Consider the following 72,089-nt stretch of genomic DNA (forward strand, 5'->3'; position numbering starts at 1 on the left):
AACTTTTTCAAAAAGGAAAGTGAAAGTGAGAGAGACAAGCATTGTTGAAGTGGGAGAGCTCCTTGAACTTCGTTCATGCTCACGGCAACTTTGTGAATCTTGATTATAGGAACTTTTCAATAAAAATAATTATCCCCTTGCACAATTCCATTGTATTATAAAAATAATGTGCCAAGGTTTGCCTTTAGGATGTTTACATTTGCTTGATGGTCTGTACGGTGCATGACAGAAACTTTGGCTGTAGTGCATGGTTTTACATTTTTAGCTAGAACGTAAAACTATTCTGATTATTTTTGCACTATATTCCTATAAAAATTGTTTATTTTTCCTAATTTTTGTAGAATTTTCAAGTATCAGAAGTATGGTGAATGTTCAGATTATTACAGACTGTTCTGTTTTAGACAGATTTTGTTCTTGATGCATAGTTTGCTCGTTTTGATGAAACTATCAATTCATATCTGTGGATTAAGCCATGAAGAAGTTATATTAAAGTAGACACAATGCAAAAACAAAATATGAATTGGTTTGCAATAGTACTTAGAGTAGTGATTTGCTTTATTATACTAACAGACCTTACCGAGTTTTCTGTTGAAGTTTTGTGTGGATGAAGTGTTCGATGACCGAGAAAGTCTCGATGTGAGAAGAAGGAAGAGAGGAAAGATCTCAAGCTTGGGGATGCCCGAGGCACCCCAAGTAAATATTCAAGGAGACTCAAGCGTCTAAGCTTGGGGATGCCCCAGAAGGCATCCCCTCTTTCTTCAACAAGTACCGGTATGTTTTCGGATTCTTTCGTTCATGTGATATGTGCAATCTTGGAGCGTCTTTTGCATTTAGTTTTCACTTTTCTTTTATGCACCATGTTGGTATGAGATAGTCCTTGGTTGATTTATAGAATTCTCTATGCACTTCACTTATATCTTTTGAGTATGGCTTTATACAATGCTTCATGTGCTTCACTTATATCATTTGAAGTTTGGATTGCCTGTTTCTCTTTACATAGAAAACCGCCATTTGTAGAATGCTCTTTCACTTCACTTATATTTGTTAGAGCGTGGGCATATCTTTTATAGAAAGAATTAAACTCGCTTGCTTCACTTATATCTATTTAGAGAGATGACAGGAACTGGTCATTCACATGGTTAGTCATAAAATCCTACATAAAACTTGTAGATCACTGAATATGATATGTTTGATTCCTTGCAATAGTTTTGCGATATAAAGATGGTGATATTATAGTGATGCCAGCGGGTACTTGTGGATTAGTAGAAATACTTGTGTTGAGGTTTGTGATTCCCCTAGCATGCACGTATGGTGAACTGTTATGTGATGAAGTCGGAGCATGAGGTATTTATTGATTGTCTTCCATATGTGTGGCGGCCGGGGACGAACGATGGTATTTTCCGACCAATCTATCCCCCTAGGGGCATGCGTAGTAGTACTTTGCTTCGAGGGCTGATACGTCTCCAACGTATCTATAATTTTTGATTGGTCCATGGTATATTATCTACTGTTTTAGACATTATTGGGCTTTATTATCCACTTCTACATTATTTTTGCGACTAACCTATTAACCGGAGGCCCAGCCCAGAATTGCTGTTTTTTTGCCTGTTTTAGGGTTTCGAAGAAAAGGAATATCAAACGGAGTCCAAACGAAATGAAACCTTCGGAAACGTGATTTTCTCATCAGATAAGATCCAGGAGACTTGGACCCTCCATCAAGAAAGCCATGAGGCGGTCACGAGGGTGGAGGGTGCCCCCCTAGGGCGCGCCCCTGCCTCGTGGGCCCCTCGAAGCTCCATCGACGTACTTCTTCCTCCTATATATATCCACGTACCCCCAAACGATCGACGACAGAGCCAAGAAACCTAATTCCACCGCCGCAACTTTCTGTATCCACGAGATCCCATTTTGGGGCCTGTTCCGGAGCTCCGCTGGAGGGGGCATCGATCACGGAGGGCTTCTACATCATCATCCAAGCCCCTGCAATGAAGTGTGAGTAGTTTACTTCAGACCTATGAGTCCATAGTTAGTAGCTAGATGGCTTCTTCTCTCTTTTTGGATCTCAATACAATGTTCTCCCCCTCTCTCGTGGAGATCTATTCGATATGTATGATTGGTTATCTTTGCCAGTCTCTTCGAATTATCAGTTTGGTTTGGCCTACTAGATTGGTTGTTCTTGCCATGGGAGAAATGCTTAGCTTTGGGTTCGATCTTGCGGTGTCCTTTCCCAGTGACAGAAGAGGCAACAAGGCACGTATTGTATTGTTGCCGTCGAGGATAACAAGATGGTTTTTTTATCATATTTCATGAAACTATCCCTTTACATCATGTCATCTTGCTTAAGGCGTTACTCTGTTTTTAACTTAATACTCTAGATTCATGTTGGATAGCAGTCGATGAGTGGAGTAATAGTAGTAGATGCAGAATCGTTTCGGTCTACTTGTCTCGGACGTGATGCCTATATACATGATCATACCTAGATATTCTCATAACTATGCTCAATTCTGTCAATTGCTCAACAGTAATTTGTTCACCCACCGTAGAATACTTATGCTCTTGAGAGAAGCCACTAGTGAAACCTATGGCCCCGGGGTCTCTTTCTCATCATATCAATCTCCACCACTTTATTATTGCTTTGCTTTTACTTTTTACTTTGCATCTCTATACCAAAAATACCAAAAATATTATTTATCATCTCTATCAGATCTCACTTTCGTAAGTGACCGTGAAGGGATTGACAACCCCTAAGCGCGTTGGTTGCGTTGAGCTATTGTTTTTGTGTAGGTACGAGGGACTCGCGCGTAGCCTCCTACTGGATTGATACCTTGGTTCTCAAAAACTGAGGGAAATACTTACGCTACTTTGCTGCATCATCCATTCCTCTTCGGGGAAATCCAACGCAGTGCTCAAGAGGTAGCAAGAAGAATTTCTGGCGCCGTTGCCGGGGAGTCTGCGCAAAAGTCAACATACCAAGTACCCATCACAATCCCTATCTCCCGCATTACATTATTTGCCATTTGCCTCTCGTTTTCCTCTCCCCCACTTCACCCTTGCCGTTTTATTCGCCCTCTCTCTCTCTATCCTCCCTCTCTTTCTCTATTTGCCTCTTTTTCCCGTTTGCTTTTTGTTTGCTTGTGTGTTAGTTTGCTTGCTTGTCGTTATGGCTAGTACCTTATCTTCTCCGTTAACCCCTGAGTTCGAAATCTTTTACTTTAAAAAAAGGTTAGGATAAAACCTAAAAGATGCCTGGTTGAGGATAATGGAATCTCATCATAATTGTACCTCTGAAATAAATCTGAGAATTTTGCTTCGCAATTTTTATGTTGGATTAAATATGTCTCATAGACAACTCTTGGATTGCGTTGCCAAAGGCAATTTTATTGAAATCGATCCCCATATTGCACTTTAAATTATAGAAGGTATAGTGGGAACACTACCTCAACAAAAGGGGCCTCATCCTACTCAGGAAGAGACACAAGTTTTTGAAAAAAATTGTGAAGTTACTAAAATCTTGCAGAAATCTCATGAGCCTCTTAAGAACATTAGTGGAAATATTCACCGCATGAATATGTTGATTACCCTTTGCAATAAGCCGTTGGATTATTTAGATCTAAAAATTTCAGAATCTGAAGGGAAACGTAAAGAACCTCCCGGATTCGAGCTTGATTCTGCTAAAATGTTGAAAACCAAAGATGGCAATACCTAGATCTATTCTTGCTTGTTATTCCTAGCTAGGAGCGTTAAACGATAGCGCTTGTTGGGAGGCAACCCAATTTTATTTTTATTCCTTGCTTTTTGTTCCTGTTTAGTAATAAATAAATTATCTAGCCTCTGTTTTGGTTGTGTTTTTCGTGTTTAATTAGTGTTTGTGCCAAGTAGAACCGTAGGGAAGACTTGGGGAAAGTCTTGTTGAACTTGCTGTAAAAACAGAAACTTTAGCGCTCACGAGAACTACTGTCATTTTTATTTGGAAAGTGCTATTTAGTTAATTATTTTTGCAGATGATTAATAGATAAATTCCTCACGTCCAGAAATTTATTTTAGAATTTTTGGGGTTCCAGATATTGCGCTAGCTACAGATTACTACAGACTGTTCTGTTTTTGACAGATTCTGTTTTTCGTGTGTTGTTTGCTTATTTTGATGAATCTATGGCTAGTAAAATAGTTTATAATCCATAGAGAAGTTGTAATACAGTAGGTTTAACACCAATATAAATAAAGAATGAGTTCATTACAGTACCTTGAAGTGGTCTTTTGTTTTCTTTCGCTAACGGAGCTCATGAGATTTTCTACTTTAAGTTTTGTGTTGTGAAGTTTTCAGGTTTTGGGTAAAGATTTGATGGATTATGGAACAAGAAGTGGCAAGAGCCTAAGCTTGGGGATGCCCATGGCACCCCCAAGATAATCTAATGACACCTAAAATCCAAAGCTTGGGGATGCCCCGGAAGGCATCCCCTCTTTCGTCTACTTCTATCGGTAACTTTACTTGGAGCTATATTTTTTATTCACCACATGGTATGTGTTTTGCTTGGAGAGTCTTTTATGATTTGAGTCTTTGCTTGTTAGTCTACCACAATCATCGTTGCTGTACAGACCTTATGAGAGCCATACATGATTTGGAATTTGATAGAATACTCTATGCGCTTCACTTATATCTTTTGAGCTTTATAGTTTTGCTCTAGTGCTTCACTTATATCTTTTAGAGCACGGTGGTGTATTTGTTTTATAGAAACTATTGATCTCTCATGCTTCACTTAGATTATTTTGAGAGTCTTAATAGCTTGGTAATTTTCTCAAAATCCTAATATGCTTGGTATGCAATATTAATAATAAAACTTTCGTATGAGTGTGTTGAATACTAAGAAAAGTTTGATGCTTGATGATTGTTTTGAGATATGGAGGTAATAATATCAAAGTCATGCTAGTTGAGTAGTTGTGAAATTGAGAAATACTTGTGTTGAGGTTTGCAAGTCCCGTAGCATGCACGTATGGTAAACGTTATGCAACAAATTTGAAACATGAGGTGTTATTTGATTGTCTTCCTTATGAGTGGCGGTCGGGGACGAGCGATGGTCTTTTCCTACCAATCTATCCCCCTAGGAGCATGCGCGTAGTGCCGAAGTTTTTGATGACTTGTAGATTTTTTCTATAAGTATGTGAGTTCTTCATGACTAATGTGGAGTCCATGGATTATACGCATTCTCACCCTTCCATCCTTGCTAGCCTCTTCGGTACCGTGCATTGCCCTTTCTCACATTGAGAGTTGGCGCAAACTTCGCCGGTGCATCCAAACCCCGTGATATGATACGCTCTTTCACACATAAACCTCCTTATATCTTCCTCAAAACAGCCACCATACCTACCTATTATGGCATTTCCATAGCCATTCCGAGATATATTACCATGCAACTTTCCACCATTCCGTTTATCATGACACATTCATCATTGTCATATTGCTTAGCATGATCATGTAGTTGACATAGTATTTGTGGTAAATCCACCATTCATAATTCTTTCATACATGTCACTCTTGGTTCATTGCATATCCCGGTACACCGCCGGAGGCATTCATATAGAGTCATCTTTGTTCTAGTATCGAGTTGTAATCATTGAGTTGTAAATAAATAGAAGTGTGATGATTATCATTATTAGAGCATTGTCCCAAGTGAGGAATAAATAAAAAAGGAAAGGCCATAAAAAAAGAGAAGGCCCCAAAAAAACAAGAAAGGCCATAAAAAAGAGAAGGCCCAAAAAAATGAGAGAAAAAAGAGAGAAGGGACAATGTTACTATCCTTTTACCACACTTGTGCTTCAAAGTAGCACCATGATCTTCATAGTAGAGAGTCTCTCATATTATCACTTTCATATACTAGTGGGAATTTCTCATTATAGAACTTGGCTTGTATATTCCAACAATGGGCCTCCTCAAGTGCCCTAGGTCTTCGTGAGCAAGCAAGTTGGATGCACACCCACTAGTTTCTTTTGTTGAGCTTTCATACATTTATAGCTCTAGTGCATCCGTTGCATGGCAATCCCTACTCCTTGCATTAACATCAATCGATGGGCATCTCCATAGCCGATTGATTAGCCTCGTTGATGTGAGACTTTCTCCTTTTTGTCTTCTCCACATAACCCCCTCATTATATTCTATTCCACCCATAGTGCTATGTCCATGGCTCGCGCTCATATATTGCGTGAAAGTTTATAGGTTTGAGATTTCTAAAGTATGAAACAATTGCTTGGCTTGTCATCGGGGTTGTGCATGATGAGAGCATTCTTGTGTGACGAAAATGAAACATGACTAAACTATATGATTTTGTAGGGATGGACTTTCTTTGGCCATGTTATTTTGAGAAGACATGATTGCTTAGTTAGTATGCTTGAAGTATTATCATTTTTATGTCAATATGAAACTTTGTCTTGAATCTTTCAGATCTGAATATTCATACCATAATTAAGAATAACTACATTAAAATTATGCCAAGTAGCACTCCGCATCAAAAATTCTGTTTTATCATTTACCTACTCAAGGACGAGCAGGAATTAAGCTTGGGGATGCTTGATACGTCTCCAACGTATCTATAATTTTAGATTGCTCCATGTTATATTATCTATTGTTTTATACATTATTGGGCTTTATTATCCACGTTTATATTATTTTTTGGGACTAACCTATTAATCGGAGGCCCAGCCCAGAATTGCTGTTTTTTGCCTGTTTTAGGGTTTCGAAGAAAAGGAATATCAAACGGAGTCAAAACGGAATGAAACCTTCGGAAACGTGATTTTCTCATCAGATAAGATCCAGGAGACTTGGACCCTCCATCAAGAAAGCAACGAGGCGGTCACGAGGGTGGAGGGCGCCCCCCCTAGGGTGCGCCCCCTGCCTCGTGGGCCCCTCGAAGCTCCACCGACGTACTTCTTCCTCCTATATATATCCACGTACCACCAAACGATCGGGGACGGAGCCAAAAAACCTAATTCCACCACCGCAGAGATCCCATCTTGGGGCCTGTTCCGAAGCTCCACCGGAGGGGGCATCGATCACGGAGGGCTTCTACATCATCATCCAAGCCCCTCCGATGAAGTGTGAGTAGTTTACTTCAGACCTACGGGTCCATAGTTAGTAGCTAGATGGCTTCTTCTCTCTTTTTGGATCTCAATACAATGTTCTCCCCCTCTCTCATGGTGATCTATTCGATGTAATCTTCTTTTTGCGGTGTGTTTGTTGAGACCGATGAATTTTGGGTTTATGATCAAGTCTATCTATGAATAATATTTGAATCTTCTCTGAATTCTTTTATGTATGATTGGTTATCTTAGCAAGTCTCTTTGAATTATCAGTTTGGTTTGGCCTACTAGATTGGTTGTTCTCGCCATGGGAGAAGTGCTTAGCTTTGGGTTCGATCTTGCGGTGTCCTTTCCCAGTGACAGAAGGGGCAGAAAGGCACGTATTGTATTGTTGCCATCGAGGATAACAAGATGGGGCTTTTATCATATTGCATGAAACTATCCATCTACATCATGTCATCTTGCTTAAGGCGTTACTCTGTTTTTAACATAATACTCTAGATGCATGCTGGATAGCGGTCGATGAGTGGAATAATAGTAGTAGATGCAGAATCATTTCGGTCTACTTGTCTCGGACGTGATGCCTATATACATGATCATACCTAGATATTCTCATAACTGTGCTCAATTCTGTCAATTGCTCAACAGTAATTTGTTCACCCATCGTAGAATACTTATGCTCTTGAGAGAAGCCACTAGTGAAACCTATGGCCCCCGTGTCTCTTTATCATCATATCAATCTCCATCACTTTATTATTGCTTTGCTTTTACTTTTTACTTTGCATCTCTATACCAAAAATACCAAAAATATTATTTATCATCTCTATCAGATCTCACTTTCGTAAGTGACCGTGAAGGGATTGACAACCCCTAAGCGCGTTGGTTGCGTTGAGATATTGTTTTTGTGTAGGTACGAGGGACTCGCGTGTATCCTCCTACTGGATTTATACCTTGGTTCTCAAAAACTAAGGGAAATACTTATGCTACTTTGCTGGATCATCCCTTCCTCTTCGGGGAAATCCAACGCAGTGCTCAAGAGGTAGCAAGGGCTAATAAACTTTTGCAATAAGTATGTGAGTTCTTTATGACTAATGTTGAGTCCATGTATTATACGCACTCTCACCCTTCCACCATTGCTAGCCTCTCTAGTATCATGCAACTTTCGCCGGTACCATAAACCCACCATATACCTTCCTCAAAACAGCCACCATACCTACCTATCATGGCATTTCCATAGCCATTCCGAGATATATTGCCATGCAGCTTCCATCATCATCATATACATGACTTGAGCATTCATTGTCATATTGCTTTGCATGATCGTAAGATAGCTAGCATGATGTTTTCATGGCTTGTTTGTTTTTTGATGTCATTGCTACGCTAGATCATTACACATCCCGGTACACCGCCGGAGGCATTCATATAGAGTCATATCTTTGTTCTAGATATCAAGTTGTCATATTGAGTTGTAAGTAAATAAAAGTGTGATGATCATCATTAGTAGAGCATTGTCCCAGTGAGAAAAGGATGATGGAGACTATGATTCCCCCACAAGTCGGGATGAGACTCCGGACGAAAATAAAATAAAAAAAGAAAAAAAGAGAAAGGCCCAAAAAAGGAGAAGGCCCAAAAAATAAAAAATAAGAGAAAAAGAGAGAAGGGACAATGTTACTATCCTTTTACCACGCTTGTGCTTCAAACTAGCACCATGTTCTTCATATAGAGAGTCTCTTGAGTTATCACTTTCATATACTAGTGGGAATTTTCATTATAGAACTTGGCTTGTATATTCCGATGATGGGCTTCCTCAAATGCCCGAGGTCTTCATGAGCAAGCAAGTTGGATGCACACCCACTTAGTTTTAGTTTGAGCTTTCATACACTTATAGCTCTTACTGCTTCCGTTGCATGGCAATCCCTACTCACTCACATTGATATCTATTGATGGGCATCTCATAGCCCGTTGATACGCCTAGTTGATGTGAGAATATATTCTCCTTTTTGTCTTCTCCACAACCACCATTCTATTCCACCTATAGTGCTATATCCATGGCTCACGCTCATGTATTGCGTGAGGGTTGAAAATGCTGAAGCGCGTTAAAAAGTATGAACCAATTGCTCGGCTTGTCATCGGGGTTGTGCATGATGTGAATATTTTGTGTCGTGAAGATGGAGCATAGCCAGACTATATGATTTTGTAGGGATAACTTTCTTTGGCCTTGTTATTTTGAAAAGACATGATTGCTTTATTAGTGGGCTTGAAGTATTATAGTTTTTATGTCAAATGATAGACTATTGCTTTGAATCACTCGTGTCTTAATATTCATGATATGATTAGATATGTGATCAAGATTATGCTAGGTAGCATTCCACATCAAAAATTATCTTTTTTATCATTTGCCTACTCGAGGACGAGCAGGAATTAAGCTTGGGGATGCTGATACGTCTCCGTCGTATCTATAATTTTTGATTGTTCCATGCCAATGTTATGCAACTTTCATATATTTTTGGCAACTTTTTATACTATTTTGGGGACTAACATATTGATCCAGTGCCCAGTGCCAGTTCCTGTTTGTTGCATGTTTTTTGTTTCGCAGAAAATCCATATCAAACGGAGTCCAAACGGGATAAAAACTGATGGAGATTTTTTTGGAATATATGTGAATTTTGGGAAGTGAAATCAATGCGAGACGATGCTCGAGGGCCCACAAGGCAGGGGGCGTGCCCCAGGGGAGCAGGCGCCCCCCTGACCCTCGTGGCCACCCCATAATGCGGTTGATGCCCTTCTTTAGCCGCAAGAAAGCTAATATCTGGATAGAGATCATGTCAAAATTTCAGCCCAATCGAAGTTACAGATCTCCGGGAATATATAAAACGGTGAAGGGGTAGAATCTGAGAACGCAGAAACAGAGAGAGACAAAGAGACATATCCAATCTAGGGAGGAGGTCAAGGTCCAGATAGGAAACCCTTCTCCCATCTAGGGAGGAGGTCAAGGAAGAAGAAGACGAAGGGGCCCCCTCTCCCCTTCTCTTCCGGTGGCGCCGGAACGCTGCCATGGCCATCATCATCACCGCGATCTACTCCAACACCTCTGCCATCTTCACCAACATCTCCATCACCTCCCCCCCTCTATCTACAGTGGTCCACTCTCCCGCAACCCACTGTACCCTCCACTTGAACATGGTGCTTTATGCTTCATATTATTATCCAATTATGTGTTGCCATCCTATGATGTCTGAGTAGATTTTCGTTGTCCTATCGGTGGTTGATGAATTGCTATGATTGATTTAATTTGCTTTCGGTTATGTTGCTGTCCTTTGGTGCCCATCATATGAGCGCGCGCATGGATCACACCATAGGGTTAGTTGTATGTTGATAGGACTATGTATTGGAGGGCAAGAGTGACAGAAGCTTCAACCTAGCATAGAAATCGATGCATACGGGATTGAAGGGGGACCAATATATCTTAATGCTATGGTTGGGTTTTACCTTAATGAACGTTAGTAGTTGCGGACGCTTGCTAATAGTTCCAATCATAAGTGCATAGAATTCCAAGTCAGGGATGACATGCTAGCAGTGGCCTCTCCCACATAAATCTTGCTATTGGTCTAGTAAAGTAGTCAATTGCTTAGGGGCAATTTCACAACTCCTACCACCACTTTTCCACACTCGCTATATTTACTTTATTGCTTCTTTACTTACAACAGCCCCTACTTTTTATTTACTTGCTCTTTATTATCTTGCAAACCTATCCAACAACACCTACAAAGTACTTCTAGCTTCATACTTGTTCTAGGTAAAGCGAACGTCAAGCGTGCATAGAGTTGTATTAGTGGTCGATAGAACTTGAGGGAATATTTGTTCTACCTTTAGCTCCTCATTGGGTTCCACACTCTTACTTATCGAAAACTGTTGCGATCCCCTATACTTGTGGGTTATCAATGGGCCAAGTACGTCGAAGAAGAAAAGAAGACTCCAGAATTCAAGGGAACAGTGGAGAAGCAAAAAGAACACTGGCCCGCTTTCGTGAAATTCAAGGAATCAGAATTATCTAAGGAACGGTCGAGAAAAAACAAGGCCAATGCCGCAAAAAAGATGTAGTTCCATAGGCTGGGGCCAGGTGGCTACGCGGTGGCAATGCCTAAGAGGGATAAGTCTGAGCAAGAGATGCATGATGCAGGGGTCGATCCAGTTACTAGGAGCTGGCCCCCCAGGTGCAGAACTTGGTTCTATGTGCATGGGGGGGGGCGTTGAACCCGAAGACATGCCTGGTTTCGAAGAAGGCAAGTCTAAAAGGAGCCGAAGATAAGTTACTTCAAGCAATAGAAGATGCTCGAACGGGGGTGTTCACGCCCAACCGAGAGAACGACGAGCTTATACGCGCCCTGGGAAATCCTGAACACCCGGGAAGAACACGAGGCAAGGGCGTTGTTCGTGGTATGAGGGCTTTTCGGAATGGAACGCCGACTACAGAACCCGTACAAGAAGGAAGATGGAGGAGGAGAAGAAGAGAAGCTGGAGGAGGAGCAGAGGAAGCAGGAAGCAGAACGCCTTCAAGGCATAGAATCAGCGCACGCGGACTTGGCACTCAAATTCCAGCGCCAGCAGCAGCAGATCGACTCACTTAGCCAGGAAAGGGGGTCTCAGCAGCAGCCAGCAGATGATCCCGCATTGGATAACACCGTCCCATCCATGCCGAGAAGTAGCGTTGGTTCTGCCCCAGGCGACGCACTACTGGATAGATACCCTGTGGATGACATCATGGAGAGCACTAACTATGAGCTACACTTCAAAATGAAGAACATATCCATGAAGGTGGCAGACGCCATTGCTTAAACAAATTCCCCCGATGCAACCTTCCATTGCAACCCGATTCCAGCCGCCTTTGCTCGTGTCCAGGTTGATGAAGTGGTGGACCAATATTCGGGCCTAGAGCTTGACATTCCTGGAGGTGATGAGGAGCACACACTGGGAGAGGCCAAACATCGTATCATCCTATGGAGAAAGGATTGCATCATCTTTCCAAGGCCACCGACACCGCGTCAGCCGACTCTTCCTCGAAGTCCGCCACTGCATTAGCAGACTCCCGCTCCTCCAAGTCCGCCACCACGTCAGGCCACTCCTCCTCCTCCAAGTCTGGCAAAGCGTCAGGCCACTCCTCGTCCTCCAAGTCCGGCAAAGCGCCAGGCCACTCCTCCCACTTCAAGTTCGGCACAACGTCAGCAGACTCCTCCTCAAAGTCCGCCACCGCGTCAGCAGACTCCTACCCCTCCAAGTCCACCAACGCATCAGGCCACTCCTCCTCCTCCAAGTCTGGCACAGCATCAAGCCACTCCTCCTGGTTCAACTCAGCCACGTCAGCTGTCTCCGCCGCCTCAGCAATCGTAGAAGAGAGCCGCCGCATCTATGGTGCGTAGCGCTACGAGTCGAGGTAGTACAGGAGGTACATGCGGAGGCAAACAATATAAATATGGTCCAAGCCTCGGTCCTCTTCCTGAGAGGCCTTATGACATGAACGAGGAGCAAAACGCAGCCATAGCGAAGGCCCAAGTGGACGCCCATTTTGGACCGAAACCGGCACCGCCGCCAAGGGAGAAAGTGCCTGAGGAAAAGATTGACCACTTCATTCGTATGGCTAGACCACCAGCTCCCAAGCCTGTTGACTCAGACTATGAGCGCCAAATTAGGAAGGCACATCGAGCACGACTACAGAAGGAGTCGAGCTCGAGCTCGAGCCAAGCAGCTGGCAAAAAATGCGGGAAAACCGTTCCCCAGCTGGGAGAACAGGTGGCACAGTCGACCCCCCCGCTTGTTGTGCCAACAACACATGAGAGTACCGCCGCCCTATATAGATGTGGGCAAACCGTAAACGTTCCCTAGCTGGGTAATCTGGTAATAATCGAGGAGCATATAATGCAGGGTCAAAGCCTCAATATTACTGTTGGACAACTCCTCGAGATCGAGCCCATGTCTCCGCTTAGAGAGGAGGAAATAAAACGGAAATATGTCTGTGGCCAACCTTTGGTCGAGCCCAAGGAGGTCAAGAACCTCCCAACGAGAATGTATGAATTGCATGATTGGTACATGAAAATTACCAAGAGTTCCAATCGAGAGTCCCTCATGGTGAAGGTCAAGGAAGAGAATTACTTCCATAAGCTAGCTCTGTGCGTTGAGTATTCAGAACCATTTCAGTTATTCAATCAAGATGCACTCGACAAATCTCTCATCAGTTGCTATTGTCTGTAAGTGATTTCTTTCTGTAATTTTAGTCTCAAGCTAGATTTAGTCCTCATTGATCAATCATTACCTGTAATTATCCTCACTATATTCTTTTTTGTGGTATTATGCAGGATGAAGATGTATGAAATGAAAAAAGCTGGATGCTATGGCATTGGGTTCATTGAAAAGACATGGACATATGATCATTGTAAATAAGATGTAGAGAATAAAATGCTAGAGTTCTTGAAGTAGCAATGAAGATATACTACTTCCTTACAACTTCAGGCGAGTCACACTGTCTTGTAGAACAAATTCTGTTTTTGCTTACTAGCTAACTAGACGTTAATAATTAAGTGTATAGGGTTTAGGTTAGTTGATTAGTGTTATGCACATGTCCGCTTAATTAAGACATGCAAACGTGTGCGCATGTAGTTACCACTCGGTCTTGTTAGACATTAAAGTTGAACAAGGAAAAGTTGAAGTACTGGACTCACTACTTAAAAAAGAAAGTGACTTCACCATCGTGAAGGGGATACTCGACAGGTAATTTCAATCATTATTAACTATATCTCGGCCTATTTAGTTCGTCATTTCTCGATATCAACTATATTTAACAACCCCTTTATTAATTTTCTTTGCTGGCGGGCAGGGCTTGGGCAAAGTTCATCAAGGTGACTCCAGGAAAATGGTGAAAAAAGTTGTTGTGGTATCGGACCAAGGTCAGTAATTAAGTAGTACTAACTAGCTACCATCTCTTTAATTCTTGTTTCAATACCATTAATTAATTATCATGCTTGATTAATTATTATCTGATTGAATTCTATTCTCGTAAAGGCCCTGAAGCAGGCGCTGGAGATTGATGTGTGTGCATACTATGTTTTCGAGAACATTCGCATGATAGCGTCCGAAAGGAGCAAATCTCAAAGACAGGAATGGGTACGTTTGCTAGAATACTATTTACAATTTTTACATGATTATCGATATCTATTCACACAATTAATACACATGCATATTGATCTCCTTCTTAACAGTTCAAAGAGGTGCGGGACAAGCTCCTAGCAACGGAGCGCATACGAGCACTTTAAGAGGAAATAGCGGGATTTTTGCTCGACCAGATCATAGATCCCAAAGGAGAATACTATTACCCGCTACCGCCCCCATGAACCACTCCCAATTATCATCATGCTCCGAAGGCACCAAGGCAACATGTAGGAGAAATTGTATATATATATATATACATGTGTATGTGTATAATGGTGGTTGTGAGACATTCAATGGTATATATATATAATATATATATATATGATCGGTTCTACGAGAAATTCTATTTATATATATATATATATATATATATGCATAACGTGTACAATATGTAGTAAAGTAAAATACCAGCAAACAAAAAAGAATTAAATGGAAAACACAAAATAAAAGGAAAAATAAAAAATAAAACCAAAACCACCCAAATATTTTAGTACCGGTTGGCACCAACCGGTACTAAAGGGCTCCCTGCCCCCGGCGCTGGCTCGTGCCACGTGGTGGCCCTTTAGCGGCGGTTCGTGCAGAACCGGTACTAAAGGGGGGGGGCTTTAGTCCTCACTCTTTAGTGCCGGTTGCAGAACCGGCACTAAAGACCTTTACGAACTGGTGATACATCCCGGTTCTGCACTAGTGACCCTGGTAGATGCATTACACTAGGTTGTGGAAGATGGGATGGCTATATGGAAGATAAACACGAAGAAGCATTTTTTTTAATTTTGGGACTTGTGTATACTTACAGCTGATATAAGTGTCAATTGTATTCTACAAAAATAATATTGGGATTTGAATTTTTCTATGGTGAATGCTCAACATAACATCTTTACCAAGGATAACATGGTAAACCGAGGATGGACTGAGATGATCAATGTCATTTTTGTATGGCAAAATATATAGTGGATCATTTGTTGTTTGGTTGTTCCTTGACTAGATTTATATGGCAAGTGATTGTTTGTGCCTTTGGGTCTAACTATACCACATGATAGCACATTTGATATATTTGGGGCTTTGATTGCTTCATTTCTAGTGTGTCGACCAAAAGAAAGAAACAAAACGGTTCTCACTAGGGTGCTGCAGTTTATTTAAAAAATATATTAGAACCACTAATGTAACGTGTTTTGAATAAAAACATTTCAGGTGACCCAAGTAAGTCATTTTAGTCTTTGCAATCATATCTATATTTGTACAATCTTGTACAAAGAGCCAAACTAAAGAAAACTTGAAGTTGAAGCAAGAATGTTGACAATGGTAATCGGAGTGACATCCAAGAGACTTTGATATTAATAATAATTTCTTGTGCCTTTTAGTTCTAGTTGATCTTTGATTGATGTCATTGCTTACCTATAATGTGAGTTGTATGTTACAAACCTATGCAAGTCAACATTTATTTTGAGTACCAATTCAGTGATATACTTTTTGATATATATATCTTGTATTTCGTTGGTCAAATTCGCAAGTTAGAAATATACGTGGCCTCATAAACTGCAGGGAAGGGAGTGGTTTGTTGGCTTGTATTTTTCTTTGTTTTCTTGTTGTGAAACGGGGATCAGGGTTGTATGTTTGGCTCCTTTTTTCTCTGTTTTCTATGTTGTGTATAAAAGTGGGTAGTTTGTTTGGCCCATGTTTTCTTTTTGTTTTCTTGTTGTGTAAAATTGCAACAATTGCTTTAATGGAGGCGTTGAAGTTGTTGTTTAGCTATGCCAGTTTTAATAGAAATCAACGGGGAAGTAGTTTTTTTTTCAATTTCTTTAATAAAAAAGACGTGAAAAGAATTTTTTAAGAGTTTAGAAAAACATATGATTTTCATGCAGAATAGATATGTGTATGTTTGGCGCACCTTATGCTTCCAAAATTTCAGAACATTATACAGAATGCTTCAAAATCTCTTCAAACATTTTCAAATGCAATGTACAATATGCCACATGGACAAAAGTTGGAATAATGTAATAGCACAGAAAGCTCAAGTAAACAGGCAAAATATATTGTATTATACCATGATATACATGTATAATAATACAATAAGTAAACGAGAATATTTAGGCAATGCGCCACACATGGGGCGGCTCTCGTGTTACATATATATAGGAATACATGAGAGTTACATGCCTTGGAGGCCAAGGAAGATCACAACCATATCATACAAAATCAGGTAGGTTGGGATATTCCTATACATAAGCGATACACGGAGATATACTCTAACATCCCCCCTCAGTTTGTGCGTCAGCTGGCAAGAGACACAAACTGGAACGGAACTCCGAGAAGAGTTGCGAGGGTAAGCCTTTCGTCATAATGTCAGCATACTGTCGAGATGATGGTACATGAAGCACACGAACCTGACCAAGAGACACCTTCTCGCGAACAAAGTGAATGTCGATCTCGATGTGTTTGGTACGACGGTGTTGCACCGGGTTGGAAGCCATGTACATTGTGCTAACATTATCACAAAAAACGACCGTGGCAGTAGTCAAGGGATGATGAAGCTCGGTAAGAAGCTAACGGATCCAGCAGCAGTCGGCAACAGCATGAGCCACATCATGATACTCCGCCTCAGCACTCGATCGGGAAACCGTGGTCTAGCGCTTGGAGGACCAAGAGACCAAGGTGTCACCGAGATAGACACAGTAACCTGAGGTAGACCACCGAGTATCAGGGCAACCCACCCAGTCAGCGTCGGAGTAGGCCGTGAGAGTCAAGGTCGACGTCCGAGGAATGTGCAAGCGGGGTTCGAGTGTACCCTTGATGTAGCGAAGAATACGCTTGACCAAGTGGAGATGTGGCTCACGGGGAGCATGCATATAGAGGTGGGCCTGCTGCACAACATAGGCGATGTCTGAACGGGTGAGGATGAGATACTGCAATGCACCAGCATAACTCCGATAGGTAGTAGCATCATCAAGCAGAGCACCATCAGTGGCTGAGAGTTTGACCTTGACATCAACTGGAGTAGGCAATGGATGACAGTCGGCCATGCCTGCGTGCTGAAGAAGATCCAAGGCGTACTGTCACTGAGAGAGAACCATGCCATTAGTGTCCCAGGTAACCGAGATGTCGAGGAAAAATGAGAGGTCTCAAAGATCTGTCATGGCAAACTCTGAGTGTAGCTGCTGCGTCAAGTGGTGAAGGAGCACGGAGGTAGAGGCGGTGATCACAATATCATCCACGTACAGGAGGATGTACGCGAGCTCCTGTCCGTGGTGGTAGATGAACAAAGAGACGTCTGATTTGGATGCAACAAAGCCGAGGCGATGAGCATAGAGAGAAAACCGTTGGTACCATGCATGGGGCGCCAGTTTGAGGCCATAGAGCGACTTGTGAAGACGGCACACATAGTCGGGGCAGCGGACATCAACAAAACCAGGCGGTTGCTGGCAATAAACCCCCTCGTCAAGATTGTCGTTGAGGAAGGCATTCTTGACATCAAGCTAGTGGATCGGCCATGCACGGGAAACCACAATGGTGAGGACGATGCGGATGGTGGCCGGCTTGACAACCGGGGTGAATGTCTCATCGAAGTCGATGCCCGGCTGTTGAGAGTAGCCGCAAACCACCCACCGTGCCCAATAGCGAGCGAGCCGGCCGTCCGAATGAAACTTATGCTTGAAAATCCACTTCCCTGAAACAACATGAGCACGAGGTGGGTGTGGAACAAGTGACCACGTCCGGTTAGTGACAAGCGCCTAGAACTCATCGTGCATGGCACGACACCAGTGTGGGTCGGTTAGAGCACCCCGGTATGTTTTGGGAAGAGGGGAGATGGAGGAGTCGGACGCCATAAGATTCATACGATCGACGGGCTGAAAGAGACCGCGCTTGGCTTGAGTCAGTATCGTGTGGGTGTTGCGAGGGGAAGGTGGCCGGTGCATGACGACAGGAGGGGAAGATGTGCTCAAGCTAGGCGCGGGTGAAGACCCAGGGGAAGCAGGTGCGCACGGTGGGTCAGCGAGAGCGGGAGAGCTAGGTGGAGGGCTCGGCGGCCCAACGGGACTACGTGGCCCAGCGGGACTAGACGGCGGGCTCAGTGACCCAGCGGGACTAGGTGTGCTGTCGGGCGAGCGGGCAGAAGGGTGGGGGGAGACGGGGGGTTAGCATGCATAGCGGGTCGGACTGTGAGAGAAGGGGCGGGTGCAGTGTCGGTGGCTGCAAGGTGGAGGAGAAAATCCAACGACGCAAGGGGGCTAGACGGGCGATCCAGAGAGGAGGAGAAGGGAAAGATTGTCTCGTCGAAGACTGTTGGGGATCGTAGCAGAAATTTAAATTTTTCTACGCATCACCAAGATCAATCTATGGAGTAATCTAGCAATGAGGGGAAGGGGAGTGCATCTACATACCCTTGTAGATCGCTAAGCGGAAGCGTTACAAGAACGCGGATGAAGGAGTCGTACTCATAGCGATTCAGATCGCGGTTGATTCCGATCTAACCGCCGAACAACGGCGCCTCCGTGTTCAACACACGTGCAGCCTGGTGATGTCTCCTACGCCTTGATCTAGCAAGGGGAGAAGGAGAGGTTGGGGAAGACACCGTCCAGCAGCAGCACGATGGTGTGGTGGTGGTGGAGGAGCGCGGGACTCCAGCAGGGCTTCGCCAAGCACTATGAGAGACGAGGAGGGAGAGGGGTAGGGCTGCGCCAACAGGGAGATCGAATCGTGTGTTGGGCTGCCCCTTTGCCTCCACTATATATAGGGGGAGAGGGAGGGCTGCGCCCCCACCTAGGGTTCCCACCCCAAGGGGTGCGGCAGCCCTAGATCCCATCTAGGGTGGCGGCCACAAGGGGGAGAGGGGGAGGCGCACCTGGGGTGGTCCTTAGGGCCCATCTGCCCTAGGGTTTGCCCCCTTTCCCTCTAGGAGGCGCCTTGGGCCTTGGTGGGAGGCGCCCCAGCCCACCTAGGGGTTGGTCCCTTCCCACTATTGGCCCATGTAGGCCTCCGGGGCCCGTGGCCCCTCCAGGTGGACCCCCGGACCCCTCCGGTGGTCCCGGCACACTACCGGTGATGCCCGGAACACTTCCGGTGGCCAAAACCATACTTCCTATATATGAATCTTTACCTTCGGACCATTTCGGAACTCCTCGTGACGTCCGGGAACTCATCCGGGACTCCGAACAACATTCGTTAACCGCGTACATACTTTCCCTATAACCCTAGCGTCATCAAACCTTAAGTGTGTAGACCCGCGGGTTCGGGAGTCATGCAGACATGGCCAAGGCAACTCTCCGGTCAATAACCAACAGCGGGATATGGATACCCATGTTCATTCCCACATGCTCCACGATGATCTCATCGGATGAACCACGGTGTCAAGGATTCAATCAATCCCGTATACAATTCCCTTTGCCTATTGGTACAATACTTGCCCGAGATTCGATCGTCGGTATCCCGATACCTTGTTCAATCTCATTACCGGCAAGTCTCTTTACTCGTTGCGTAACACATCATCCCGTGATCAACTCCTTGGTCACATTGTGCACATTATGATGATGTCCTATCGAGTGGGCCCAGAGATACCTCTCCATTACACGGATTGACAAATCCCAGTCTCGATTCGTGCCAACCCAACAGACACTTTCGGAGATACCCGTAGTGTACCTTTATAGCCACCCAGTTACGTTGTGACGTTTGGCACACCCAAAGCACTCCTACGGTATCCGGGAGTTGCACAATCTCATGGTCTAAGGAAATGATACTTGACATTAGAGAAGCTTTAGCATACGAACTACACGATCTTTGTGCTAGGCTTAGGATTGGGTCTTGTCCATCACATCATTCTCCTAATGATGTGACCCCATTATCAACGACATCCAATGTCCATGGTTAGGAAACCGTAACCATCTATTGATCAACGAGCTAGTCAACTAGAGGCTTACTAGGGACATGGTGTTGTCTATGTATCCACACATGTATCTGAGTTTCCTATCAATACAATTCTAGCATGGATAATAAACGATTATCATGAACAATGAAATATGATATAATAATAACTAATTTATTATTGCCTCTAGGGCATATTTCCAACAGTCTCCCACTTGCACTAGAGTCAATAATCTAGTTCACATCGCCATGTGATTAACACTCACAGGTCACATCGCCATGTGACCAACATCCAAGAGTCTGCTAGACTCAATGATCTAGTTCACATCACTATGTGATAAACACTCAAAGAGTTCGTGGTTTGATCATGTTATGCTTGTGAGAGAGGTTGTAGTCAACGGGTCTTGCCATATTCAGATCCCTATGTATTTCGCAAAACTTTATATCGTAGATGCTGCTACCACGTTCCACTTGGAGCTATTCCATATTGTTGCTCCATTATACGTATCCGATATCTCTATTCAGAGCTATCCGGATAGGTGTTAAGCTTGCATCGACGTAACTCTTTATGTCGAACTCTTTATCACCTCCATAACCGAGAAACATTTCCTTATTCCTCTAAGGATAATTTTTGACCGCTATCCGGTGATCCACTCCTAGATCACCTTTGTACCCTCTTGCCAGACATGTGGCAAGGCACACATCAGGTGCGGTACTCAGCATGGCGTACTGTATAGAGCCTATGACAAAAGCATAGGGGACGACCTTCGTCCTTCCTATTTCTTCTTCCGTGGTCAAGCTTTGAGTCTTACTCAACTTCACACCTTACAACTCAGGTAAGAACCCTTCTTTGACTGATCTATTTTGAACTCCTTCAAAAACATGTCAAGGTGTGCGTTCTTTGAAAGTACCATCAGGCGTCTTGATCTATCTCTATAGATCTTGATGCCCAATATGTAAGCAGCTTTATCCAGGTCTTCCTTTGAAAATCACTCTTCAAACAACCGTTTATGCTTTACAGAAATTCTACATTATTTCGGATCAACAATATGTCATCCACGTATACTTATCAGAAATGTTGTAGTGCTCCCACTCACTTTCTTGTAAATACAAGTTTCCAGCAATCATTGTATAAACCTAAAAGCTTTGATCACTCCATCAAAGCATATATTCTGACTCCGAGATGCTTGCTCTAGTCCATAGAAGGATTGCCGGAGCCAGCATACCTTTTAGCATCCTTAGGATCGACAAAACCTTTTATTATATCACATACAACTTTTTCTTACGAAAACTGGTAAGAAAACTTGTTTTGACATCCATCTGTCAGATTTCATAATCAAAAAATACAGCTAATGCTTACATGACTCCGACGGACTTAAGCATCGCTACGGGTGAGAAATTCTCATCGTAGTCAACTCCTTGAACTTGTGAAAAGACTCTTTTTCCCACAAGTCGAGCTTCATAGACGGTAACATTACCGCTCACGTCCGTCTTCTTCTTAAAGATCCATTTATCTCAATGGCTTGCCGATCATCGCGCAAGTCCACCAAAGTCCATACTTTGTTCTGATACATGGATCCTATCTCGGATTTCATGGCTAACCATTTGTCAGAATATGGTCCCACCATTGCTTCTCCATAGCTCGCAGGTTCATTGTTGTCTAACAACATGATATCTAAGACAGGATTACCGTACCACTCAGGAGTAGTACATATCCTTGTCGACCTATGAGGTTCGATAGCAACTTGATCCGAAGCTTCATGATCACTATCATTAACTTCCTCTTCAACAGACGTAGGCGCCACAGAAAACATCTTTCTGTGTTGCATCACTCTCTGGTTGAAGTAAAGGTTCGACAACCTCATCAAATTCTATCTTCCTCCCACTCAATTCTTTCGAGAGAAACTCCTTCTCGAGAAAGGACCCGTTCTTAGCGACAAACAATTTTCCCTCGGATCTGAGATAGAAGGTATACCCAACTATCACCTTTGGGTATTCTATGAAGATGTGTTTGTCCGCTTTTGGGTTCGAGCTTCTCCGGCTGAAGCATTAAGCATCGCAGCCCCAAACATTAAGAAACGACAACTTTGGTTTCTTGCCAAACCAATGTTCATACGACGTCGTCTCAACGGACTTATATGGTGTCCTATCTAAAGTGAATGCAGCTGTCTCTAACGCATATCCTCAAAATGAAAACGGTAGATCGGTAAGAGACATCATAGATCGCACCATATCTCATAAGGTTCGATTACGACGTCCGGACACACCATTACGCTGTGGTGTTCCAGGTGGCTTCAACTGTGAAACAATTCACAATGTCTTAAGTGTTTGCCAAACTCATAACTCAGAAATTCTCATTGATCAGATCGTAGGAATTTGATCTTCTTGTTATGATGATTCGTAACTTCACTCTTAAATCGCTTGAACTTTTCAAACGTTTCAGACTTGTGCTTCATTAAGTAAATATACCTATATCTACTCAAATTGTCAGTGAATATGAGAAAATGCGATATCCACCGCACGCTTCAATTTCTCATTGGATCACACGCATCAGCATGTATGATTTCCAACAAGTCACTTGCCCGTTTCATTGTACCTGAAAACGGGGTCTTAGTCATCCTACCCATGAGGCATGGCTCGCATGTGTCAAATGATTCAAAATCAAGTGACTCCAAACATCCATCGACATGGAGTTTCTTCATGCATCTTACGCCAATATGACCTAAGCGGCAGTGCCACAAGAAAGTGGTACTATCATTATTAACTCTACATCTTTTGGCGTGAACATGTGTATTACCACGACCGAGATTCAATGAACCATTCACATAGGGTGCATGACCATGAAAGGTATTATTCATGTAAACAGAATAACCATTATTCTCTAACTTAAATGAATAACCGTATTGCAATGAACATGATCTAATCATATTCATGCTCAACGTAGACACCTGATAACATTTATCTAGGTTCAATACTAATCCCGAAGGCAGATGGAGCGTGCGATGGTGATCTCATCAACTTTGGAAACACTTCCAACACACATCGTCACCTCGCCCTTAGCCAGTCTCCGTTTAGTCCGTAGCTTTTGCTTCAAGTCACCAATAATAGCAACTGAACCGGTATCCAATACCCAGGTGCTACCAGGAGTACTAGTGAGGTACACATTAATAACACGTATATACTTTTGAAGTTGCCAGCCTTCTTATCTACCATGCATTTGGGGTAATTCCGCTACCAGTGACCGTTCCCCTTACAATAGAAGCACTTAGTCTCGGGTTTGGGTTCAACCTTGGGTTCCTTCACTGGAGCGGCAACTGGTTTGCCATCCATGAAGTTTCCCTTCTAGCCCTTGCCCTTCTTGAAACCAGTGGTCTTGTTAAACCATCAACACTTGATGCTCCTTCTTGATTTCTACCTTTTGCGGTCTTAAGCACCGCGAACAGCTCCGGGATCAACTCCATCCCTTGCATGTCATAGTTCATCATGAAGATCTAGTAGCTTAGTGATAGTGGCTAGAGAACTCTATCAATCACTATCTTATCTGGAAGTTTAACTCCCACTTGATTTAAGTGATTGTAGCACCCAGACATTCTGAGCACATGCTCACTAGCTGAGCTATTCTCCTCCATCTTGTTGGCAAAAGAACTTGTCAGAGGTCTCATACCTCTCAACACGGGCATGAGCCTGAAATCCCAATTTCAGCTCTTGGAACATCTCATATGTCTTATGGCGTTCAAAACGTCATTGGAATCCCGATTCTAAGCCGTAAAGTATGGTGCACTAAACTATCAAGTAGTCATCAGGATGTGTCTGTCAGGTGTTCACAACATCCACAGACGACGTTGTAGGGGTTTGCACATCGAGCGGTGCATCAAAGACGTAAGCCTTCTGTGTAGCAGTGAGGACACTCCTCGGACTACGGACCTAGTCCGCATCATTGCTTACAATATCTTTCAACTTAGTCTTTCTCTAGGAACGTATTGAAACAGGGAGCTACAACGTGAGCTATTTATCTACAACATATTTGCAAAGACAATTTAGACTATGTTCATGATAATTGAGTTCATCTAATCAAATTATTTAATGAACTCCCACTCAGATAGACATCCCTCTAGTCATCTAAGTGAAACATGGTCCGAATCGACTAGGCCGTGTCCGATCATCACGTGAGACGGACTAGTCAACATCGGTGAACATCTTCATGTTGATCGTATCTTCTATACGACTCATGCTCGACCTTTCGATCTTCCGTGTTCCGAGGCCATGTCTGTACATGCTAGGCTCGTCAAGTCAACCTAAGTGTTTCGCATGTGTTCCGAGGCCATGTCTGTACATGCTAGGCTCGTCAACACCCGTTGTATTCGAACGTTAGAATCTATCACACCCGATCATCACGTGGTGCTTCTAAACAACGAACCTTCGCAACGGTGCACAGTTAGGGGGAACACTTTTCTTGAAATTTTAGTGAGGGATCATCTTATTTAAGCTACCATCGTTCTAAGAAAATAAGATGTAAAACATGATAAACATCACATGCAATCAAATAGTGACATGATATGGCCAATATCATTTTGCTCCTTATGATCTCCATCTTTGGGGCTCCATGATCATCGTTGTCACCGGCTTGACACCATGATCTCCATCATCATGATCTCCATCATCGTGTCTTCTTGAAGTTGTCTCTTCATCTATTACTTCTACTACTATGGCTAACGCTTTAGCAATAAAGTAAAGTAATTACATGATGTTTATGTTGACACGCAGGTCATAAATAAATTAACACAACTCCCATGGCTCCTGCCGGTTGTCGTACTCATCGACATGCAAGTCGTGATTCCTATTACAAGAACATGATCAATCTCATACATCACATACTTTTGGCCATATCACATCACAAGGCATATGCTGCAAAACAAGTTAGACGTCCTCTAATTGTTGTTGCAAGTTTTTACGTGGCTGCTATAGGTTTCTAGCAAGAACATTTCTTACCTACGCCAAAACCACAACGTGATATGCCAATTTCTATTTACCCTTCATAAGGACCCTTTTCATCGAATCCGATCTGACTAAAGTGGGAGAGACAGACACCCGCTAGCCACCTTATGCAACTAGTGCATGTCAGTCGGTGGAACCAGTCTCACGTAAGAGTACGGGCCGCTTCATCCCACGATGCCGCCAAATCAAGATAAGACTAGTAACGGCAAGTAAATTGACAAAATCGATGCCCACAACAACTTGTGTTCTACTCGTGCATAGAAACTACACATAGACCTAGCTCATGATGCCACTGTTGTGGATCGTAGCAGAAATTTAAATTTTTCTACGCATCACCAAGATCAATCTATGGAGTAATCTAGAAACGAGAGGAAGGGGAGTGCATCTACATACCCTTGTAGATCGCTAAGCAGAAGCGTTACAAGAACGCGGATGAAGGAGTCGTACTCGTAGCGATTCAGATCGCGGTTGATTCTGATCTAAGCGCCGAACAACGGCGCCTCCGCGTTCAACAGATGTGCAGCCCGGTGACGTCTCCTACGCCTTGATCCAGCAAGGGGAGAAGGAGAGGTTGGGGAAGACTCCGTCCAGCAGCAGCACAACGGCGTGGTGGTGGTGGAGGAGCGCGGGACTCCAGCAGGGCTTCGCCAAGCACTACGAGAGACGAGGAGGGAGAGGGGTAGGGCTGCGCCAACAGGGAGATCGAATCGTGTGTTGGGCTGCCCCTTTGCCTCCACTATATATAGGGGGAGAGGGAGGGCTGCGCCCCCACCTAGGGTTCCCACCCCAGTGGGTGCGGCAGCCCTAGATCCCATCTAGGGTGGCGGCCACAAGGGGGAGAGGGGGAGGCGCACCTGGGGTGGGCCTTAGGGCCCATCTGCCCTAGGGTTTTCCCCCTTTCCCTCTAGGAGGAGCCTTGGGCCTTGGTGGGAGGCACCCCAGCCCACCTAGGGGCTGGTCCCTTCCCACTATTGGCCCATGTAGGCCTCCGGGGCCCGTGGCCCCTCCTAGTGGACCCCCCGGACCCCTCCGGTGGTCCCGGTACACTACCGGTGATGCCCGGAACACTTCCGGTGACCAAAACCATACTTCCTATATATGAATCTTTACCTCCGGACCATTCCGGAACTCCTCGTGACGTATGGGATCTCATACGGGACTCCGAACAACATTCGGTAACCGCGTACATACTTTCCCTATAACCCAGCGTCATCGAACCTTAAGTGTGTAGACCCTATGGGTTCGGGAGTCATGCAGACATGGCCGAGACAACTCTCCGGTCAATAACCAATAGCGGGATCTGGATACCCATGTTGGTTCCCACATGCTCCACGATGATCTCATCGGATGAACCACGATGTCAAGGATTCAATCAATCCCGTATACAATTCCCTTTGTCTATCGGTACGATACTTGCCCGAGATTCGATCGTCGATATCCCGATACCTTGTTCAATCTCGTTACCGGCAAGTCTCTTTACTCGTTCCGTAACACATCATCCCGTGATCAACTCCTTGGTCACATTGTGCACATTATGATGATGTCCTACTGAGTGAGCCCAGAGATACCTCTCCGTTACACGGAGTGACAAATCCCAGTCTCGATTCGTGCCAACCCAACAGACACTTTCGGAGATACCCGTAGTGCACCTTTATAGCCACCCAGTTACGTTGTGACGTTTGGCACACCCAAAGCACTCCTACGGTATCCGGGAGTTGCACAATCTCATGGTCTAAGGAAATGATACTTGACATTAGAAAAGCTTTAGCATACGAACTACACGATCTTTGTGCTAGGCTTAGGATTGGGTCTTGTCCATCACATCATTCTCCTAATGATGTGATCCCGTTATCAACGACATCCAATGTCCATGGTTAGGAAACCGTAACCATCTATTGATCAACGAGCTAGTCAACTAGAGGCTTACTAGGGACATGGTGTTGTCTATGTATCCACACATGTATGTGAGTTTCCTATCAATACAATTCTAGCATGGATAATAAACGATTATCATGAACAATGAAATATGATATAATAATAACTAATTTATTATTGCCTCTAGGGCATATTTCCAACAAAGACGACATGGCGAGAGATGATGATGCAACGTGTTTGAGGGTCTAGACACCGATACCCTTTGTGGTTTGAGGGGTAGCCAAGGAATATGCACGCGACGGAACGGGGCGCTAGCTTATGCTTGGCGACAGAAGATTGGTTAGGGTAGCATAAACATCCAAAGACAGGGAGCATGCTATAGTCGAAGTGTATCGTGTAGGCGGATGTAGGGGATGGCAAAGTCGATGGACTGAGAGGGGCATATGTTGATGAGATGGATGGCGGTGGCCAAGGCTTCCGCCTAGTAGGGCGGTGGCATCACTGACTGAAAGACGAGTGTGCGTGTAACATCGTTTAGGGTGCGAATAGCACGTTCAGCCTTGCCGTTTCGAGCGGAGGTGTATGGGCAAGAAAGTTGAAGGTGCATGCCGCGGGAGGCGAAGAAGGTGGTGACCGTGGAGTTGAGAAATTCGGTGCCATTTTTGGACTACATTGGTACTAGTGGACGGGAGAATTGTGTGTGGGCGTAGGCGACAAAATGAATATGGGTGGCGGTGGTGTCGGATTTGTTGCGAAGGGTAAACATCCATATATAATGCGAGAAGTCGTGCATAATAACAAGATAGTACTTAAAACCAGAGTTGCTCAAAACAGGAGATATCCCAAGATCAGAATGCACTAACTGAAAAGGTTCGACACAATACGAGGTAGACCTAGTGAATGGAAGGCGCACATGTTTGCCAAGTTGGCAAGCATGACAAACGTGAGAAGCCGGTTTATTACAAGGAATAGACGACTGTTTATGAAGATGCGACATAGCGTCGTGACCTGGATGTCCTAGACGGCGATGCCAAAGCTCGGTGGAGGTGGTGGCGATGAGTCCATGGGCGTGATGGTTGATGACCGAGGAGGGGAACACATAGAGGTCTCCTTGGCTATTGCAGCAAAGAATCACGGCCTTGGTGCGAAGATCCTTCACAGAGAAGCCGAATGGGTCAAATTCGATGGAACATAAGTTATCAATAGTGAAATGACGAACATAAAGTAGATTTTTAACAATATGAGGGACGAGTAGAACATTGTGAAGAAAAAGTGTGCGAGCGGAAGTAGGAATAGAAGCATCACCAGTATGAGAAACGGGTAATGTGGAGCCATTGCCAACGGTGACAATGGAGGAGGGAGAAGCAGGAAGGAGGTGGCAAATCATACCAGGGTCGGAGGCCATGTGGGAGGTGGCTCCGGAGTCCATGACCCACTCACCGACGTTGGAGGCCGATGCAGCATTGTTCAAGGCGGCCATCAGCGTGGCGCAGTTCCACTGAGGTGTCGGGTTGTAGCCAGGGACCGGTGGCGCGTTGGTGCCGAAGGACTGGCCGTGGAGAGGAGCCAGGGAGGTGAACGCCTAGGCGGGTGACAGCATCGGGGGACGCGGGCCCAGCAGGCCGGCTCCACCGGTCGGGTGCGGTGCGGGAGCGCCCTGAAAAGTCTCCGTCATATCTATAATTTTTTATTGTTCAATGCCAATATTATACAACTTTCATGTACTTTTGGCAACTTTTTATATTATTTTTGGGACTAACATATTGATCCAGTGCCCAGTGCCAGTTCCTGTTTGTTGCATGTTTTACGTTTCGCAGAACATCCAAATCAAATGGAATCTAAACGGGATAAAAACAGACGGAGCCTATTTTTGGAATATTTGGAAAATTCCGGAAGAAAAATCCACGTGAGACAATGCGCGAGGTGGCCATGAGGCAGGGGCGCGCCTGCCCCCCTGGGCGCGCCCCTGACCCTCGTGGGCCACCCGTAAGGCGGTTGATGCCCTTCTTCGGCCGCAAGAAAGCTAATTTTTGGTAAAAAATCACGGCGAAGGTTTCATGCCAATCGGAGTTACGGATTTCCATATATATACGAAACTGTGAAAGGGCAGCACAACAGAACGCAGAAACAGAGAGAGAGACAGAGAGACAGATCCAATCTCGGAGGGGCTCTCGCCCCTCCCATGCCATGGAGGCCAAGGACCAGAGGGGAAACCCTTCTCCCATCTAGGGAGGAGGTCAAGGAAGAAGAAGACGAAGGGGCCCCCTCTCCCTTTCTCCTACGGTGGCGCCGGAACGCTGTCATGGCCATCATCATCATCACCGCGATCTACACCAATACCTCCGCCATCTTCACCAACATCTCCATCACCTTTCCCCCTCTATCTACAACGGTCCACTCTCCCGCAACCCGTTGTACCCTCTACTTGAACATGGTGCTTTATGCTTCATATTATTATCCAATGATGTGTTGCCATCCTATGATGTGTGAGTAGATTTTCGTTGTCCTATTGGTGGTTGATGAATTGCTATGATTGATTTAATTTTCTTGTGGTTATGTTGTTGTCCTTTGGTGCCCATCATATGAGTGCGCGCGTGGATCACACCATATGGTTAGTTGTATGTTGATAGGACTATGTATTGGAGGGCAAGAGTGACAGAAACTTCAACCTAGCATAGAAATTGATGCATACAGGATTGAAGGGGGACCAATATATCTTAATGCTATGGTTTGGTTTTACCTTAATAAACGTTAGTAGTTGCGGATGCTTGCTAATAGTTCCAATCATAAGTGCATAGAATTCCAAGTCAGGGATGATATGCTAGCAGTGGCCTCTCCCACATAATACTTGCTATCGGTTTAGTAAAGTAGTCAATTGCTTAGGGGCAATTTTGCAACTCCTACCACCACTTTTCCACACTCGCTATATTTACTTTATTGCTTCTTTACTTACAACAGCCCCTACTTTTTATTTACTTGCTCTTTATTATCTTGTAAACCTATCCAACAAACACCTACAAAGTACTTCTAGTTTCATACTTGTTCTAGGTAAAGCGAACATCAAGCGTGCGTAGAGTTGTATCGGTGGTCGATAGAACTTGAGGGAATATTTGTTCTGCCTTTAGCTCCTCGTTGGGTTCGACACTCTTACTTATCGAAAACTGTTGCGATCCCCTATACTTGTGGGTTATCAAGACCTTTTTCTGACGCCGTTGCCGGGGAGCAATAGCGTGGGGTGAATATTCTCGTGTGTGCTTGTTTGCTTTATCACTAAGTAATTTTTATTTTCTTTTCTTAGTTGTTCTTTATCTTTAGTTATGGATATGGAACACGAAATACCAAAAAAATTAGGTGTACTTGCTACTCATGGAGATGGGGAACCTCCTAAAACCCTCGATGCTGGTTATGTGAAAGATATTATGTACTACTTTAATAATCCTGAGAAAACCCCATTCAATTATGTAATGGGAGTAACGTTGGATCAACGTGAATACTTTAGGGATTACCGCTTGACACAAAAAGGGAAACTGTTATGGGATCAAATTGATATATTGAATTGGTATGCTAGGCAACTATGCTTGAGATATGATTATACTTGTTGCTCTAGGATGAAGGCTCCACACCTTCCTTTTTTATGCGAATTTAATGAAAATAAAACCTTAGCTTCTTATGCTAATGGTATATATGATCACTATGATGTGGAACAAATAGAAGAATTTGTTGCTTTTATGGGTGCTTATGAAATTGAATCTATCTTTAAAGAGTTTGAAGATTTTGATGATGATGTTTATAGGCCTGAAAATTTATCTATCCTAAAATATTGCTATGATAATTATGAATATAATTCCTATATTAATGTGCTTATTGAGAAAGTCTCCGCTGTCCAAGAAGAGACTAATATTTTGCAGGAATCTATTGAAGAAGAAGTTGATGAAACTGTGAGCTCATTGGATGAAAAAGATGAGGAGGAGAACGAAGAACAAAAGGAGGAAGAGAGGATTGATCTCCCGTGCCCACCTTCTAATGAGAGTAACTCTTCAACTCATACATTGTTTAATTTCCCTTCGTGCTTACTGAAGGATGAATGCTATGATAATTGCTATGATCCCGTTGATTCTTTTGAAATATCCCTTTTTGATGATGCTTGCTATGCTTGTGGCCAAGATGCCAACATGAATTATGCTTATGGAGATGAACTTTCTATAGTTACTTATGTTAAACATGAAATTATTGCTATTGCACCCACGCATGATAGTCCTATTATCTTTTTGAATTCTCCAAACTACACTATATCGGAGAAGTTTGTGCTTATTAAGGATTATATTGATGGGTTGCCTTATACCGTTGCACATGATGATTTTGATTAATATATTATGCATGTGCTTGCTTCTCCTACTTGCAATTATTATGAGAGAGGAACTATATCTCCACCTCTCTATGTTTCTAGTATGATAAAATTGCAAGAAACTGTTTATGCTATGCATTGGCATTTACTATGTGTGCATGGATTGTTCTTTTATGACATGCCGATGCATAGGAAGAGAGTCAGACTTCGTTGTTATATGATATATGTTAATTTGTGCTCACTACTAAATTACAAATCGTTGTTAATTAAAATTGGCTTTGATATACGTTGGGATCTGGGTGGATCCATTACTTGAGCACTATATGCCTAGCTTAATGGCTTTAAAGAAAGCGCTACCAGGGAGACAACCCGGAAGTTTTAGAGAGTCATTTATTTCTGTTGAGTGCTTTTATATAGTTTAAAAACAAAAAAAATAAAGAGGCGAACCCAAAACTTTTTCAAAAAGGAAAGTGAATGTGAGAAAGACAAGCATTGTTGAAGTGGGAGAGCTCCTTGAACTTTGTTCATGCTCACGGCAACTTTGTGAATCTGGATTACAGAAAATTTTCAACAAAAATAATTATCCCCTTGTACAATTCCATTGTATTTTATAAAAATAATGTGCCAAGGTTTGCCTTTAGGGTGTTTACAAAGCTTGTTGGTATGTATGGTGCAGGACAGAAACTTTGGCTGTAGTGCGCGATTTTACATTTTTAGATGGAACATCAAATGGTTCTGATTCTCTTTTAAATGTCTTTCTATACACATTTTTTATTTTTCCTAATTTTGGTAGAATTTTTCAAGTATCAGAAGTATGGTGCATGTTCAGATTATTACAGATTGTTCTGTTTTAGACAGATTCTGTTTTTGATGCATAGTTTGCTTGTTTTGTTGAAACTATCAAATTTATATCAGTGGATTAAGCCATGAAAAAGTTATATTACAGTAGACACAATGCAAAAACAAAATATGAGTTGGTTTGCAACAGTACTTAGAGTAGTGATTTGCTTTCTTATACTAACGGATCTTACCGAGTTTTCTGTTGAAGTTTTGTGTGGATGAAGTGTTCGATGATCGAGAAGGTCTTGATGTGAGAAGAAGGAAGAGAGGCAAGAACTCAAGCTTGGGGATGCCCGAGGCACCCCAAGTAAATATTCAAGGATACTCAAGCGTCTAAGCTTGGGGGTGCCCCGGAAGGCATCCCCTCTTTCTTCAACAAGTATCGGTATGTTTTTGGATTCGTTTCGTTCATGCGATATGTGCAATCTTGGAGCGTCTTTTGCATTTAGTTTTCATTTTTTTCTTTTATGCACCATGCTGGTATGAGATAGTCCTTGGTTGATTTATAGAATGCTTATTTCACTTCACTTATATCTTTTGAGTATGGCTTTATAGACTGCTTCATGTGCTTCACTTATATCATTTGAAGTTTGGATTGCCTGTTTCTCTTTACATAGAAAACCGCCATTTGTAGAATGATCTTTTGCTTCACTTATATTTGTTAGAGCGTGGGCATATCTTTTGTAGAAGGAATTAAACTCTCTTGCTTCACTTATATCTATTTAGAGAGATGACAGGAACTGGTCATTCACATGGTTAGTCATAAAATCCTACATAAAACTTGTAGATTACTGAATATGATATGTTTGATTCCTTGCAATAATTTTGCGATATAAAGATGGTGATATTAGAGTCATGCTAGTGGTAGTTGTGGATTAGTAGAAATACTTGTGTTGAGGTTTGTGATTCCCGTAGCATGCACGTATGGTGAACCGTTATGTAACGAAGTCGGAGCATGAGGTATTTATTGATTGTCTTCCTTATGAGTGGCGGTCGGGGACGAGCGATGGTCTTTTCCTACCAATCTATCCCCTAGGGGCATGCGTAGTAGTACTTTGCTTCGAGGGCTAATAAGCTTTTGCAATAAGTATGTGAGTTCTTTATGACTAATGCTGAGTCCATGGATTATACGCACTCTCACCCTTCCATCATTGCCAGCCTCTCTAGTATCACACAACTTTCGCTGGTACCATAAACTCACCATATACCTTCCTCAAAACAGCCACCATACCTACCTATCATGGCATTTCCATAGCCATTCCGAGATATATTGCCATGCAACTTTCATCATCATCATATACATGACTTGAGCATTCATTGTCATATTGCTTTGCATGATCATAAGATAGCTAGCATGATGTTTCCATGGCTTGTCCGGCTTTTGATGTCATCGCTACGCTAGATCATTGCACATCCCGGTACACCGCTGGAGGCATTCATATAGAGTCATAACTTTGTTCTAGTATCGAGTTGTAATATCGAGTTGTAAGTAAATAAAAGTGTCATGATCATCATTATAAGAGCATTGCCCCCCAAAAAAGAGAGGCCAAAGAAGCTTACAAAAAAAATGAGAGAAAAAAGAGAGAAGGGGCAATGTTACTATCCTTTTTACCACACTTGTGCTTCAGAGTAGCACCATGTTCTTCATATAGAGAGTCTCTTGAGTTATCACTTTCATATACTAGTGGGAATTTTCATTATAGAACTTGGCTTGCATATTCCAACGACGGGCTTTCCTCAAATGCCCTAGGTCTTCATGAGCAAGCAAGTTGGATGCACACCCACTTAGTTTTAGTTAGAGCTTTCATATACTTATAGCTCTAGTGCATCCGTTGCATGGAAATCCCTACTCACTCACATTGATATCTATTGATGGGCATCTCCATAGCCCGTTGATACGCCTAGTTGATGTGAGACTATCTTCTCCTTTTTGTCTTCTCCACCATCATATTCTATTCCACCTATAGTGCTATGTCCATGGCTCACGCTCATGTATTGCGTGAAAGTTGAAAAGGTTTGAGAACATCAAAAAGTATGAACCAATTGCTCGGCTTGTCATCGAGGTTGTGCATGATGTGAATATTTTGTGTCGTGAAGATGGAGCATAGCCAGACTATATGATTTTGTAGGGATAACTTTCTTTGGCCTTGTTATGTCGAAAAGACATGATTGCTTTATTAGTGAGCTTGAAGCATTATTGTTTTTATGTCAAATGATAGACTATTGCTTTGAATCATTTGTGTCTTAATATTCATGCCATGATTAGATATGTGATCAAGATTATGCTAGGTAGCATTCCACACCAAAAATTATATTTTTTATCATTTACCTACTCGAGGACGAGCAGGAATTAAGCTTGAGGATGCTGATACGTCTCCATGTATCTATAATTTTTGATTGTTCCATTGGCAATATTATACAACTTTCATATGCTTTTGGCAACTTTTTATACTATTTTTGGGACTAACATATTGATCTAGTGCCCAGTGCCAGTTCCTGTTTGTTGAATATTTTATGTTTCACGGAATATCCATATCAAACGGAATCCAAACGGGATAAAAATGGGCGGAGCTTATTTTTGGAATATTTAGAAAAATCCGGAAGAAAAATCCACGCGAGATGGTGCCCGAGGTGGCCACGAGGTAGGGGGGCGCCCCCTGACCCTCGTGGGCCACCCGTAAGGCGGTTGATGCCATTCTTCGGCCGAAAGAAAGCTAATTTTTGGTTAAAAAAAATCATGGCGAAGGTTTCAGGCCAATCGGAGTTACGGATCTCCATATATATACGAAATGGTGAAAGGGCGAGAGAATAGAACGTAGAAACAGCGAGAGACAGAGAGACAGATCCAATCTCGGAGGGGATCTCGCCCGTCCCGTGCCATGGAGGCCAAGGACCAGGGGGGAAACCCTTCTCCCATCTAGGGAGGAGGTCAAGGAAGAAGAAGATGAAGGGGCCCCCTCTCCCCTTCTCTTCCGGTGGCGCCGGAACGCTGCCGTGGCCATCATCATCATCACCGCGATCTACACCGACACCTCCGCCATCTTCACCAACATCTCCATCACATTTCCCCCCTCTATCTACTGCGGTCCACTCTCCCGCAACCCGCTGTACCCTCTACTTGAACATGGTGTTTTATGCTTCATATTATTAACCAATGATGTGTTGCCATCCTATGATGTCTGAGTACATTTTCGTTGTCTTATTGGTGGTTGATGAATTGCTATGATTGATTTAATTTGCTTGTGGTTATGTTGCTGTCCTTTGGTGCCTATCATATGAGTGCGCGCGTGGATCACACCATAGGGTTAGTTGTATGTTGATAGGACTATGTATTGGAGGGCAAGAGTGACAGAAACTTCAACCTAGCATAGAAATTGATGCATACGGAATTGAAGGGGGACCAATATATCTTAATGCTATGGTTGGGTTTTACCTTAATGAACGTTAGTAGTTTCAGATGCTTGCTAATAGTTCCAAACATAAGTGCATAGAATTCCAAGTCAGGGATGACATGCTAGCAGTGGCATCTCCCACAGAATACTTGCTATCGGTCTAGTAAAGTAGTCAATTGCTTAGGGGCAATTTCGCAAGTCCTACCACCACTTTTCCACACACACTATATTTACTTTATTGCTTCTTTACTTACAACAGCCCCTACTTTTTATTTACTTGCTCTTTATTATCTTGCAAACCTATCCAACAAACACCTACAAAGTACTTCTAGTTTCATACTTGTTCTAGGTAAAGCGAACATCAAGCGTGCGTAGAGTTGTATCGGTGGTCGATAGAACTTGAGGGAATATTTGTTTTCCCTTTAGCTCCTCGTTGGGTTCGACACTCTTACTTATCAAAAACTGTTGTGACCCCCTATACTTGTGGGTAATCACGCCCCGGGGCTGCAGCGGCTGGCCCGTGTATGGGTTGAAGCAGATCCACGGTCCGACCGCGGGCTGGCCGCCTGCACCGACGCGGGAGCCGCCGGAGTTGCTGCCGCCTGACCCGCCGCCTTGCCGCTTCTTGCACCAATTCCCGCTATTGCGGTTGCCGCCGCCACCGATGTTGCCGCCGCCACCGGTGTTGCCGCCGCCACGGCTGCCGTCGCCGCGGTTGGAGTTGGCGCCGCCCAGGCCGGAGCCCTGGGAAGAGTGGATGCCGTACAGGGCGGTCTGGTTGGCCACGACAGAGGTGTTGGCGAGCTGAGTCTCGCGGAGAACCAAGAGAGAGCGCGTCTGCCCGAAGGTCGGGAGCGAGTTCTGCATGGTCACGATCGTGGTGATGTCGGAGAACCGCGGGTTGAGTCCACGAAGGCAGTTGAGGACGAGGGTTTGGTCCGTGACCGGAGTGCCGACGTCGGCGAGGGCGTCAGAGAGGGCCTTCAAGCGGTGGCAGTATGCGGTGACCGAGAGGTCGCCTTGCATGAGACCACAGAACTCGGCCTCGAGATAGACCGCGCGAGTCATCTGATTATCTAGAAAGAGGTTGGAGATGAGAGTCCAAGCCTCATGCGCCGTCTAATCTTCCGCGATGATCAGATCGAGAATCTCGTCGGAGATGGAAGCATACAGCTAGGACCGGACGACGTAGTCCTCGCGGGTCCAGTCCGGCGTGCGGTCCGCCGCGGACGTGACGGTAGTGACGTGGGGAAGCAAGTCATACTCGCCGAGGAGGACGTGGATGAGCATCCGCCACTTGGCGAAGTTGGAGGTGTGGAGATCCAGCGTGACGGGCACGTGGGTGCGCACGCTAGTGACTTGCACAGCCGGCGATGCGGAGGCGGGCATGGTGGAGTTGACGAGGGGGGCGGCGGTGGTGGAGTGGGAGGCGGGCAGGTAGGGAGAGGTGAGGGCTGAGTTGGTGGAAGCGGCGGTGCCAGCCATCGCGAGGTGACGACGTTCGAGAGGGGGCTGGCGGCGGCGTGGTAGGGTTTAGGAGAAGAGGATTGATCTATCTGATACCAAGTAAACGAGAATGTTTAGGCAATGCGCCACACATGGGGCGGCCCTCGTGTTACATATATATAGGAACACATGAGAGTTACATGCCTTGGAGGCCAAGGGAGATCACAACCATATCATACAAAATCAGGTAGGTTGGGATATTCAAGTCCACCAAACTTAGAACTCAGACATTATGAATGAGCTAGCTCACTTTATATCAAGAAGTTCAACTGTATCTCTCCATCTTATTATTCTGCAGAGGTGGCCAGACCGGCACCTCAAATTTTGACAAGTAGCTGCCGCGGACCGGGCTCAGTGCTGTCCGGGCAGCTTCTCCTTGATCTTGTCCATGATGCCCTTCTTCTCACCGGTGTCGTCGGTGCCGTGCGTCTCATTGCCGCTCATTCCGGTGTGTCCCTGCTGCCCGTAGGTGCCGCCAATGGCCGTGGTGCCATGCGCCCCAGTGCTGCTGGTCATTCCGGTGTGTCCCTGCTGCCCGTAGGTGTCAGCGGTTTGCTGCTGGTCACCGTGGCCACCGGGGAGCTTCTCCTTGATCTTCTCCTTGATGCCCTTCTTCCTCCTCCCGCCCATGCCATCATCCTCGGACTATCACGAACAACGAGAAAATTCAGTGATTGATTCGTTTCATTCAAATCTAAACATCAAAATGCAAATTACAACTAGTGTTAGCAATAAGCAAGAAGTATATGTACACGCACCGAGCTTGAGCTACTAGAGCTGTTGGAGCGCTGCAGGATCCCTCCGGTCTTGTGAGCCGCCGGTGCCGACGCCGCTGTGCGCGCCCATGCCAGTGCCGACGCCATGTCCGGCCACCGGGTTGCCATACTCGTCGACATGGTTAGTCGTCGCCTGGCCGTGCTCCATGTTGCACAGGTGTTGATCTTGATTATCTCAGAAATCTGGTGTGTTGTCTTCCTCAGTTAGTCTGCAGCTCGTGGTTGTGGAAGCAGGTCCAGCACGAGGCGCAATTTATAAGCTGTTTGCGGCGAGGAGATATGATCGCGGTCGTGTTTGGTTGCAGTCTTGAACAGTACGTGCGTTGCATACACATCTCAACCCAGCCTGGCTCTAAAAAAACAGCCTTATATGCGACATCTGCGAGTTGTTTGGTTGCCTGCTTATGGACTTCCTGCATTAGGGAATCAACTTTGGCATGTTGTTTGGTTACCTGCATTGTCTCGGCGCATGCAACTACACGCTGTTTTGTTGCCCGCATGAGGTATGATTAAGAGCTAGCACTTGCACTTAGCACACAGGGTTAAGAGCTAGCAGAGGAAGGAGGAGATGAAATGCAGTGCGCGTCGGACCATGGCGACTGCGGTGGATAGTGGTCGTGGCGTCGTGTCCGACATGACGAGCATGGAGTCGTGGACGAGCGACCCCGTCGGCGGCACCGGGAGCGACACCGTCGGCGAACTAGTTGCGGTGCTCGCGCAAAGACAATGGACAGAGGAGGAGAATGCAGTGCTCGCGCCATGGTATCGTCAGTGCAGTGGACGAGAGAGGAGCTCGAGATGATCGACGCCGGGAACAACTCCAGTGTAGTAGCGCGAGAGAGGAGGCCAAGATGATCGACCCCGTCGGCGGCGCGGCGAACTGCAGTGTGCATGAAGGCAGAGGACACAAGAAAGCAGTGTGCGCGCCATTGCGGCGTCAGTGCAGTAGGAGGACGACAGAGAGTAGGCCGAGATGAGCGACGCCAGAAACAACTCTAGTGTAGTAGGACATGGGCAAGGAGATCAAGGGGAAGAGCTTCGGCGTCAAGAGGAACAAATAGGAGAGCTCTGAGTAAAGGACAGAGGAGCTCGACATGGCAGTGTCACTGCAGTAGACCGTTGTTCGTAGAGAGATGAAGCTACGATCGTCGAATCCAAAAACTTACAACACGAATATTGTGAGGGACTGCAAGATTAGGCTGCTGTTCAAAAGAAATTTCAAATGATCGATCGTGCGCGACGAATCTGACAAAATTCGTCCAGAATAGCTCCAAACAGGAACATGGGATTAAGAAGTTACGGCCGACGAAACTACGAACCGATCGCTTGTATGGAACCGTAGCATCAAGGTGCATCTTTTTCGTGTAGATCTTACCTCGAATCAAAGCACCGTTGTGTAGATCGGAAGGTGCTAGGAAAAACAACATTAGAGAGAAGGTTACTGGAGGTAGGAGAAGATAAGCACGCACAGGCTGCATACCAGCTCGTATCCCTCCCATCTCCCCTCTTGCAAGTGGCCCGCCATGTGTGCTCGCCTCAGCCAGGCTCGCTAGAAACTACCGATCAGCGAGCCAGGCCCAGGTGTGCTTTAAGTTCATGCTGTGTAGGTCCAATAGTAAATGCAACCAACCAAACGGGCTCAATCTTTCCTGCACGGGCCAGGCTAGGCCTAATGCGGGCAACCAAACACGCCCTACGTGTGCTTGCATGAGTACTGGTGACTAGTGACTCGGCAATTAAGAGAGGTCGGACGTGTGCAGCTAGTGGACGCGTCCGGGATGCCACGTCTCAGCTTGTTCTCGAGGTAGAAGTGATGACACACGGGGGTACAGTCCACGAAACACGTTCTCCCGCTTTGCAAAAGTCCTCTGGTTTGATTCGGAAAATGAAAGCCGGAACCTGTCGGCGTGGAACGAAAACGGAACAAAACAGAACAAATGTTGTACGCGTCGGCCAACGGATTCTTTAAAAAAATTCACGGCCTCGTGAGAACTGAAGGGGGGGGGGGGGGGAGGGGGGTCAGCTGACAACCTTGCTCAAGCTCAAAGTAAGAGGTTGTCAAAGAAGACAATGTTCTTGCCACCGATCCACATGGAACCCCGTCAAATGTGGAATAAACACAACCAACCCATTATCCATGAAGAAGAATATATGCAACAACTCTCATGCTCCTCAGCAACACTGCACCAAGCACCACTGAGCCATGATTGGAGCCGAGAGACTTTATTTGATACAATGATGTCACCACGACACAAAAATCTACTACACAAAAGTTGAGAGAAAAAGACCCCCCTCCGCCTCATGACGTTGGAGTGATGACATGAGGCGAAGGGGAGAGAATGTTGATTGTTTTGTGGCTAGGATTTTTTCCATGGAGTGGTGATGGGTCAGGTTTAGATGGTCGAGTAATATCAAATTCATATTTACACCCCAACGATGTCCATTGCTCGTCCATGAAGATATGCATGGATTAAAAATTGCACCCTTGCTCAGTAAATATGGGAATGGGTCGGTCCGGTCTGGCCTTGAACCTATCTCGCGCGATCCAAATGTCGGTAGGGGGGGGGGGGGTTAATAGGTCGATCCATTGGACGACCCATTCGTGAGCGACTTTGTTGGCCAGCTAGTCATTTTCATTTTACAGGCTTCAGTGATATGGAAAAATTTGCGGGCATTCATCGGGTTTCGGGATGGTGGCACCACCGGCGTGTCTCAGGGGGCATTGGAGCACTATCTCTTCTGAGGCGTAAGGTGGACACAACGTTGCATGATGGAGGTGTCGAGAGATGAACTTGTTGTTGAGCTGCCGCCACACCGATGGAGGTAGGGGGAGCAATGCTACACATAGAGACTACATCTTACGGGATTAGTGGATGGGCTTATGTGGTATTTTTACCACCTAGTTAAATTCTAGTGTGAGGGTGGTGGCAGTGGAGAGATTAGTGAGGAAGGTTTTGTAAAAAAAGTTGCACGAAGACTTTCAATCTATTCATCATCAATCATGCATGATAGTATAACGAATAAAAGAAATAATAAATATTACATCTAGATCATTTTTGAGGTGGGGCTCCTAGGCTGTGTGTCATTGCATGGTGGAGCTTGCGATCTTTGAGTCGGAATCAGGGTTTTGGTTGTGTTTACTTTACTTTACTATCATACCCAATAAATATACATGCTTGTTGTGTACCCATCATGTCCTCTTTTTCATATGGAAATAATACCCTATGTAGTACTAGTAATAACCTTAATGATATTCCCGCAAAAAGGCTTATTGGTTATCTTCTATATCAAAATAGCTAGTATCCACTAACTTATTTATCTTAACATGCAAGTATGGCACTTCATCATGCAACATGCATGGGAAAATGCGCACCTCAACATGCAACCATGCATACAAAAATCTCATCTCAACATGCAACCATGCATACAAAAATCTCATCTCAACATGCAACCATGCATACACATATGCATGAGAATTTTCATTCTATAATGCTATTTATATTTTATAAATATTTTACAACTATATACAATAATAAAACATAATAAATCATATGTATTTTGGTTTTAGTTATCATATTATTACTCAAAAAATATTGATGTTCCATACAACCATATCGCATTGAAATATATTGCGAAAGACCCCCACAACAAAATGTGAGGTATCGTCTAGTTTATACAACAACTACAACATTTTATAACTAGAGAGTTAGGGCTTACTATTATGTAGGTGATATAGCTTCACATGTCATGTATAGTAATAAAATATTAATTTACTTATCCAAATTTTGTGCGGGGATCCACCGATAACCATGGACATCACATAGTATCTATGCCCCAACCATGAATAATCGGTTCCCTTTTTTTGCGACGGTGTCGAATAATTGATACTCATGAGTCTTATTTATGGATAAAAATCATAGCAATACTCAATCCATAGTAGTTGGTATCCATGAGCCCAAACCCATGGGTAAAATTACCATGAAGCATATTTGGCACGAGACTAAAATAGACATCTATGGCGTTTTCTCTACCTATCGTGTTTAAAGGCCGCAAGTTGACGCAACCTTTTTTGTGGCGGGCCTTTGACTCGTACCAGATAGGGCTCTTTCCCGTAGCGTGCGGCGTGTCAAGTTGGTATTTTGTGACGCACATTTACTTTACCCCGATTATTTGTGTTTCCTGGATATTATTGGTTGCGGGGCTGCCTTGATTTTTGTCTCTTAGAGATGAATTTTGTGGTAAAAGATACTTGTTTTGGATTCAAATTTTTTGCATAACATTCTCTCTATTTGATGTCATATCACATGCCTGTGTTCACATTTGCAACATAGAGAACATAGCTGCCATAAACATCACATACATCCATAGAAGCAATCTTGACATGATCATAAACCACAAGCATATAGCCCAGGAACACATATGCACTTAAGTCACGTGTGCCACAAATACACTAAAGTTAAGTAACAAATCCAACATGATGACAGAACTGTTAAGAAGCACCATTGATAAGTTAGAGGTGGCAACCTCTGCGCCAAAGCCCGCTAGTCCATGTCATAGAGCTCATCATCGTCTTTGAGTACCCGATTTGTTAGAAAATTGCATAGCTGCCCATGAATGACTCGATGTTTGATGGTTCAAACTCTTTGTATTGATTTGTATCAATGACAAATGCACAACTCCTATTTTGTTGCTTTTACTATATTTGCAATACTGACGCTTGTTAGTAGCTCAACACACAATTTTAATTCATTGCATTAGCCTTAAACAAGTAAAGTCCTTTGTTTTTCTTAGTACATACAACAATTTTGCTAAACCATATATGGCTTCGATTCCTTGCATTAGATTGAAACAATTAATGCATTTACTCGATATTTTTAACCATTGTGTGTTTCTTGAGGAGCACTCCTCACAGTAGATAATATCAAACACACTTTAGTTTTTTATGAAATTGCCTCTCATTATACCGCCATTGGTGGATAATAATATCAAAATATAGCTCGCTACCTCATAGACCATAATAGTCCGGCCATGTCAAAATTCCCTAGAAATATTATATCTTGTTAGAGCATCTACAGCCAGGCACCTCAAACCCCCCTCATACGCCTGGGTGGACAACTTGGTCACTAACTTGTCAAAAAACCCGACCTAGATGGGCGCCTCAAACTAGCCTCAAACACCCGGACTGACCGACACCCCTCATATCCAGCCCAAATATGGGGAGGCCCGGGCCCGGACCATGTGACCCCACATATATTCATCCCCGTCCGCTCCTCGGACCAAACCCTAGCCACTTCACTTCACTCCCCTTCACTCCTTTCCACTCAACTCTGCCACCCAAGCTACCGTCCAGTGATCTCGGGCCTTTTCTGGCATGGCAGACAGTGGATCTGACTCTGATTAGTTCGGATCCATTGACTGGGGTGTCCTTCCGTGCGGGTTGCAGGAGGCAATGGTCGTTCTCATTGCACTCCTCCGCTCCCGAGAGGACATCGCCTGACCGACTGCAGGATCTGTCTGGTGTGAGTCCATTGTGTTGGCGCATCGGGCGCTCGGATCTTCCGAGGCTGGATCATCGCGGTCCTCTCGGGAGCTTTCCAATCTCCCTTTCTCCAGCACTGGTCCATCGGAGTATGAGTGCTACCGGGACCGGTGTGCCCACTGTGGGAAGGAGGGGATGTGGGTGGCCAAGGCCTGCCTCGCTGCCGACATGGTGGCGGCGGAGGCGGCTGATGCGGCGGCACGGGCTGCCGCGGACTAGAAAGTCATCTGCACCCGCATTGTAAAGATGCGGCAGCGAAGGAACACGCACGTCCTCGTCCGAGAGCAGAATGAGGCGGTCCACGCCACGGCCAGACTACCACCCCCTCCCCCCTCCCCAAGGAGGAGAAGGAGGACACCGACGGGCCAGAAGTGTTTTCAACCGCTACTTCTGTGAGAAGGACGACAAGGGCGCCAGGAAGGGCAATGGCAGCCGTGGATGATCTTCTCCATAGCTAGATGTAGGTTAAACATGCCAAATTTTGGTACTTTCGATGGCATGTCCAGATGTAGTAGTCGAACGATGTGTGTAATGCATTGTTTTACGTAGTTGCATCACTTTGTATGGATTGTGAGGTGTTCGGTGTGAGAATAGAAATTTGAGGTGTGACCGGTCAGTGTCCACGGACGCGCCCGAGCGCCTCTGCAGGCGTTTGAGGGTTCGAATTTGTCAAGTCCAGCTATAAATGCTCTTAGTTGTTTTCACCTACAGATTTACTCTCCATATCAAAAGGAAAATACTAGGAAAAAAACTGAAATTATGAGGTATCAAACCTAGTCGATCATCCTACTCACTTGCGAAGTTTTGTGAAGAAATAACATCCGTGGTATTTTTAGATCGATCATCCTACTCACTTGCAAAGTTTTGTGAAGAAATAACATCCGAGGTATTTTTAGAAAGAAAAATACCACGATTCATTCAAACAGTTATTTTTTATACAATCGAGCTTTTTGACTTTTTTGCTGAGAATACCAGGGATGTCATTTCTTTCTGAGAATATCGCAGATGTCATTTCTTCACGAAAGTTCACCCAGGAGTAGAATGGTCCACCAGGTTTGCTCCCAGTTTTCAGTTTTTATTTATTTTCCCACGCACTTTTCTGATTTACTATTTTTCATGGAAATATTTACTATTTATATAGTGTGCACAGGCACCCTTCACTTATATTATTCTTTCTTCACTTGAAGGTCCTCGCACACTATGGCTATGGACTCTCGAAACCCACGGCTTGCCATGGAAAGCAGCTGGAATGGATTTGGTCCTCATGTTCTACGTAGACATGTATGTAAATTCCAAATTTAATCAAATCTTCAGAAATTGTTGGATATCATTCAACATTTTTAGGTCTTTCATGGATTCTGGAAGCAATCATATTTATATTTGGACGATGCTGTAGAAAGAAACCCGGGTACGTACAAGAAATCCATATTCAAGTCCACAAAACTCAGAACTCAGACATTACAAGTGTGCTAAATCTCAGTTTGTTTCAGGAAGTTTTATTGTATCTCCATCTTATTATTCTGCGAAGGTGGCCGCGGGCCGTCTTCAGTGCTGTCCGGGCAGCTTGTCCTTGATCTTGTCCACGACGCCCTTCTTCTCGCCCGTGCCGTGGGCGCCGTGAGTCGCCGTGTCGGTCATTCCGGTGTGTCCCTGCAGCCGCTGGGTGCCACCGGAGGCTGTGGTGCCATGCGCCCCCATGCGCCCCGGTTCCGGCCATCCCTGCCGTATGACCTTGCTGTCCGTAGGTGCCAGCGGTCTGCTGCTGGTCACCGTGACTACCGGGGAGCTTCTCCTTGATCTTCTCTTTGATGCCCTTCTTTCTCCTTCCGCCCATGCCACCATCCTCAGACTACCACGACGAACAAGAAAAATCAGTCAATTGATTTTTCTTATTCGTACAAAATATAAATTGGAAAATGCAACTGTGCAAGCAAACTCAAGGTATACATACGCACCGAGCTGGAGCTCGAGCTGCCGGAGCGGTGCAGGATACCACCGCCAGCCTGGTGCTCGTCCTTCAGGGGCTGGAAATGCCCACCAGTGGCCGCGCCGGTGCCTCCTCCGCCGTGTGCGCCCATGCCGGTGCCGTGGCCGGCCACCGGGTTACCGTACTCGTCCACGCGGTTGGCCGCCTGGCCCTGCTGCTGCTGTCCCTGGTACTCCATCTTGCAGAATTGCACTGGTGTTGATCTTTGGTTCTCTCAGAAATCTGGTGTGTTGTCTTCCTCACTTGGCTGCAACTCGTGGCTGTGTTGTGTAAGCAGGCGTAGCACGATGCACTATTTATAGGCCGTTTGCCGGTTTGCGTGTGTGTGATCATTGGAATGATCGTCTTGCCGGAGGCGCTACGTGTGCTCGCGTGAGTGGGTTGGCAGGCGGGACTGGAGCCGGTGACTCGCCCATGAAGAGAGGCCGGACGTGCAGGTACGTGGAGCGTCCGCGTTGCCACGTATCTTCTCATTCTCGAAGCGCGGGTGATGACACACATGGGAGAATATCTTTCTTTCATTTTGGAAAAAAGGGAGCCTATATCTTTCGTCCGATCGAGCCCTCTCGCACGTGTTCCTTCTTCTTCCTCCCGATGTGATTTTCCATAGCGCATCATCGCCCCCTTTCCCTCGGCTCCTCCTTGCAGCTCCGCGTCGTTGCCGTAGCCACTTACTAGCGTAGCGCGTCGGCTCGGCGGTTTCCACGCTGCCCCGTGTGGTTTTGCCCCTATGTAGCAAAACGTGTTGCTGGATCCGGGCTCCGGCCTCTGCCCTCTGTGTGGCATTCCAAAAGACTCAAATCACATCTTTTTCTCCTGCGTGTCTGCCTAATTCGTGTGGAGCTGTTTTCGGGAGGCAGTGGGAGGTGATTTATGCCACACCAACTTCCCCGACCTCTACGTTGAGCTCCTGACTCCCCCCACCCCCGCCATCTCGCCACATTAGGTGGCTTGAGATCGGGGCCCTCCCGTGGACCCTGTGGACGATCCGCAATAAGCTCGTGATTCAGCGCACCCCTCTTCGGCGTGCCATTGACGGTCTCTTCAAACTGTCTGGCTACTTGCAGTTTTGGCGGCCGCTTAGCCGCCCTCAGGACCGGGACACCATCTCCGCCTTCATCGCCGACCTGCGCTCGATGGCCGTCCGCCTATCGCCGCCGCCGCCCCCGGAGCCAGATTAGACACCTGGCGTGCTCTCCGTCTCCGGCTACGGCCCCTTTTGTTTTTTTGTTTTTGGGCTTGTTGAGTTGTGTCCTCAGCAGAACCTTTGTACTTTTTGTTGTGTGATTTGGGTGTGTGTGCTGAACTAGTCTGTGTATATTTGCTCTTGGCGGTTTGCTTTATTTATAAAGTGGGACGAAAGCCTTTTTCGGTAATTAGCTTGTAAGTCATACCCCCCCTCAGTTCAGTTGTTTCTCCATCATAGCCAGTAGTAGTAACGGCGACTACCAGTCACAGCTCGCTATGGCCGCTTGTAGTTTCCACTCACGGCGGTTGTAGCTTCCACAAATGCAGGTTGCAACAAAAAACACATTGTTACCGCCGTCGGGGGTCGCAACATCATCGTGAACGCTTGTAGCGTTAGTGGACGACGCCTCACCGGTTGCAGCTCCGGCGTATGCTGTCGTAGCATCTCTGTGAATTGGTTGTAACTCATCCGACACACGGTTGTAGCATTTCGCAAATGATGGCGTCGCCTAGTCACAAACTCCAGCGAACTCAGGTTGCAAATCTGATGAACGTGGTTATAGCTTTTTTGGTAAACGGTTGTAGCATTTGTCGACACACCGCGCCGGTTGCAGCTCCAGTGTGCGGCATTGTAGCCTCTTCGCAAGTTGGTTGTAAATTTTTGGTACGTGTTTGTAGCATTCGCGATGTCGTCGTCAGCAGATCCTCATGCGGCAATCTCCGAGCACCGGAAGCTCGCAGCAACCTCCGAGCGCCAACAGCTCACATCGTCAGCAGGTTCTTCGTGCTTCCAGGTCCCAAGCAGCAGGTGTCCATGGTGGCTAGTCCCTCCCAAGTCTCAGGATCTCATGATGTCTGGTCGCCAACGTGTGGTGGTGACCGTTCATCTCTGGCGAGATTGTTGTCGTGTCTGGGCGAGGAGATTGTAGCGGAGAAGAAGCTGCAGCGCAGCGCGAGCGTGAGGCAGCGTAGCGCAAGTAGATAAGGGAGAAGGAGGACGATGCTGGGTGGGCCCTCATACCTTACGTGTCACGATCTGAATCGCTAGGGGCTGTCTGAGTGCGCACGACCAGTCAAAGCTTCGGCCGGTCGGCCGGTTGGCAATGTTTTCCTTTCACCTATTAGGTTTTCCTCCCTTTCCTTAGGTGGCTAGGGAAAACTATCCCTTCCAAACTTCGCCAATGAGCTTGTTGATTCGACCCCCTCTTCCTGTCGCTGTGGTGGTCGGTGGCGGGGACAAGAATCCCAGCGCCTCCGCTCTGGTTAGTAGTTTAGCTTAGTACTCACAGGTGCGGCGCTCGAACGATGGCGACGCTTCTTTTTTGAGTTTGTATTAAGGACTCCAATCCTCCTCATGATTGCTCATCTATATATAGTCAATAGAGCTCCGGCGTAGATTCCTGCCTTCTTTTTGGGATGGTAAGGTTAGTGTTTCTCTTCGTGCAGTGACATTTGATGTTTGTTGCTTCAAATCTATTTAAGGGTTCAACAACGACGACTGTAGCTCCAGAGCGCTCGTTCCTAGGGGCACATGCACAAAGACTTCCCGGCTATCATCGACAAGTCCAAGCCGACTCTGTTAGGGGAGATAGTGGCATGTCGGCGGCTCACCCTGGCAGTAGTAGTGGTCGTTCGGTGTGATGCTCTATACTTTCGATGAACTTCAATAATAGATTTGGATCTTTTTCGCCCAAAAAAAATAACAAAAGTAACTTTACCGAGTGATTGTTTGATGAAGACAGTACTATAGTCGAGTAGCAAAGGTCGAACAGAACTCAACGGAGACGGAATCATCAGAGCAGAGAAAGCCTAGACGTTGCTTATGGGATAAACGCATGGTTCTTGTTTCCTTTCCTGCTTCTCCTTCCTCTAGACAAGACTTTCTCCGTGATTACTTTGCAATTTCTGTATCGTGACTCATGAGTGTGTTCAAAGAAAAACGACTCCTTAACGTTTAGCCGCTCCAACAAGCAAAGACAATCCAGTGCGGAGCGCTCTGCCCACATGTGACTTTGTGCGCGTATATATTGGAGAACGTTGCAGAAAACAAAAATTTTCCTACGGTTTCACCAAGATTCATCTATGAGTTCATCTAGCAACGAGTGATCGGATTGCATCTACATACCTTTGTAGATCACGCGCGGAAGCGTTCAAAGAACGGGGATGAGAAAGTCGTACTCGACGTGATCCAAATCACCGGAGATCCTAGCGCCGAACGGACGGCACCTCCGCGTTCAACACACGTACGGTCAGCGTGACGTCTCCTCCTTCTTGATCCAGCAAGGGGGAAGGAGAGGTTGATGAAGATTCAGCAGCACGACGGCGTGGTGGTGGATGGAGGCGTCACCGCGGCAGGGCTTCGCCGTTCTACTACAAGAGGGAGACGTGTAGCAAGGGAGAGGGAGGCGCCAAGACTCAAGGGTGCGGCTGCCCCTCCCTCCCCCCTTTATATAGGCCCCCTAGGGGGTGCGCCGGCCCTAGGAGATGGGATCTCCTGGGGGGGGGGGGGGCGGCCAAGGGGTGGAGTGCCCCCCAAGCCAGGTGGGGCGCCCCCCACCCTAGGGTTCCCAACCCTAGGCGCATGGGGTGGCCCAAGGGGGGCACACCAGCCCACTATGGGCTGGTTCTGTCACACCCTAGCTAGTCATGCATTAGAGTGTTGCATCATGTTTACTCTTTCATCAGAAACTTGAAATGGGGATCTGTGAAATCCTCAGAATCATTTTGAAAATGATCCAAATAAAAATTTCTCCAAAAGGGTCCAAGAAAATGCTCATGTGGCTCTCTGAAAATATTGGACAGAGATAAAAATGAAACCAATATTTTTAGGAGCTCATAGGTATTTATTTTGGGCATTTGGAATTAATGCATAAATATTTGCTTTGGAAATATATTAATTATATATATATTAATATATGTCCAAATATTATGCCATTTATAAAGGAGCTCTGAAATAATATATCTAGCCCCTGCAAAAATTGGCATAAGTTAAATAAATGATTTAATATATTATTTAAATCAAAACAAATGTCAGAAATTACAAAACAGAAAAAAATAAAAGGGAGAAGATTACCTGGGCTCCTCCCTGTGTAGCCCAGCCAGCAGCCGGCCCAGCCCACCTCCCTCCTCTGTCGTCTTCGTCCCGACAGAGGGAGGGGAGTGTGGCCGGCGCGCGCGCGCGCCACCGCGCCACGCCACCTCTCTCCCTGCCTGCCTGCCCTCCCCTCCTCGCCTCGATGCCCTGGACGACGCCACGCCTCTCCCCCTGCTCTCTCACACTCTCCTCCGGCTCTCCCCTCCTCTCCCTCGCTCTCTCTCTCACACGGCCGAACACCACCGTCGCCGCCGTTCGCCATAGCAGCCATCTCCGGCCACCCCTCGCTCCCCCGACTAGCTCAGAAGCTCCGCCACAACCCCCTCTGCCTCCCCACCGCTCCACGGGCCTCCGGAAGCCCTGCATCGCCGCCACGTCGCCGTTCCCCTCTTCGGGCTCCGACCACCGTCGCCGTCGATTCGCCGTCTCCAGCGCGTCCCCGAGCCCGCTTCGACGCCCACTGCAACCGCGGTGAGCTACGCCACCGTTTCCCCCTCTCCTCCCCCCTCGTTCCCTCACCGTAGCCTCCTCCCCACCATGGCCGAACCTCCGCCGTCGCCGAGCTCGCCGTCGACGCAGCTCCGGTGACCATTTGGTCACCCCGGCGAGTCCAACGAGTTCGTAAGACCCCGTAGAGCATCCCTAGCGCCTCGCTTCGCTCGCCTTCGAGCTCCAACCCCGTTCCCGTGCACGACCGAACCCCGGCGGCCGCAGCCGAGCTCGCCGCCGTCGATTCCGGCCACCTCCGGCACGACCACCACCACCATTCGATGCGCGGGAGCAAGGGCTCTTCAACGAGCCCAAGCACGGCCTCTCCCGTGCCCTATAGCGCGATTCTGCATCGCGCCGCCGTCTCGGGCCTCGCCGGCGTCACGTCGCCGGTGGGTTTGACCCACTTTGACCACGGCAGGACCCCCCTGAGTCCCTGACAGGTGGGCCCAGCCCTGTAGCTAATTAGGATTAGCGCTAACCACTGTTAGTTAACCCCCTGACACTGACCAGTGGGCCCTAGCGCCACTAATTAGTAATTAGGATTAATTTAACCCTGTTAACCCCCCCCCGTCACTGACGTGTGGGCCCCACACGTCAGGTTTGACTTCAGCCAGCCGCAGTTGACCACTGACGTCATGCTGACGTCATGCTGGCGCAATAATTATAATTTCTGGATTTAATTTAAATCAGGAAATTCCAGAATATTATTTAAACTTCAAAAATTCATAACTTTTATTCTGTAACTCCAAATTGGACAAATTATATATGAAAAATGATCAGAAAAATCCAATCTATCCATCTGTACTATTTTCATGCATGATCAAACAAGTTAAACTGATGTTTTAAGCAGAACAAGGAAAAGCACTTTAAAAGGCCATATTTGAATTTGAAATTTGAATCCTTGATTCAAATTTGTTGAAACCCTTCTAGTTTTAGTTGCATTAGCCCAACACACTCATATTGCCATGTTTCATGCATGCATCATATTGTTGCACATTGTTTGGTGATGTTGTGTATCGGTGTCCTTTGCGACAGGTTCTGCCTCCGAGGAGTACCGTGATTACCCTAACGAAGAACCGTATCAGTGCATCGAACCATCAGGCAAGCAACCAACCATTGATCATATCGATACAATCCCATGTTCTCGCTCCTGCTCTCTTTTACTGCATTAAGACAACGCGTTCCAAACTGCTGTGTGCTACGGTAGTTGAACCCATTTCCTCTGCATGACCTGTCATTGCCACAGTAACTAGATGAAACCCACTAGCATGTGTAGGAGTTGATTGAGCCATATGTATGTGTTGTTCCTACCTTGCTATGCCTGCTATGCTTAGAGTCGTGTCAGGTCTGGTTCATCTGGGTGATGGACTAGAGTGAAATGTTATGTCGGTAATAAGAGTGGTGTGGTGAACACGATTTGGTAAAGGTATCGATGAAAGGCCATGTAGGAGTACATGGTGGGTTGTTTCATTGAAGCCGACCTTAAGCACTGAGATCTGTATGTGTGATTTAAGAATCAGCTACTACCATGCATTGGGCCCGAAACCAATGGACCCTCTCGGCTTCTTATTCACCCTAGTTCTCCGTCCAGGAGTTGCAAGTAGTTTCTGGTGTTTGTAGCCTACTGGAGGCCGTGGACAGCGCTGACCGTAGGGGTGGGCTGTGATGCGGTAGGTACGTGGCACGGTGTACCGAATACCCGTTAGGTATCTCGGGAACCCTGTTCACATCGTTCGGGGCCGTATGGGAAACCTCGGCCGGACTCCCTGCGGATGGAACCTGGATAGGCGATAAACCTGGACTGGAGGCTTAGGTGATTAGGTAGGTCGTGGCCGACATCCACGTTGGGCTTCCGCTTGAAGGTTGCCGAGTACATGTCGTGTAAACGACGATAAGTGGTGAGAGCGTGTATGAAGAAGTACACCCCTGCAGGGTTAACATGATCTATTCGAATAGCCGCGTCCGCGGTAAAGGACTACTTGGTTGCCTATACAGTTCATAGACAAGTAAATGGAAACTACTAAAAGCCTCAAGACAAGTGTGAGTGCCGAGGATGGCTCTTCCGTAAGAAGACGGAGGTGGATCTCGGTAGTGTATTGAAGTGGTGAGTAGTGGACTCGTGTGCGCAAAACCATTTCAAGTTGGAGTATCGTAGGATAGTCTAGCCAAGAGTCAAAGCTGGCATTGCTGCAATAACTCCACCAACCCTTCTTGATAATATGCATGTATGTAGGATCTGATGTAAGTCTTGCTGAGTACCTTTGTACTCATGTTGCTATAATTTACATTTTTACAGAAGATGCTGCAACCCCTTCTGATGGGTTCTATGTAGACGTTGACATCAACGAGTAGGCTAAAGACCCAGGTGGTGACCCTGAGCTTGTGATGGACCACGTAGTATAGCTAGGCTTTCCAAGCCTCTTTTATTTTACTAGTCGTCTGTACTCAGACAAGTTACTTCCGCTGCTGGTTTGTATGACTGTATGACTTGTATGTTGGGTCGTGAGACCCGTACCTTTGTGTATGTTATGTATGGCTCCCTGAGCCTTAAATAAAGTACTTGTGTCGTAGAGTCATGTTGTGATGCTTCGTTGTATTTGCACATATCGAGCATATTGTGTGTATGATTGGAATGCTTGGTATGTGTGGGATCTGACTATCTAGTTGTTTATCTTTAGTAGCCTCTCTTACCGGGAAATGTCTCCTAGTGTTACCGCTGAGCCATGGTAGCTTGCTACTGCTCTGGAACACTTAGGCTGGCCGGCATGTGTCCTTCTTCGTTCCTGTGTCTGTCCCTTCGGGGAAATGTCACGCTTTGAGCACCGGAGTCCTGTTAGCCCGCTACAGCCCGGTTTACCGGAGTCCTGCTAGCCCAGTGCTACAGCCCGGACCCACTTGCTGATGACCGACACGTTCGAAGCTGGGTCATGGATGCCTGTCCCTGTAAGTCTGTGCCACTTTGGGTTTACGACTAGTCATGTCAGCCCGGGCTCTTTATCATATGGATGCTAGCGACACTATCATATACGTGAGCCAAAAGGCGCAAACGGTCCCGGGCAAAGGTAAGGCGACACCCGTGGGGATACCGTGCGTGAGGCCACAAAGTGATATGAGGTGTTACCGGCTAGATCGATGTGACATCGAGTCGGGGTCCTGACAGCGTTGGTATCAGAGCCGGACTGCCTGTAGGTTCTCCAAGCCAAACTGGTCGATGTTGAGTCTAGAAATTCTTTAGTTATATGTAGGGGAATTGTTTGTGGGATGGAACGTAAGGCTCTTTTTACTCCTTTATCTTATGACATTCTGATCTGAGTCAGTCCATTCTTCTACCGGGGGATAAGGAATTAGGATCTGTTCTCTCTATCAGGATCACGTGTTACTAATCAGTAGTACCTTATAAGTTTGATGGATACAAGCCTAGTTCAGTTCTACTACCACATTATGTTGTTAGAATGGATTCAAAACTTTGATATGATGATGATGAGTGTGTATGTAATCCCTTGTCAAATGTCTCAAAATCCTTCTTGAGCATTTACAGCTGTTATGCTGCCGAAATTTTGCTAGAAATTCTAATGCCCTTGCATTATGATTGTGCTTTCAGATGGCCACTCGCGACCTCAATCAAGTGGTTCGCCTGACTCGATGCCTAGATGTACCCGGCCATACTGCTAAGTTGGTCAGGGTAATGACTGAGGCTGGATACCGCTGGTATCCCGAGTACACGGTCGAAGAGCAATTCCGAGACTTTAATCAAAGCCAGTATCTCTGCACTGTCAGGATATTTCCATCTTATCCTGGATCCACCGAGCCTCTTCACTGCTCCTATGGACTCGGGGTTACTATTGAGATGGCTGTGCAGGACGCCGCCTACTCTATGATGACCATTATGCGAGTCAGATCTGGTTTATTTCGGGACTCTGATTTCCGGTATATGCCAGGATCACTTCCGGGAGCACAAGGGTATCTCCAGGCTATCTATGTTGACCCCACTCAGGAGGATTCATGGACTCGCACCACTGCTGAGATGCTCGAGGATAAGGACCGTGAAAATCGGGCCTTGAGGTTAGAGCTCTTCAATACCCGTGCTGAGCACTGGGCCACTTTGACTCGGTTCGCACCGGCAGTGCAAGCTGGATATTCAGATATGCGCGATCTCTATCCTGTGAGATCTGCTCTGCCAGACGTGATGGTTTGGCGTGATGTAGGAGGCATCACCCCACCTCGCGGTCCCCGCAGGCCACCGTCTGTTGGTCCAAGGCCTCATCCTAGCCCCTATGGTCCACAAGCTCCGCGAGATCGTCTGTTTCCGGATGATCATGTTGAGCTTCCAGGCTATGGAGGTGACTTTTACGAGGACTACTACGGATCGGTCTGAGTTAGTGGTAGTATCACTAGTTCGCACTAGCTGTGTCGTCTATCGTCCCGCGTGACTCGTGGGATATGACCTAGTATGTACTCTTTCCGGAGGTGTAGAAAAATAATGTATAGGAGCTTGGAATGCCTCCGATGAGATGTAATCCTCTTCTCACCATAATAGTACTTTGTTTGGTCTTGTACTAAACCCTGTATGGTGTGTATGACGATGGAATAAAAGAAGCAGTTTCTGTATCTACCATGTCATACGGATGATCATCTTGCATTTCGAGTTATTCCTTACATTTTTATCCTATGTCGGAATCTTATCATCCTGACTAAATCATTGTCTTGTTTACCTAGGATGGTCAACACGCGCGCTAACCCTGCTTCTCAAGGAGCAGGCCGAAGGCAGTGAAGGCAGGGAATGAAAATCTGCCTCATCCTCCTTCACTAGCCGAGGTTATGATGGAAGCTGAGAGAAACAAGCGGGAGACCAACCGTTTGTTGGAGCGTATTGAACAGAACACAGCACACCATCAGAGGGCTAACGTGGTGTCACTCAGTGATTTTATCAAATTGCATCCACCCACGTTCCACCACTCCGTCGAGCCTCTCGACGCTGATGACTGGCTTCGCAGTATCTCTCACAAGCTGCGTTCCGCGCTGGTAGCGGAGGCTGACAAGGTCACCTTTGCTGCATATCATCTTGAAGGCCCTGCCAGTCTATGGTGGGAGAATTATGGAGCTATGCGCCCAGCGGGCCATGTCACTACTTGGGCTGAGTTCAGCGAGGCTTTCCGTGAACATCACATTCCGGAGGGTCTCATGGACCGTAAACGTGAAGAATTTTGCAGTTTCACCCAAGGCCGACTTTCTGTGGATGCTTACAGCAGGGAGTTTGGTAATCTCGCACGATATGCAACTGAGGAAGTTTCTACTGACGCCAAGAAGCAAGCAAGGTTCCGTAAGGGCCTTAGTCCTGAGCTTCGCCGCGACCTCCGTCTGCATGAGTGCACATCTTTTCAGAAACTTGTCAACAAAGCCATCAGTGCTGAAACTGGTCAGACTGACTATGACGCAACACGCAAGCATGGGCGTGACATGGGTTCCTCATCCGGTGCTGGTCCTCAGAAGCGCCGCGTGTGGGTACCCAACACCGCCCTGCCACCCAGGTTCACACCGAGGCCATCTTTCCAGGCGCCTCGCCCTGTTCAACAGTCTGCACCGGCCAAGCCCTATGGGGGTCCAACTAACAATGCTCCTCCACGTACCAGTTCCGTGACTTGTTTCAAGTGTGGGGAATCTGGTCACTATATGCGTGAGTGTCCCCAGACCAACCCCAATCAATCTGCTAAAGCTGTTGGCCGTGGCAAGCCGACAGGAAAAATATTCCACGCCAAGCCGGTCACCGCTTCACGTGGCCATGTCAACTGTATCTCTGCCGAAGAAGCTCAAGAGGATCCCAACGTCGTTCTCGGTACGCTTCTTGTTAATTGCCACCCGGCATCTGTTCTTTTCGATACAGGAGCCTCTCATTCTTTTATATCTGAAAACTATGCTCGTTTGCATAACGTCGCATTCGGTGATATGCCAACCTCTATGGTAATTCAAACTCCGGGATCCAAATGGCAAACTTCTAGAGTAAGCCATGGAAATGAAATCCAAGTCGACAGACTTGTTTTCCTCGCCTCTTTGATAGCCCTTAAATCTTCAGATATTAATATCATTTTGGGTATGGACTGGATGTCAGCTCATCATGCCAAAATTGATTGCTTCTCTAGGACTGTTCAACTCACCCATCCTTCGGGGAAGATAGTCAATGTCTTGACCCGAATAGCCAAGCGACAATTATATTCTCTTAACGCCAGCCCTTTGCCAGACCTTGAGGACGTTCCGGTAGTCCGTGACTTCCCGGATGTCTTTCCAGAGGAATTGCCAGGTGTTCCACCTGACAGGGATGTTGAGTTCGTAATAGACCTCATTCCAGGAACCGTTCCGATTGCTAGAAGACCTTATAAGATGGCACCCCTAGAACTAGCCGAGCTTAAGAAACAACTCGATGAGTCCTTGAAAAAGGGTTTCATCCGACCTAGCTCATCTCCGTGGGCTTGCCCCGTCCTATTCGTCAAGAAGAAGGATGGTACGGACCGGATGGTTGTAGATTACCGACCTGTCAATTTGGTCACAATCAAGAACAAATATCCACTTCCCAGGATCAACGACCTGTACGATCAGCTCGCTGGATCCTCAGTCTTCTCCAAGATGGATTTGAGGTTGGGCTACCATCAAATCAAAATCAGAAACGGGGACATTCCTAAAACGGCCTTTGTTACTCGTTATGGGCCAATACGAGTACACCGTCATGTCCTTCGGTTTAACCAACGCTCCAGCCACCTTTTCTCGGTTAATGAACTCAATCTTCATGGAGTATTTGGATAAATTCGTCGTGGTTTACCTCGATGATATACTCATCTACTCCAAGAACGAGGAAGAACATGCCGAACATCTAAGGCTAGTGTTGAAGAAACTTCGAGAGCATCGCCTTTATGCCAAATTTTCTAAATGTGAATTCTGGTTGTCAGAAGTGACCTATTTGGGTCATGTAATATCTGGTAAAGGTATTGCTGTTAACCCTGAGCGAGTTCAAGCCGTCCTTAACTGGACTCCACCTGAATCGGTCAAGCAAGTTCGAAGTTTTCTAGGCTTAGCGAGCTATTGTCGTCGCTTTGTCGAGAACTTCTCCAAGGTTGCCAAACCTCTAACCGAACTCCTCAAGAAAGATAAGAAGTTCGAATGGACTCCACAATGTGAGCACAGCTTTCAGGAACTGAAAAGACGCCTGACTTCTGCTCCCGTACTGGTACCGCCAGACTTCTCCAAGGATTTTGTTATCTACTGCGACGCCTCACGACAAGGACTAGGTTGCATCCTCATGCAAGATCGACATGTAATTGCCTACGCTTCACGGCAATTGCACCCACATGAGGAGAATTATCCTACTCATGATCTAGAGCTTGCAGCCGTAGTCTATGCACTTAAGACCTGGCGACATTACCTCCTCGGTAATCGTTGCGAAATATTCACTGATCACCAAAGTCTGAAGTATATTTTCACCCAACCGGATCTGAATCTCAGGCAAAGACGTTGGGTTGAGTTGATCACAGACTTCGATTTAGGGATAACCTACACCCCAGGGAAAGCCAACGTCATGGCTGATGCGCTAAGTCGTAAATCTTATTGTAACAACCTGATGTTACAACAAAGTCAACCGCTTCTCCATGAGGAATTTCGGAAGCTTAACCTTCACATTGTTCCTCAAGGTTTTCTTTCCACCTTGGTGGCAAAACCTACCCTTACGGATCAGATTATCAAAGCACAGAAGGTAGATCCGGGAATCTCCCGCATCAAGAGAAACATTCAGAAAGGAATTGCGAATTGCTTCTCCATTAATGATCAAGGGGTCGTATACTTCGGGAATCGACTAGTGGTTCCCAAAGTGCGAAACCTGAGGCGTTTGATCCTTAAGGAAGCTCATGAATCTCCCCTCACCATTCATCCCGGTAGCACTAAGATGTATCAGGACTTACGCTAGAGGTTCTGGTGGACTAGGATGAAGAGAGAAATTGCTCAGTATATTGCTAATTGCGACGTTTGTCGTCGTGTAAAAGCAGAGCACCAACGGCCTGCTGGCACCCTTCAACCCTTAGCTATTCCTGAATGGAAATGGGATAAAATTGGTATGGATTTCATTACCGGTTTTCCCAGGACCAGAGAGGGAATAATGCTATCTTCGTCGTTGTCGATCGTCTTTCCAAAGTAGCCCATTTCCTACCTGTTCGTGAGAGTATAACCGCTAGTCAGCTGGCAGACTTATACATCTCCCGAATAGTGTCCCTTCCATGGTGTTCCTTTGGAAATTAACTCGGATCGAGGAAGTCTTTTCACCTCTCGATTTTGGGAAAGTTTCCAAAATGCTATGGGGACTCGTCTCTCCTTTAGCACCGCTTTCCACCCTCAGTCGAGTGGTCAAGTGGAACGCGTCAACCAGATTCTAGAAGACATGCTTCGAGCCTCTGTTATCTCATTCGGAATGGATTGGGAGAAGTGCCTTCCATTTGCCGAATTCGCTTATAACAACAGCTATCAATCTAGCTTGGGTAAAGCCCCTTTTGAAGTTCTCTATGGACGACGGTGTCGAACACCCCTTAACTGGTCAGAGACCGGGGAAAGACAATTCTTTGGCCCGGATATGATTCAGGAAGCAGAAGAACAAGTTCGCATCGTTCGTGAAAAGTTAAAAAACAGCCCAATCTCGTCAAAAGAGTCAATATGACCGAAAACATAAGGCTATGACTTTCGAGGTTGACGAGAAGGCTTATCTTCGGGTCACCCCTCTGAAGGGAACCCATCGTTTCGGTATCAAAGGCAAATTGGCTCCTCGTTACATTGGACCTTTTCGCATTCTCGCCAAACGAGGAGAAGTTGCCTACCAGTTAGAACTACCTCCGCATCTCTCCAGAGTCCACGATGTCTTCCACGTTTCTCAACTCAGGCGTTGCTTCTCGGATCCTATCCGTGAAGTGGACCATGAAACGCTTGATCTCCAAGATAATCTTACATATCGAGAGTACCCCATTCGTATCCTCGATCAGGCCGAGCGTACCACTCGACGTCAGAACATCAAGTTCCTCAAAGTTCAGTGGTCGCACCATTCTGAGGATGAAGCAACTTGGGAAAGGGAGGATCGTCTTCGACTTGAGTATCCCGCCTTCTTCCCGGAGGAACCCAAATCTCGGGACGAGATTCTTTTGAGTGGGGGTGAGTTGTCACACCCTAGCTAGTCATGCATTAGAGTGTTGCATCATGTTTACTCTTTCATCAGAAACTTGAAATGGGGATCTGTGAAACCCTCAGAATCATTTTGAAAATGATCCAAATAAAAATTTCTCCAAAAGGGTCCAAGAAAATGCTCATGTTGCTCTCTGAAAATATTGGACAGAGATAAAAATCAAACCAATATTTTTAGAGCTCATAGGTATTTATTTTGGGCATTTGGAATTAATGCATAAATATTTGTTTTGGAAATATATTAATTATATATATTAATATATGTCCAAATATTATGCCATTTATAAAGGAGCTCTGAAATAATATATCTAGCCCCTGCAAAAATTGGCATAAGTTAAATAAATGATTTAATATATTATTTAAATCAAAACAAATGTCAGAAATTAGAAAACAGAAAAAAATAAAAGGGAGAAGCTTACCTGGGCTCCTCCCTGTGCAGCCCAGCCAGCTGGCCGGCCCAGCCAGCAGCCGGCCCAGCCCACCTCCCTCCTCTGTCGTCTTCGTCCCGACAGAGGGAGGGGAGTGTGGCCGGAGCGCGCGCGCGCCACCGCGCCACGCCACCTCTCTCCCTGCCTGCCTGCCCTCCCCTCCTCGCCTCGATGCCCTGGACGACGCCACGCCTCTCCCCCTGCTCTCTCACACTCTCCCCCGGCTCTCCCCTCCTCTCCCTCGCTCTCTCTCTCACACAGCCGAACACCACCGTCGCCGCCGTTCGCCATAGCAGCCATCTCCGGCCACCCCTCGCTCCCCCGACTAGCTCAGAAGCTCCGCCACAACCCCCTCTGCCTCCCCACCGCTCCACGGGCCTCCGGAAGCCCTGCATCGCCGCCACGTCGCCGTTCCCCTCTTCGGGCTCCGACCACCGTCGCCGTCGATTCGCCGTCTCCAGCGCGTCCCCGAGCCTGCTTCGACGCCCACTGCAACCGCGGTGAGCTACGCCACCGTTTCCCCCTCTCCTCCCCCCTCGTTCCCTCATCGTAGCCTCCTCCCCACCATGGCCGAACCTCCGCCGTCGCCGAGCTCGCCGTCGACGCAGCTCCGGTGACCATTTGGTCACCCCGGCGAGTCCAACGAGTTCGTAAGACCCCGTAGAGCATCCCTAGCGCCTCGCTTCGCTCGCCTTCGAGCTCCAACCCCGTTCCCCGTGCACGACCGAACCCCGGCGGCCGCAGCCGAGCTCGCCGCCGTCGATTCCGGCCACCTCCGGCACGACCACCACCACCATTCGATGCGCGGGAGCAAGGGCTCTTCAACGAGCCCAAGCACGGCCTCTCCCGTGCCCTATAGCGCGATTCCGCATCGCGCCGCCGTCTCGGGCCTCGCCGGCGTCACGTCGCCGGTGGGTTTGACCCACTTTGACCACGGCAGGACCCCCCTGAGTCCCTGACAGGTGGGCCCAGCCCTATAGCTAATTAGGATTAGCGCTAACCACTGTTAGTTAACCCCCTGACACTGACCAGTGGGCCCCAGCGCCACTAATTAGTAATTAGGATTAATTTAACCCTGTTAACCCCCCCTGTCACTGACGTGTGGGCCCCACACGTCAGGTTTGACTTCAGCCAGCCGCAGTTGACCACTGACGTCATGCTGACGTCATGCTGGCGCAATAATTATAATTTCTGGATTTAATTTAAATCAGGAAATTCCAGAATATTATTTAAACTTCAAAAATTCATAACTTTTATTCTGTAACTCCAAATTGGACAAATTATATATGAAAAATGATCAGAAAAATCCAATCTATCCATCTGTACTATTTTCATGCATGATCAAACAAGTTAAACTGATGTTTTAAGCAGAACAAGGAAAAGCACTTTAAAAGGCCATGTTTGAATTTGAAATTTGAATCCTTGATTCAAATTTGTTCAAACCCTTCTGGTTTTAGTTGCATTAGCCCAACACACTCATATTGCCATGTTTCATGCATGCATCATATTGTTGCACATTGTTTGGTGATGTTGTGTATCGGTGTCCTTTGCGACAGGTTCTGCCTCCGAGGAGTACCGTGATTACCCTAACGAAGAACCGTATCAGTGCATCGAACCATCAGGCAAGCAACCAACCATTGATCATATCGATACAATCCCATGTTCTCGCTCCTGCTCTCTTTTACTGCATTAAGACAACGCGTTTCAAACTGCTGTGTGCTACGGTAGTTGAACCCATTTCCTCTGCATGACCTGTCATTGCCACAGTAACTAGATGAAACCCACTAGCATGTGTAGGAGTTGATTGAGCCATATGTATGTGTTGTTCCTACCTTGCTATGCCTGCTATGCTTAGAGTCGTGTCAGGTCTGGTTCATCTGGGTGATGGGCTAGAGTGAAATGTTATGTCGGTAATGAGAGTGGTGTGGTGAACACGATTTGGTAAAGGTATCGATGAGAGGCCATGTAGGAGTACATGGTGGGTTGTTTCATTGAAGCCGACCTTAAGCACTGAGATCTGTATGTGTGATTTAAGAATCAGCTACTACCATGCATTGGGCCCGAAACCAATGGACCCTCTCGGCTTCTTATTCACCCTAGTTCTCCGTCCAGGAGTTGCAAGTAGTTTCTGGTGTTTGTAGCCTACTGGAGGCCGTGGACAGCGCTGACCGTAGGGGTGGGCTGTGATGCGGTAGGTACGTGGCACGGTGTACCGAATACCCGTTAGGTATCTCGGGAACCCTGTTCACATCGTTCGGGGCCGTATGGGAAACCTCGGCCGGACTCCCTGCGGATGGAACCTGGATAGGCGATAAACCTGGACTGGAGGCTTAGGTGATTAGGTAGGTCGTGGCCGACACCCACGTTGGGCTTCCGCTTGAAGGTTGCCGAGTACATGTCGTGTAAACGACGGTAAGTGGTGAGAGCGTGTATGAAGAAGTACACCCCTGCAGGGTTAACATGATCTATTCGAATAGCCGCGTCCGCGGTAAAGGACTACTTGGTTGCCTATACAGTTCATAGACAAGTAAATGGAAACTACTAAAAGCCTCAAGATAAGTGTGAGTGCCGAGGATGGCTCTTCCGTAGGAAGACGGAGGTGGATCCTCGGTAGTGTATTGAAGTGGTGAGTAGTGGACTCGTGTGCGCAAAACCATTTCAAGTTGGAGTATCGTAGGATAGTCTAGCCAAGAGTCAAAGCTGGCTTGCTGCAATAACTCCACCAACCCTTCTTGATAATATGCATGTATGTAGGATCTGATGTAAGTCTTGCTGAGTACCTTTGTACTCATGTTGCTATAATCTACATTTTTACAGAAGACGCTGCAACCCCTTCTGATGGGTTCTATGTAGACGTTGACATCAACGAGTAGGCTAAAGACCCAGGTGGTGACCCTGAGCTTGTGATGGACCACGTAGTATAGCTAGGCTTTCCAAGCCTCTTTTATTTTACTAGTTGTCTGTACTCAGACAAGTTACTTCCGCTGCTGGTTTGTATGACTGTATGACTTGTATGTTGGGTCGTGAGACCCGTACCTTTGTGTATGTTATGTATGGCTCCCTGAGCCTTAAATAAAGTACTTGTGTCGTAGAGTCATGTTGTGATGCTTCGTTGTATTTGCACATATCGAGCATATTGTGTGTATGATTGGAATGCTTGGTATGTGTGGGATCTGACTATCTAGTTGTTTATCTTTAGTAGCCTCTCTTACCGGGAAATGTCTCCTAGTGTTACTGCTGAGCCATGGTAGCTTGCTACTGCTCTGGAACACTTAGGCTGGCCGGCATGTGTCCTTCTTCGTTCCTGTGTCTGTCCCTTCGGGGAAATGTCACGCTTTGAGCACCGGAGTCCTGTTAGCCCGCTACAGCCCGGTTTACCGGAGTCCTGCTAGCCCAGTGCTACAGCCCGGACCCACTTGCTGATGACCGACACGTTCGAAGCTGGGTCATGGATGCCTGTCCCTGTAAGTCTGTGCCACTTTGGGTTTACGACTAGTCATGTCAGCCCGGGCTCTTTATCATATGGATGCTAGCGACACTATCATATATGTGAGCCAAAAGGCGCAAACGGTCCCGGGCAAAGGTAAGGCGACACCCGTGGGGATACCGTGCGTGAGGCCGCAAAGTGATATGAGGTGTTACCGGCTAGATCGATGTGACATCGAGTCGGGGTCCTGACAGGTTCCCCTCCCCACTTTAGCCCATGGGGCCCTTCGGGATGGGTGGCCCCACCCGGAGGACCCCCGGGACCCTTCCGGTGGTCCCGGTACAATACCGGTGACCCCCGAAACTTTCCTGATGGCCGAAACTGCACTTCCTATATATAATTCTTCACCTCCGGACCATTCCGGAAGTCCTCGTGACGTCCAGGAACTCATCCGGGACTCCGAACAACTTTCGGGTTACTGCATATTCATATCTCTACAACCCTAGCGTCACCGAACCTTAAGTGTGTAGACCCTACGGGTTCGGGAGACATGTAGACATGACCGAGATGGCTCTCCGGTCAATAACCAACAGCGGGATCTGGATACCCATGTTGGCTCCCACATGCTCCTCGATGATCTCATCGGATGAACCACGATGTCGAGGATTCAAGCAACCCCGTATACAATTCCCTTTGTCAATCGGTACGTTACTTGCCCGAGATTCGATCGTCGGTATCCCAATACCTCGTTCAATCTCGTTACCGGCAAGTCACTTTACTCGTATCGTAATGCATGATCCCGTGACCAGACACTTGGTCACTTTGAGCTCATTATGATGATGCATTACCGAGTGGGCCCAGAGATACCTCTCCGTCATACGGAGTGACAAATCCCAGTCTTGATCCGTGCCAACCCAACAGACACTTTCGGAGATACCCGTAGTATACCTTTATAGTCACCCAGTTATGTTGTGACGTTTGGTACACCCAAAGCACTCCTACGGTATCCGGGAGTTACACGATCTCACGGTCTGAGGAAAAGATACTTGACATTGAAAAAACTCTAGCAAACGAACTATACGATCTTGTGCTATGTTTAGGATTGGGTCTTGTCCATCGCATCATTCTCCTAATGGTGTGATCTCGTTATCAATGACATCCAATGTCCATAGTCAGGAAACCATGACTATCTGTTGATCAATGAGCTAGTTAACTAGAGGCTTACTAGGGACATGTTGGTGTCTATGTATTCACACATGTATTACGATTTCCGGATAACACAATTATAGCATGAATAAAAGAAAATTATCATGAACAAGGAAATATAATAATAATCCTTTTATTATTGCCTCTAGGGCATATTTCCAACAGTCTCCCACTTGCACTAGAGTCAATAATCTAGTTACATTGTGATGAATCGAACACCCATGGAATTCTGGTGTTGATCATGTTTTGCTCTAGGGAGAGGTTTAGTCAACGGATCTGCTACATTCAGGTCCGTATGTACTTTACAAATATCTATGTCTCTGTCTTGAACATTTTCACGAACGGAGTTGAAGCGACGCTTGATGTGCCTGGTCTTCTTGTGAAACCCGGGCTCCTTGGCAAGTGCAATAGCCCCAGTGTTGTCACATAAGAGTTTGATCGGCCCCGACGCATTGGGTATGACTCCTAGGTCGATGATGAACTCCTTCACCCAAATTGCTTCATGCGCTCCCTCCGAGGCTGCCATGTACTCCGCTTCACATGTAGATCCCGCCACGACGCTCTGCTTGCAACTGCACCAGCTTACTGCCCCACCACTCAAAATATACACGTATCCGGTTTGTGACTTAGAGTCATCCAGATCTGTGTCGAAGCTAGCGTCGACGTAACCCTTTACGACGAGCTCTTCGTCACCTCCATAAACGAGAAACATTTCCTTAGTCCTTTTCAGGTACTTCAGGATATTCTTGACCGCTGTCCAGTGTTCCTTGCCGGGATTACTTTGGTACCTACATACCAAACTTACGGCAAGGTTTACATCAGGTCTGGTACACAGCATGGCATACATAATAGAACCTATGGCTGAGGCATAGGGGATGACACTCATCTCTTCTATATCTTCTGTCGTGGTCGGACATTGAGCTGAGCTCAATTTCACACCTTGCAACACAGGCAAGAACCCCTTCTTAGACTGATCCATATTGAACTTCTTCAATATCTTATCAAGGTATGTGCTTTGTGAAAGACCTATGAGGCATCTTGATCTATCTCTATAGATCTTGATGCCTAATATATAAGCAGCTTCTCCAAGGTCCTTCATTGAAAAACTCTTATTCTAGTAGGCCTTAATGCTGTCCAAAAGCTCTGTATCATTTCCCATCAAAAGTATGTCATCTACATATAATATGAGAAATGCTACAGAGCTCCCACTCACTTTCTTGTAAACACAGGCTTCTCCATAAGTCTGCATAAACCCAAACGCTTTGATCGTCTCATCAAAGCGAATGTTCCAACTCCGAGATGCTTGCACCAGCCCATAAATCGAGCGTTGGAGCTTGCACACCTTGTCAGCATTCTTAGGATCGACAAAACCTTCCGGCTGCATCATATACAGTTCTTCCTTAAGATAACCGTTAAGGAATGCCGTTTTGACGTCCATATCCCATATCTCATAATCACAGTTCTTCCTTAAGATAACCGTTAAGGAATGCGGCAATTGCTAACATGATTCGGATGGACTTCAGCTTTGCTACGGGAGAGAATGTCTCATCGTAGTCAACCCCTTGAACTTGTCGATAACCCTTAGCGACAAGTCGAGATTTATAGATGGTAACATTACCATCCGCGTCTGTCTTCTTCTTAAAGATCCATTTATTTTTTATGGCTCGCCGCTCAACGGGCAAGTCAGTCAAAGTCCATACTTCGTTTTCATACATGGATCCTATCTCGGATTTCATGGCTTCCAGCCATTTGTCGGAATCCGGGCCCGCCATCGCTTCTTCATAGTTCGAAGGTTCACCGTTGTCTAACAACATGATTTCCAAGACAGGGTTGCCGTACCAGTCTGGTGCGGAACGTGTCCTTGTGGACCTACGAAGTTCAGTAGCAACTTGATCTGAAGTTTCATGATCATCATCATTAGCTTCCTCTCTAGTCGGTGCAAGCACCTCAGGAACATTTTCTTGAGTTGCGCCATTTTCTGGTTCAAGAGGTAATACTTCATCAAGTTCTACTTTCCTCCCACTTATTTCTTTCGAGAGAAACTCTTTCTCTAGAAAGGATCCATTCTTGGCAACAAAGATCTTGCCTTCGGATCTGAGGTAGAAGGTATACCCAATAGTTTCTTTAGGGTATCCTATGAAGACGCATTTTTCCGACTTGGGTTCGAGCTTTTCAGGTTGAAGTTTCTTGACATAAGCATCGCATCCCCAAACTTTTAGAAACGACAGCTTAGGTTTCTTCCCAAACCATAATTCATACGGTGTCGTCTCAACGGATTTCGACGGAGCCCTATTTAAAGTGAATGCGGCAGTCTCTAAAGCATAGCCCTAAAAAGATAGTGGTAAATCGGTAAGAGACATCATAGATCGCACCATATCTAATAGAGTGCGATTACGATGTTCGGACACACCATTACGCTGAGGTGTTCCAGGCGGCGTGAGTTGTGAAACTATTCCACATTTTCTTAAGTGTGTGACAAATTCGTGACTCAAGTATTCTCCTCCACGATCTGATCGCATGAACTTGGTTTTCCTGTCTCGTTGATTCTCAACCTCACTCTGAAATTCCTTGAACCTTTCAAAGGTCTCAGACTTGTGTTTCATTAAGTAGAAATACACATATCTACTCAAGTCATCAGTGAGGGTGAGAACATAACGATAGCCACCGCGAGCCTCAACACTCATTGGACCGCACACATCAGTATGTATGATTTCCAATAAGTTGGTTGCTCGCTCCATTGTTCCTGAGAACGGAGTCTTGGTCATTTTACCCATGAGGCATGGTTCACACATGTCAAATGATTCGTAATCAAGAGACTCTAAAAGTCCATCTGCATGGAGCTTCTTCATGCGTTTGACACCTATATGACCAAGGCGGCAATGCCACAAGTATGTGGGACTATCGTTATCAACCTTACATCTTTTGGTATTCACACTATGAATATGTGTAGCATTACGCTCGAGATTCATTAAGAATAAACCATTCACCATCGGAGCATGACCATAAAACATATCTCTCATATAAATAGAACAACCATTATTCTCAGATTTAAATGAGTAGCCATCTCGTATTAAACGAGATCCTGATACAATGTTCATGCTCAAACTTGGCACTAAATAACAATTATTGAGGTTCAAAACTAATCCCGTAGGTAAATGTAGAGGTAGCGTGCCGACGGCGATCACATCGACTTTGGAACCATTCCCGACGCGCATCGTCACCTCGTCCTTCGCCAGTCTCTGTTTATTCCGCAGCTCCTACTTTGAGTTACAAATGTGCGCAACTGCACCGGTATCAAATACCCAGGAGCTACTACGAGTATTGGTAAGGTACACATCAATTACATGTATATCACATATACCTTTCGTTTTGCCGGCCTTCTTGTCCGCTAAGTATTTGGGGCAGTTCCGCTTCCAGTGACCACTTCCCTTGCAATAAAAACACTCAGTCTCGGGCTTGGGTCCATTCTTTAGCTTCTTCCCGGCAGCTTTCTTACCGGGCGCGGCAACTCCCTTGCCGTCCTTCTTGAAGTTCTTCTTACCCTTGCCTTTCTTGAACTTAGTGGTTTTATTCACCATCAACACTTGATGTTCCTTTTTGACTTCTACCTCTGCTGATTTCAGCATTGCAAATACTTCAGGAATGGTCTTTTCCATCCCCTGCATATTGAAGTTCATCACAAAGCACTTGTAGCTTGGTGGAAGCGACTGGAGGATTCTGTCAATGACCGCGTCATCTGGGAGATTAACTCCCAGCTGAGTCAAGCGGTTATGTAACCCAGACATTGTGAGTATGTGCTCACTGACAGAACTATTTTCTTCCATCTTATAGCTGAAGAACTTGTCGGAGACTTCATATCTCTTGACCCGGGCATGAGCTTGGAAAACCATTTTCAGCTCTTCAAACATCTCATATGCTCCGTGTCGCTCAAAACGCTTTTGGAGCCCCGGTTCTAAGCTGTAAAGCATGCCGCACTGAACGAGGGAGTAATCATCAGCACGTGTCTGCCAAGCGTTCATAACGTCTTGGTTCTGTGGGACGGGTGCGTAACCTAGCGGAGCTTCTAGGACATAATCTTTCTTGGCAGCTATGAGGATGATCCTCAGGTTCCGGACCCAGTCCGTGTAATTGCTGCCATCGTCTTTCAGCTTGGTTTTCTCTAGGAACGCGTTGAAGTTGAGGACAACGTTAGCCATTTGATCTACAAGACATATTGTAAAGATTTTAGACTAAGTTCATGATAATTAAGTTCATCTAATCAAATTATTTAATGAACACCCACTTAGATAGACATCCCTCCAGTCATCTAAGTATAACATGATCCGAGTTGACTAGGCCGTGTCCGATCATCACATGAGACGGACTAGTCAACATCGGTGAACATCTTCATGTTGATCGTATCTTCTATACGACTCATGCTCGACCTTTCGGTCTACTGTGTTCCGAGGCCATGTCTGTACATGCTAGGCTCGTCAAGTCAACCTAAGTGTTTGCATGTGTAAATCTGTCTTACACCTGTTGTATGTGAACATTGGAATCTATCACACCCGATCATCACGTGGTGCTTCGAAACAACGAACTGTCGCTACGGTGCACAGTTAGGGGGAACACTTTCTTGAAATTATTATGAGGGATCATCTTATTTACTACCGTCGTTCTAAGTAAACAAGATTCAAAAACATGATAAACATCACATGCAATCAAATAATAATAGTGACATGATATGGCCAAGATCACATAGCTCCTTTGATCTCCATCTTGGGGCTCCATGATCATCTTGTCACCGGCATGACACCATGATCTCCATCATCATGATCTCCATCATGGTGTCTCCATGGAGTTGCTCGCCAATTATTACTTCTACTACTATGGCTAACACATTTAGCAATAAAGTAAAGTAATTTACATGGCGTTTCTCAATGACACGCAGGTCATACAAAAAATAAAGACAACTCCTATGGCTCCTGCCGGTTATCATACTCATCGACATGCAAGTCGTGATTCCTATTACAATAGCATGAACATCTCATACATCACATATATATCATTCATCATTCATCACAACTTTGGCCATATCACATCACAAAACACTTGATGCAAAAACAAGTTAGACGTCCTCTAATTGTTGTTGCAAGTTTTATGTGGCTGCAATAGGGTTCTAGCAAGGACCCTTTTCATCGAATCCGCTCCAACTAAAGTGGGAGAGACAGACACCCGCCAGCCACCTTATGCAACTAGTGCATGTCAGTCGGTGGAACCGGTCTCACGTAAGTGTACGTGTAAGGTTGGTCCAGGCCGCTTCATCCCACAATACTGCTGAAGCAAAATAAGACTAGTAGCGGCAAGAAAGTTGACAATATCTACGTCCACAAAAAATTGTGTTCTACTCGTGCAAAGAGAACTACGCATAAACCTGGCTCTGATACCACTGTTGGAGAACGTTGCAGAAAACAAAAAATTTCCTACGGTTTCACCAAGATCCATCTATGAGTTCATCTAGCAACGAGTGATCGGATTGCATCTACATACCTTTGTAGATCACGTGCGGAAGCGTTCAAAGAATGGGGATGAGGAAGTCGTACTCGGGTGATCCAAATCACCGGAGATCCTAGCGCCGAATGGACGGCACCTCCGCGTTCAACACACGTACGGTCAGCGTGACGTCTCCTCTTTCTTGATCCAGCAAGGGGGAAGGAGAAGTTGATGAAGATCCAGCAACACGACAGCGTGGTGGTGGATGGAGGGGTCACCGTAGCAGGGCTTCGCCGTTCTACTACGAGAGGGAGAGGTGTAGCAGGGGAGAGGGAGGCGCCAAGACTCAAGGGTGCGGCTGCCCCTCCCTCCCCCCCTTTATATAGGCCCCCTAGGGGGTGCGCCAGCCCTAGGAGATGGGATCTCCTAGGTGGGGAGGCGGCGGCCAAGGGGTGGAGTGCCCCCCAAGCCAGGTGGGGCGCCCCCCCACCCTAGGGTTCCCAACCCTAGGTGCATGGGGTGGGCCAAGGGGGGCGCACCAGCCCACTATGGGCTGGTTACCCAACCCACTTTAGCCCAAGGGGCCCTCCGGGATGGGTGGCCCCACCCGGTGGACCCCCGGGACCCTTCCGGTGGTCCCGGTACAATACCGGTGACCCCCGAAAATCTCCCGATGGCCGAAACTGCACTTCCTATATATAATTCTTCACCTCCGGACCATTCCGGAACTCCTCGTGACGTCCAGGATCTCATCCGGGACTCCGAAAAACTTTCGGGTTACTGCATATTCATATCTCTACAACCCTAGCGTCACCGAACCTTAAGTGTGTAGACCCTACGGGTTCGGGAGACATGTAGACATGACCAAGATGGCTCTCCGGTCAATAACCAACAGCGGGATCTAGATACCCATGTTGGCTCCCACATGCTCCTCGATGATCTCATCGGATGAACCATGATGCCGAGGATTCAAGCAACCCCGTATACAATTCCCTTTGTCAATCGGTACGTTACTTGCCCGAGATTCGATCGTCGGTATCCCAATACCTCATTCAATCTCGTTACCGGCAAGTCACTTTACTCATACTGTAATGCATGATCCCGTGACCAGACACTTGGTCACTTTGAGCTCATTATGATGATGCATTACCGAGTGGGCCCAGAGATACCTCTCCGTCATACGGAGTGACAAATCCCAGTCTTGATCCGTGTCAACTCAACAGACACTTTCGGAGATACCCGTAGTATACCTTTATAGTCACCCAGTTCAGTTGTGATGTTTGGTACACCCAAAGCGCTCCTACGGTATCCAGGAGTTACACGATCTCATGGTCTAAGGAAAAGATACTTGACATTGGAAAACTCTAGCAAACAAACTATACGATCTTGTACTATGTTTAGGATTGGGTCTTGTCCATCACATCATTCTCCTAATGATGTGATCTCGTTATCAATCACATCCAATGTCCATAGTCAGGAAACCATGACTATCTGTTGATCAACGAGCTAGTCAACTAGAGGCTTACTAGGGACATGTTGGTGTCTATGTATTCACACATGTATTACGATTTCCAGATAACACAATTATAGCATGAATAAAAGACAATTATCATGAACAAGGAAATATAATAATAATCCTTTTGTTATTGCCTCTAGGGCATATTTCCAATAGTACATGCCAAGGCTGGGTAAGGCATAAGGGAGTTGGTCCCACCCAAAACCAACACTAATCGCCTCCCCCGTAATTTTTTGGGATGGAAGCTAATTAATCCACCTATCGAGGGAGTTGCTGGCAACTTTCCATATCGGGGAATGTCGGAATGTGGTGCTCCAATGCCTGCACGAGATAGCCACGCCTCAGAGATCTTGTGAAAAATTTGTGAAGTCGGTTTAAAGAAAGAACTGGTAGAGCTACCTTAACATTATGATAGCAAAGTTTCCCCACTGGATTTCTGTGTGAGGCTGTGCTCCCATCCACGTTGTCACACCGTGGAGTCTACGGTTCCCTGCCGAGGGACAATCACACATTCCCTAGGCTAAAGCGATGGTGTCCCCATCGGATTCTCAATCTGCTACAAGCGGCGGCATGAGGAGCGATGCAAAGGGTGGCATGCATGATTTCTTTAAGTTGGACGTGAGCGATGAAATCTTTGATGATGTTGAGATAGATGAGAATGATTAAGCCCTACATGAGAG

General features: G+C 46.1%; 2 pseudogenes; both read right to left on the reverse strand.

Moving 5' to 3' along the window:
- Positions 1-37,431: 37,431 nt before the first annotated feature.
- Positions 37,432-38,060, reverse strand: LOC123131154 (dehydrin DHN3-like; annotated as a pseudogene).
- A 6,728-nt stretch (positions 38,061-44,788) lies between these two features.
- On the reverse strand, positions 44,789-45,633 carry LOC123131153 (dehydrin DHN3-like; annotated as a pseudogene).
- Between the last annotated feature and the right edge of the window lie 26,456 nt (positions 45,634-72,089).

This window comes from Triticum aestivum, chromosome 6A (assembly GCF_018294505.1).
Source record: "Triticum aestivum cultivar Chinese Spring chromosome 6A, IWGSC CS RefSeq v2.1, whole genome shotgun sequence".
In the NCBI taxonomy this organism is placed as follows: Eukaryota; Viridiplantae; Streptophyta; class Magnoliopsida; order Poales; family Poaceae; genus Triticum; species Triticum aestivum.